This window comes from Schistocerca americana, chromosome 8 (assembly GCF_021461395.2).
Source record: "Schistocerca americana isolate TAMUIC-IGC-003095 chromosome 8, iqSchAmer2.1, whole genome shotgun sequence".
NCBI lineage: Eukaryota > Metazoa > Arthropoda > Insecta > Orthoptera > Acrididae > Schistocerca > Schistocerca americana.
Genome location: NC_060126.1, coordinates 171,490,594 through 171,562,682, shown reverse-complemented (window position 1 = coordinate 171,562,682; position 72,089 = coordinate 171,490,594). Strand labels below are relative to the sequence as shown.

The following is a 72,089-nucleotide window of genomic DNA, read 5'->3' as shown; positions in this document are numbered from 1 at the left end:
CTCTGCCACTGGAGTAGGCTGAGCATCTCCATGTGCTTTCGCGCTTACCTTTAACGAAACGCGCTGCTCTTCTTCGGGTCTTCTCTCGTATCTGGTAAGGATACCACAGCGATGAGGAATATTCAATTACTAGTCGCACAAGAGGTTTGTAAGCTGCCCCTTTCTCTGTGGACTAAATTTCCCATGGATTCTTCCAATGGGTCTCAGTCTGCCAGCTGTCTTCACTGAGATTAGACTCATGTGACCGCTCCACTTTAAATACTCCTGTTCGCACCAGCGTCTTCGGAATGACTCGCCAAGCGCAGCAAGTGTAAACCTTTTAACACGAAAAGTACACTGAAGCACCAAAGAAACTGGTATACGTATGCGTACTGAAATACAGAGGTATGTAAACAGGAAGAATACGCCGCTGTGGTCGGCAACGCCTATACTTATAAGACAACAACTGTCTGGCGCAGTTGTTAGGTCGGTTACAGCTGCTACAATGGCAGGTTAACAAGATTTAAGTGAGTCTGAACGTGGTGTTATAGTCGACCAACGAGAGATGGGACTCGGCATCTCCGAGGTAGCGATGAAATGAGGATTTTCAAGTAACGACCATTTCACGACTGTGCCGTGAATAACAGGAATCCGGTAAAATACCCAATCTCCGACATCACTCCGGCCGGAAAAACATCATAGAAGAACGGGACCATCTGCGACCGAAGAGAATCGTTCAGCGTGACAGAAGTGCAGCCCTTCCACAAATTACTGCCGATTTCAATGCTGGGCCATCAACAAGTGTCAGCGTGTGAACCATTCAACTAAACATCAACGATACGGGCTTCCGGAGCCGAAGACCTACTCGTGTACCCTTGATGAGTGCACGACACAAAGCTTTTCGCATCGCCGGAGGCGATGACTGGAAACATGTTGCTGGTTGGATGAGTCTCGTTTCAAATTGTATTGAACGGATAGACGTATACAGGTTTGGGAGACAACCTCATGAATCCATGGAACCTGCATGTCATCAGGGGACTGTTGAAACAGGTGGAGGCTCTGTAATGGTGTGGGGATTGTGCAGTTGGACTGATATGGGGCCCTGATACGTCTAGATGCGACTCTGACAGGTGACACGTATGTAAGCATCCTGTCTGATCCTCTGCGTCCATTGATGTCCATTGCATTCCGACGGACTTGGGCAATTCCAGCTGGACAATGCGACACCCCACATGGTCAGAAATGGTACAGAGGTGGTTCCAGGAACACTCTTCTGAGTTCAGACACTTCCACTGGCCACCAAACTCCCCAGACATGAACATTATTCAGCATATATGGGATGCCTTGGAACGAGCTCTTCGGAAGTGATCTCCACCCCCTTCTACTCTCACGGATCTATGGATAGCCGTGCAGGATTCAGTGTGTCAGTTCCCTCCAGCACTAATTTAGACATTAGTCGATTTCATGCCACGTTGTGCTGGGGCACTTCTGCTTGCTCGCAAGGGCCTTACACGATATTAGGCAGGTGTATCAGTTTCTTTGGCTCTTCAGTTTATATGGTTTTGCCAACATACGAACAAGAGATAAACGCGTCTGTTTAATACACACTATTGTCACGACTAAATGACGTGCGTTTGCTTCTCTCTTCCCTGTGCTGCCACGGATGGCACGTAGCTGTATTCATTTGTGCTGGAATTAGCAAGGCGTGCCTGGCTGTGCTGGTTCTACCTTGCTCTGTCAAAGCAAAACAGAGATTCTGGAAATGCCTAACAACATGGCGTTTTCAAATTATCTTCTCGTTCTTGCACAGAGGTAGTTCGTGAATCGTGATTCTGCTGTTCTCAGTGTGAAACTGTAGTGGAACTACTAACAAACCGGCTAAGACACACTGTTGCTGAAATGATAAGCTCTTAAATCAGTGAGGATCCGATCTGCTTTTTACTATGCACGTTGCACCAGATACAACAGAAGACAGATCACTTAAATTTCTTGGTAAAAGATCTGTGGGTATAAGAGTCACATGGTAACTATTCACACGGTAATTATTCACAAATATTAATTCTTGTACACTATTAAACATGATAGAAAATATGGTAATTGTCTCACAAAACAAATTACGCTACCTATGCTCAACTATACTTTACACTGCATGTAGAGTTGCGTTTCTGGATGTGCACTGAAATCCATGGAACCTCCATTTTCGGCTCCGCTACTAAAGACTGCACTGCGTAGTGCGTAATTTGTAAATGCAGCGGCTGGCACAAACTAATGCTTCGCTGACTGGTCATTCGGTGTGAAGCCGATGACACGCGAAGTGATTCAGATCTTCCTCGTAATTCAAATGTTCCCCAAAAATTTTTGGTTTTATGATCATAGCACAACATTAAAAGGTCCTCCCCTATTATTGTAAACAAAACCTGAATAATACTTCAACAATAATTAATGTATGCAAGTATGAGTTTCGTCGTGCTAACCCAAAGGTTATTCCTCCATCTACGGTTACACTAGCCGGTCAAATTACAAGATTATTTAGTTGGTACGATTTCTCACGATTTGTAGAACAAGCTCACTCTGCTGTATAATGTCACGTGTAACGTATTGCATCTTCTCTCAACTAAGGTGTGAAGTGCAAGAATAAAGCTCACGGCTCCAATAGCCTGCGGCCGGAAAAAGATCCTGCAAGAACGGGACCTAGACAACTGACACGCTATGCTTAGTGCATTTTAAATAAAATGAAAAAAACAGAGCCCTTTCAATAACAATGCTATCATACTATCATAATGAACTTATATCTCTCACTAATTTCCAGAATTAATTTGTAAAAGCACCGAATTCAATGAGCAAAAGAGAAGAAGATCACCTTCAAATTGTAACACAGCTTATCTCTATTCATGAAAGAAGCAGAAACTGCTAACGGTTAATTAAGAAATCACAACTTTGTTGTTACTGGTGCGAAACTTTTAACGTTGATCGCCTCTTCAGTCGTCAGTACTTGAAATTCTACCTTACTTAAACATACTTTTGACGTATAATGTCAAACATATATTAGTGAATTATTATTTCTGGCATACAACATACTAAGGTAAGAAATAAGTGTCACTTACAAAACTCGAATCACTCATGAGGTACTCCGAAATTACTTAAGCATAATCGTAATACTTGACGATTATTTGGAAATACTATCAAGGCTGGAATAACACTTAGTTTCCTATTTACACTAGAAATCTTGAAAGTTAAAACACTTTGTCATAACGTAACCTCTTCTGGGATTTTACATGACTCAGGCCTTTTAATTACATTGGGAAAATTTAGAACTAACACTAGTATTTTGTTATTACATAACCTATTTCCGTCGGTAAAATGTCCTCCCATTGCATTCTCATTACTTATTCTAGTCAGATTAATGTTCTTTCACAAAATTAAAAACTAAGCATTGATGATTTTGTTATACATAGAGGCCAACAATTACCTTAACTTATCTGGATGTAGTTCTGTCTTTTGTAGCGTGAGATGTCAAACTTCCCCATATTGCAACTGGAATTGAATTCTTTTTCTCTGCCCTCTCGTCTCCACAGTGAAGATACAGGAGAGAAACATATTCACATGAAACAAGAAACATCAACTAGCAAAACATTACAAGATAAAAATATCTGAAATAAATCGGAAAATCCTTAAACGAAATATTGTCAATTCTCTATCAGTGTGTTATTTTTATAATTGGTCACATTAATTATGACAGTTTATTTCAATCATTTTTTTTATTTTGTTCTATTCACCTGTAGAAGTTCAACCTGAAATCTTAGTGTTTATCTGTGCACTACTCTCCTCCTTTAAGTATATCATTCCGTATTTTTTTCTCTTTTCAGTACAGTCATTTGACTATACAAAATGGTTATTACACGTGATGGCAGTGAAACCACATTTAAATTCATACAACGAAACTTCATATATCAGGAAACACGCTATCAGGAATGAGACACTCTTTAACGCTTATAAACTGAAATGTATCGCAATAAGTGACATTTCAAAAATTTACGTTTCTCATGAATATCTAAAAAATAATCCTTAATCAAAACTAAATCGGCACTCAGCCGAAATCGGAAAGAGATCGCAGGAACTCTATTGCTCGATACTTTTGAGCCACCATATTGGATTACATTTCGGTTGATTTCGTTTAAGGCAAAGTCGAAACGAGGATGTGCCATTCTACATGCAGTTTATTATAATTAAGTGTCAGTTAATGACATATCGTCTTTAAAAAATTCTAAGAAGATTCACAATAAATAGTTTTAAAGCGGTATTTCGCGCGTTTCGCTTAGTCGTGTGTTCAGGGATGTTCTGTTGTGCGGCATCGCTACGTTAGCATGCTTGGCCTGCTGAAAACGCTGAGCTGCCAAGTGGAGTGTAGTATAAGTCATAACAGAAGACCCTTGAAAACGTGGCCGCCTTTATTGGCCAGTAAAAATCTTCCTTCACAAGCGTCTTGTTCAAGGAACAGCACAACATCCTAAACGATTTAGAAATCATCTGGAAATATGCGATGTCTGTGCCTGACAAATAACTGACTGCATGTCTTCTGTAACACTTACAAATGGGCGTAGGGCACAGACAATTACAAACTTGTGACACCTGTCTCCAATCATCATCTAGTATTTAACAAAGCAATGACTTCTGCAAGCCAAGCTGACGGAAAAACTCGCTACACTAAAAATAATTAATGTAGAACAATGAAGTTTAGGGAATAGATTTGTCTAGGTAACATATGTGATCAGCATTATAAGATCACAGGTTAATGTAAGAGCTAATGTGAAATTAATAACCGGTGTAACCACCAGAATGTTGAATGCAAGCAGACAAACGTGCATGCACTGCGGTGTACAGTACCGGACGTCAGTTTGTGAGATGGTGTTCCACGCTGTTACACTTGCTTGGTCAATAGAGCATGGTTAATGCTAGTTGTGGATGACGCTGGAATTGTCCTCTAATGTCCCAAATGTGTTGATTGGAGACAGATCTGGTGATTTAGCAGGTGAGGCAACATGTCGACATTCTGTAGAATAAGTTGTGTTACAATAATGGCATGAAGATGAGCATTATCCTGTTGAAAAACACCTCCAAAAATGCTTTTCACGACTGACAGACATCAGGGCGAATCAACAGATTGACACACAATCACAGGATGCGTGGGATAACCACGAGAGTGGTCAAGCTGTTACATGAAATCGCACCCCAGACCATAACTCCAATTGTAGGTCCATTGCATCTAGCACACAGACAGGTTGGCTGCAGATCCCCAACAGGCCTCCTTCTAACCAACACATGGCTATCACTGGAACAGAGCAAGAACCAGCTTTCATCAGGAAACACTACAGACCTCTAGGGAGCTCTCGCTTGATAACACTGAAGTCGCAAGTATTTGGAGTTTGGGGTCAGTGGAACGCACGCAACAGGGTGTCTGGCTTGGAACTGCCCTTAAAGTAACTGATTTGTAACAGTTCGTTGTGTCGCTGTGGTGCCAACTGCTGCTCAGATTATCGCTTCACATGCAGGAAAATGCGATAGAGCCATACGTTGAACACAATGATCTTCCCTCTCGTTAGCGTCATGTGGCCGTCCAGAAACTGTCTTCTTGCGACCGTACAGTCTCGTGACCACTCCTGCCAGCAATCATGTAAAGTGGCTACATTCCTGTCAGCTTCTCGTATTCCTATTGCACGACCTCATTTCAACTCAGGGAAGTGTTGATAACAGCGCCTTTGTCGCGTTAAAGGCATTCTTGACTGACATCAACTCAGCACATCCAATGTCTAAGATAACGAACGCTCACGACCGTTACAGAGTGTATTTAAAGCAAACTTGATTTGGAATCTCACAGTGGAGCTACTAGCGCCACTCTTATGCAGCAAGCGCGAAATTGAATAGACATCATCTTTAGGATGTAAATACATGCCTACCAACTTTCATTTATGTCTCACAATACCTTCTTGGTGTTGTGATTTTTTTTCCGTCCGTGTATAAGTAGTGACCTTAGAAATGCGACTCTGTAAATTGCGATTGCTTTAGGTTGAATCAAATAGGTACAAAATACTCTCTGCTATTGAATTCGCAAATCGAGCGATGGACAATCGTGTACTTCCGTACAAATCCCGATTTCTCCTGTCATTACGTGATATTACGTTCATTTCAGTAAGTCTGCGGTCAGACGCAAATATCAGTTTTCTAAACATACACCTTTAAGAGTCCTCTGCTGCCTCCATTTAAAAATCCTGTCGAGACGTATGACGTCCTGAGTGCAATGTTGAGCCAACGGCCTTGCAGCACTGGTAACGCCGGTTCACGTCAGATCACCGAAGTTAAGTGCTGTTAGGCCGGGCTAGCACCTGGATGGATGACCATCAGATCTGCCGAGCGTTTTTGGCCAGCGGGGTTCACTCAGTCCTTGTGAAGCAAACTGAGGAGCTACTTGATTGAGAAGCAGCGGCTCCGGTCTCGTAAACTGACATACGGAGAAGGGCGTGCTGACTACATGCCGCCCTTAGGAGTGGTTTCTATACTTAGCACAAGTGAGCATCTTGGATTTTTTTTTTAATTTCCTGGCATTTTAAAAGTAGGACAAGTGTTCTATGACATCAGGAGAAACTCAGCGGCCATCTTGTATCCTAAACTTAACACAAGTGACTGACGGTTCAGTATCCACCAAGCCTGTCATCTTAGATTCTGATATCATAGCTCTGGATGAAAATATGATCACAATGGAGGCTGTGCCAATAGCCTCAGGTCAGACATATTGGATCGCCATCTTCGATTATGACGTCGTAGAGGATGTCCTAGTATGCCCAGGTCACCATCCTGGGTCGTTACCTTGGATCCCAGTTTCATATAGGCTCTCTTGTATATCCAGGTCGGCGTCCTGCATTTGCAGACCTGTACGACACTTTGGACTGTCCTAATGTCAGCGCTCTTTGTACTCAGGATAACTGTGTTAGGTCCGCCATCTTCTATTTTTGAATCTCCTGTCATTTTATACATATGGTCATTTTCTATATGGTACCATAGGAGTGCCCGAGTGGGGAAATTTCGCAATAGTTTACGATGACATCATCGATGATGTCATCAGTCTTTCCGCCATTTTATACTTAGGACAGTAGGTGAACCTTTACAACACTTCACACTGTCCCAGTAATGGCACAGCTATTAGCATTACGTTAGCTACATAAAAAGATACGAATGGCTAAGCCGTAACTAAAACATTTCTTCAAGCAAAGAGTACCGCGTGAACACAAATTACATATTTGGAATTTAGTGCCACTAAAAGCTGTTGTGCACTGCGAATAGCTTCCCAGAAGTGTGGCCATTGCCGCTGACATTTATTGGCAGCATATGAGACAGCTTTAGGTAAGAAATCAACAAAGTACCAAACGCAGCACTCCTGACATGACAAAAACAGATCAGAAGCTTGGCTATGTCACCATTTACCGCATTTGTTATCTTGATTTTGTGCCTTAAAAAATTACTTTCTTCACACCTAAGACAATCATCAAGAAAATTTCTCTGTGGACGGAAATCTACTTCAGATTCGATTCCCGATATGGTTAGTTCCAAATCTAGTATTCGAACGTATGCTGTACGTGATAACGAGCATCATTCGAAGGGGATGTCGGATGTTTCTCTAATGTATTTTCATTCTTGCTTTTAGACAAATCACTTCACAAAAACGTATATTTTTTCAAATTGTTTTCATTTTCTTCATAAAGTGTTATCTTTTGGACATCTCACTTTCTCACTAGCTTTCCTAGTATCTTTTGCTTGCGAAATGTCCTGAATTTAGCACTCGATTTGAAGCAAGCCACACTGACAGATAAATATCACACCAGTGCAACTTATTATGGGAATGATAACTAGGCTTTAAAGAGATGAACATTTCGATACTTTGTTTTCATATCTAGCAGCAGTTACTGGTGAAATATTTCAATTTCCTCTTCTATCACTTATTAACTTTTTGTTAACCACAGCATTATTTTCAAGCAATTAAAAGTTTTTTTGCAGTCCTAGACCTCATGCTGTCCATTTTCCACTCTTCGTTTGGCTATGAAAATTCGGACAAAAGCCCACTGCGTAAAATTGATCAAAAATGTATAATTCGAAAGGTGACTTTTTAATGAAAACTTCCAACATAAATCCCTGTGTCATGTCAAAGAATCATTTTTGGCATGCAAATAAACTGTCTAAATCTCATAGTAAGAGGAGACCCAGAAAGAAACACAGTTCACAAATTATTCGAACTTTGTATTCACAAAAACTAAAAATGATGTGGCATAAGCAGAGAAAATTCAAGTTTTAACAAAGATACAACGCTGCAATTCTTAAATTTTCATCTTTACATCTTGGGGGTATTAAATCGAAGTTTTGAGAAGATTTATTGCAAAAGAGAGTTGTGGTTGCTTAGTGTTCACGCGTCAAGCATAGAGTGTAGGAGACTGGTCCAGAGAAATGCCTGGAGGCGTTAGAAACACAGCAGTATCTGTAACATCTTTTATCCGCCAGCGTGTGCCATGAAGAAGCACTGTCGATCTCATCAGCAAGTCGTGATGTTGGAGTCTCAGGTCAGTACGCCGCTTCCAGAGTGGTACCATCCAGGGGCATCTGGAGGTGGACAGCAGGGCAGGCTTTGCCCTCGTCAGACGTTCTTGCGGTATGGAGCGGCCTTACATCCCAGTGCTCTCGTACACAGCTAGTCCTGCGCTTATATGAGAATAGCCTGCTGTGTGGTCAAGGATGTTGGGTTGACCAAGACTGCAGCAGATCCTTTATTGTATGATTATATGATAGCGGAACAAACACTGGTAGCAGTTACTTCTGTAAAATATCTGGGAGTATGCGTAGGGAACGATTTGAAGTGGAATGATCATATAAAACTAATTGTTGGTAAGGCGGGTACCAGGTTGAGATTCATTGGGAGAGTGCTTAGAAAATGTAGTCCATCAACAAAGGAGGTGGCTTACAAAACACTCGTTCGACCTATACTTGAGTATTGCTCATCAGTGTGGGATCCGTACCAGGTCGGGTTGACGGAGGAGATAGAGAAGATCCAAAGAAGAGCGGCGCGTTTCGTCACTGGGTTATTTGGTAACCGTGATAGCGTTACGGAGATGTTTAATAAACTCAAGTGGCAGACTCTTCAAGGGAGGCGCTCTGCATCGCGGTGTAGCTTGCTCGCCAGGTTTCGAGAGGGTGCGTTTCTGGATGAGGTATCGAATATATTGCTTCCCCCTACTTATACTTCCCGAGGAGATCACGAATGTAAAATTAGAGAGATTAGAGCGCGCACGGAGGCTTTCAGACAGTCGTTCTTCCCGCGAACCATACGCGACTGGAACAGGAAAGGGAGGTAATGACAGTGGCACGTACAGTGCCCTCCGCCACACACCGTTGGGTGGCTTGCGGAGTATCAATGTAGATGTAGATGTAGATGTAGATGTTCACATGTTGGTCAGGGGGCTGTGAGAGTGCACCACGTCTGGCCTGTGCGGAGACAACAGCTCGCAGGTCATCCATGACCTTCAGCGGGAGAACGGCTGGCAGTACACCAAACCTCTCTTCGTCTGTAACACCCCGGTAGGCAGCGACGTCAAACTACAGCTGTAAGTTGAATTAGGTTAGCTGCATCTCAGTGTTTATGTCAGCAAGCAGAGAGCAGGCACACCATGAGCAATCACTTTGTCGTGATTTCACAGTAATTCAATTGACTGTCATGCTCCTCGTTTCCAGTTACACAGACAGAATGACATCATGAATGGATGTGTCCTTGAGTTCCAAACGCTCTGTTATTTAAAGTGCCAAACCCACGCCTACGATGGAGTTGTTTTGGGTGCATGAGCGAATTTCTCCTCATTTACTTGTCTCATCGGGGCCCTTTACCTGTGGTCGCTCATTCTGACAATGTCAGGTCCTTCTGCAACGTTTGACTATTGCTGTGGGGCTCTACCACTTGAAGTTATGGAGTGTTACATCATGCTGCCCTGTTATGTTATATTGCGATGTTTGTTCTATTGCTGACCTCGGTTAGAATAAAAAGGATGGAATATTGGGATTTACGTCCCGTCGACAGTGAGGTCACTGTAGACAGAGCACAAGCTCGGATTGAGTCAGGGATGGGGAACGACATCGGCCGTGTCCTCTCAAAGGAACCATCCCGGCATTGGTCTGCAGAGATTTAGGGAAATGGTGCAAAACCTAAATCTGGATGGCCGGACGCGGGATTGAACCGTCGTCCTCCCGAATGCGAGTCCAGTGTGTTCACCACTGCGCCACCTCGCTCAATACCTCGCTTGGAGGTTGTATGGCAATGGACTCCTGGTGCCCTTTTTTCCGCTACAACGGCGGTGCTTCGTGTTGACATTGCGCTTGATGCACCAGCTTTGACCTGGCACCCTCAGTTCTGAGCTTGGCGAGTAAAACTTTAAAAACTGGAACCAGTGCCAAGTCATGTTAAAATTCACAAATCAACCACTTCACCACATTGCCAACGATCTGGTGCTGTTTTCAGTCCACTCTTATTGCCTTTGTGATTAAGAACGCAGAGAATTTGCGATATTAGTAATATATTCCGAGTGGTATAACTTTCCTGTAATTAAACCAAAAATCGATAACCCAATGTTACAAATTAAATCAAAGGAATGACAAGAAAATATCCAGTTAATTTGGCAGGATAACTCTGTGCCATTCCAGGAAGTAAATCACTGATCACATAGTTGACAAACATAGTCTACAACGTTGCCTAGTCTACATTAGAGAAGCAGCAAGAAGAGTAAATTTCGACTCTCAATGTGTTTCTTGAGCTGGTTCCCAGTTGGGAAGCTCGTGCGTCCGGCAGTGCTTTCGGGTGCCACTGTCTTTACTGGGCACCGAAATACCTAAACTATAGCCAAATGACTTTTATTCTCATTTCTCTAACCACATTTTTCCCTAAAGTGTAGTTACAGATGTACTGACTGAAACACTAATATCGGAAATAAAAAGATGTGAAGAAGACAAATAAGCATCGAAGTCGACTCAACGGTCAATAGACAATCGATGGAAACTGGCTCCGGCAACGCACCAGCTCAGCTGTGTTGACCAAAACAATATACAGGATGTTTTACTGTTGTAGGTACAAACGAAAGGGCCTAGTAGAGAACACAGAAACAAGCAAATAAACCCAATATACATAGGCCCAGAAACCAATGATTTCCTTGAAACGACGTATTACAAATGTGTTCATGAAAGTATTATAACTGACTGCCTGAGATCCAGAGTGCCGATATGCTCTTGAGGGCAAACACACTATAATAAATGTTCCACATGGCCACTGTTCATGTGAAGGTAGGCTTCAGTATGTCTCTTCATCGGTGGCTGTACATGTTCCAAAATTCCAGGCATGTTCCGAATGCACTGAGTACCATCTATCATGCATTCCCAGAGTAATCTGCACTACCAACAGGGCTAGAATATGCCAAAACTTTTAAATATCCCACATAAAAAAATTCAACGAATTCAAGCTAGGGAACCTGGAGGGTCATAGTTTTGAGACTGAGCTTAGAACACCACTTGTCGACACGTTATTTCCTGTATTTCTGTACCCAACGTATTGATAAACTCAAACGACGGTAGTTTATCACTTTGTACCTTTCGTCTCAGTTGTGATGTTAACACAGCCTTCGATATTAACAGTGTTGAAGCATTGGCTTGACCATACATCTTGATCATCGTATTGTGGAACCCATTGGCCTCCAGATCTATTTTAGTGGGATTATTCGATCATTTCATTGTCCTCTACTTACCTCTATAACACCTGTGTATTGATCAGTGGGACCAAAAATCTATTTGCAACATGATCTCGCCAATCACCCCTTAATTAACAAACTAGACAATTTACTTATCTTTTATAGTCATCTTCTGTAACAACGATTGTTTGACTTTCATTATGATGAACCACGGACCTTGCCGTTGGTGGTGAGGCTTGTATGTCTCAGTGATACAGATAGCCATGCCATAGGTGCAACCACAACAGACGTGTCTGTTGAGAGGGCAGACAAACGTGTGGTTCCTGAAGAGGGGCAGCGGCCTTTTCAGTAGTTGCAGGAGCAACAGTCTGGATGATTGACGGATCTGGCCTTGTAACATCAATCAAAACGGCCATGTTGTGCTGGTACTGCAATTGCTGACAACAAGGGGAAACTGCAGCCGTAATTTTTCCCAAGGGCATTCAGCTTTACTGTATGGTTAAATGATGGTGGCGTCCTCTTGGGTAAAATATTTCGGAGGTAAAATAGTCCCCCATTCAGATCTTTGGGCAACAAAACTTCTGGTCAGGTGAATACAGGTTTATAGATACAAAATCAAATGGGAGTAACGCAGGAGTAGGTTTAACAATGAATAAAAAGTAGGAACACGGATAATCTACTACAAACAGCATAGTGACCACATTGTTGTACCCAAGATAGACAAGAAGCCCACACCTACAACAATAGTATAAGTTTATATGCCTAGTTCTGCAGATAATGAAGAGAGTGAAGAAAGGTATGATGCATTAAAAGAAATTATTCACATAGTTAAGGGAGACGAAAATTCAATAGTCATGGGGGACTGTAATACCATTGTAGGAAAAGGAAGAGAAAGAAAAGTAGTAGGTGAATATGGATTGGGAGTAAGGAACGAAAGAGGAAGCCGGCTGGTAGAATTTTGCACAGAGCATTAGCTAATCACTGCTAACACATTCCGTTAAGAATCATGAAAGGAGATTGTACACGTGGAAGAGACCTGGAGACACCATATGGTTTCATATTGATTATATAAAGATAAGACAGAGATTTGGGAAACAGCTTTTAAATTATAAGACATTTACAGGGGCAGATGTGGACTCTGACCACAATTTATCGGTTATGAACTGTAGAATAAAACTGAAGGAACCGCAAAAAGGTACGAATTTAAGAAGATGGGACCTGGATAAGCTGAAAGAACTAGAGGTTGTGGAGAGTTTCAGAGAGAGCATTAGGAAACGATTGACAAGCACAGGAGAAAGAAATACAATAGAAGAAGAATAGGTAACTTTAGAGATGAAATAGTGAGGGCAAGTAGAAATCATGGGGTAACAGCGATACTGAATTTAACTGATGAAAAGAGAAAATATAAAAATTGAGAAAATGAAGCAGGCGAAAAGGAATACAAACGTTTCAAAAATGAGATCGACAGGAAGTGCAAAATGGCTGAGCAGGAATGGCGAGATGACAAATGTAAGGATATAGAAACATATATCACTAGGGGTAAGATAGGTACTGCCTACAGAAAAACTAAAGAGACCTTTGGAGAAAAGAGAATCACCTGTATGAATATCAAGAACTCAGATGGAAAACCAGTCCTAAGAAAAGAAGGGAAAGCAGGAAGGTGAAAGAAGTATATAGAGGGTCTGTAGACGGGCGATGTACTTAAGGGCAGCATCATGGAAATGGAGGATGACATAGATGAAGATGAAATCTTCATCTACGTTAGAGAGATCTATTTACGAAATTTCAGTCACCAACTTTTTCCGAATACGAAAATATTTTGTTGAGCCCAACCTACATAGGTAGGAATGATCATCAAAATAAAATAAGAGAAATCAGAGCTCGAACAGAAAGGTTTATGTGTTCGTTTTTCCCGCACGCTGTTCGGGAGTGGAATGGTAGAAAGATAGTATGATTGTGGTTCGATGAACCCTCTGCCAAGCACTTAAATGTGGATTGCAGAGTATTCATGTAGATGTAGATGTAGGTGTAGATATGATACTGCGGGCAGAATTTGGCAGAGCACTGAAAGGCCTCAGTCGAAAGAAGGCCCTGGGACTAGACAACATTCCGTTAGAACTACTGATAGTCTTGGGTGAACCAGCCATTACAAAACACCTCCATTTTGTGAGAAAAATGTAAGACTGGCGAAATACAGTCAAAGTTAAGGAAGAATATAGTAATTCCAATCCAAAGACAGCAGGTGTTTACAGGTCTGAACATTATCAAACTATCAGTTTATTAAATCACGGTTGCAAAATACTAACACGAATTCTTTGCAGACGAATTGAAAATCTGATAGAAGCCGATCTCGCGGAAGATCAATTTAGATTCCACAGAAAAGTTGGAACATGCGAGGCAGTACTGACCCTGCGAATTACCTTAGAAGATACGTTAAGGAAAAAAAAAGCTATGTTTCTAGCATCTGTAGACCTAGAGAAAGCTTTTGACAATGTTGACTGGAATACTCTCTTTCAAATTATGAAGCTGGCCGGGGTAAAATACACGGAGCATTGGCTATATACAGCACAGAAAACAAATGACAGTTATAAGAGTCGAGGGGCACGAAAGGGAAGCAGCAGTTGAGATAGGAATGAGACAAGGCTGTAGCCTATCCCCTTTGTTATTCAATCTGTCTATTGAGCAAGCAGGAAACAAAAGAAAAATTTGGAGTAAGAATTAAAACGCAGGGAGAAGAAATAAAATCTTTGAGCTTTACCGATGACTTTGTAATTCTGTCAGAGACAGCAAAGGACTTGGAAGAGCAGCTGAACGGAATGAACAGTGTCTTGAAAGGAGGATATAAGATGAACATCAACAAAATCAAAACGAGGATAGTGGAATGTAATCAAATTAAATCAGGTGAAGGTGAGGGAATTAGATTAGGCTATGAGACACGTAAAGTAGTAGATAAGTTTTGCTATTTGAGGAGCAAAATAACTGATGATAATCGAAGTAGAGAGGATATAAAATGTAGGCTGGCGATGACAAGGAACGCGTTTCTGAAGAAGAGAAATTTGTTAATATCGAGTACAGATTTGAGTGTCAGGAAGTCTTTTCTGAAAGTAATTGTATGGAGAGTAGCCATGTGTGGAAGTGAAACATGGACGATAAATACTTTAGACAAGAAAATAATAGAGCTTTCGAAACGTGGTGTTACAGAATGATGCTGAAGATTAGATGGGTAAATATGTAACTAATGAGGTACTGAATATAGTTGGGAACAAGAGGAATTTGTGGCACAACTTGGCTAGAAGAAAGGATCGGTTGGTAGGACATATTCTGAGGCATAAAGGGATCACCAATTTAGCATTGGAGGGCAGCGTGGAGGATAAAAATCGTAGAGGGAGACCAAGAGATGAAAACACTAAGCAGATTCAGAAGGATGTTGCGGGCCGTAGTTACTTGGAGATGAAGAAGCTTGCACAGGATAGAGTAGCATGGAGAGCTTTTCAAATGAGTCTCTGGACTGATTTGGTACGAATTTCATGGTAAACACTTTATAAATTCAGTCATTTGTCAGTGTAATTTCCCTGAGTAGCGTTCTTAAGCACATTTTTCATGAAATACTCATCAGCTTTAAATTTCATCTGTCTTTCATGATCTATCACACACAACTCCCTCTCGCCATGAGTTCCGAAACGTAGATGGCCCGAAAAGAAAGATTACACATCCAGTCAAATGTTTAACAGAAAAATTGGAATACAAAATACATTTTGCACTTTAGCATAGTAATTGTAAACATTCTACTTAAGTATTTCATATTACAAATCGTTTTAGTTCGTTTAATGTATACATAGAGTAAAATCATATAAGAATTATAATTTGAAGTAAAAAATGCCTATGTCATTACAAAACCGACAAGGACTGAATAGAACCACACTCATTTATGAAATATGCAATATTACATCTATAGAAAATGACAAACTGATACCGCAGATCAGATGTTATGTTTACCAAAAATCCAACATCAAGGTAAAGGAAGTGAGAAGATAACAGACTTTGAAGCACTGTTGTTATCGAGGTGATAGCATAGTGAAGACTATTTGTCAAACGATGCAGGACGAAATGTGTCGTGATATTCTTTTCAGAAGCTTAGTAACGTCCATCTGAAGTGATGCAGATGAAAAACCAAAAGAAAGAAAAGCACAGGAAAAGAGTAAGTGAAGTGTTAAAGGAATAAGACTACGACATTTAATGATGTTTTGTATACAGATTAGGAGCAAACCAGTATCATTACCTGCCCCTTTTAATAACACAGTGCTACGTGGTATGAAATTGGGTGCTAACGATTCACACCACCTGCACCCGTAGAAAGATCTGAACCGACAGCGAGTTGTCAAAGCAAACTTAGGTGGAGAACCGTGACAGTGGATACAGTCGCGGCGGAAGCGTGGCACCGGCACAGGCCTGGCGGCACGGAAGGCAGGACAAAAGACTGCCGCTTCCTTCACGCGGGAGACAAAGGACTGTCTGCCTGCGACAGCCATTTCGTGACTGCGTGATCTGTCCTGCTTCCCGTCTCTCTATCCGACAAAGACGCGCTAAGGAAGTACCCAGTGAATGAGCATCTGTTTTCATCCCAAATCTCAATGAACGCAAGGACGTGTATGTTACATTAAGGAAGCTTGTGGCATGACCTCCAACAGTGTACAGAATGTTCTCTGGGGCTACGGTCGCAGGTTCGAATCCTGCCTCGGGCATGGATGTGTGTGATGTCCTTAGGTTGGTTAGGTTTAAGTAGTTCTAAGTTCTAGCGGACTGATGACCACAGATGTTAAGGCCCATAGTGCTCAGAGCCATTTGAACCATTTTTTGTTCTCTGGGTAGGTTGCTTACTGGCTCAGTTGATAATGTCAAAGTTCAGTGGTTGTTCCGTACTAGCTTCTGAAATTTTGTCTTACACATGATGTGACCTCGACTTATGGCAATATTCGTTGTATAATGGCAAAAAAAATTCCAATTTAACGTGAGTAGAATTGCTTTATCACCACCATGACCACTATCACTGCCAACACCAGAACACGTGCCTGTGTGATAACTGCTATTGGTGTGTGGGATAGAAGATGGACAAAGCAGCACGTTAGAAGCAGGCATAGGTGTGACACCCTCAGTAGAAAAAATGGGTAACGCTCCAGCTCCAGTGTCCACGTTTCCAACAGCCGTCACATACAGCAACAAAATAAATGCTCTTATAGCATCCACTGGCCATAAAATACTAATACAGCTTAAATCATCGTGTCCTACAGCCTGGGAAACATCAAAACCTATAAGAAATGGACGACGACGACGAAGAAGAAGAAGAAATTCCGATGGGCGCCTCCACGCCAGATTCTAACGCGTGCCCTCCACTGGAACGGCCGCCGATTTCCTCTTGTCGAACGTGCACCTGCTGACTGCCGACCAACGCAACGAACGACACCCTGAGTCAGGTGAAGTGTCCCAGCAACCATCACGTCCCTTTGGGGAGGACTCTGAAGACCCTACCACTCACCCGATTTAATGAGCGCATGATACTGTCGCCGAATGTTAGGCCGAGAATACACAGGCGACTGACTGAGCGGCGACACATTAAGGTTATAACGTGTTGTGCGGTGATGCGGCGGCTCATCGTAGTTGATATGCCACTGTGATTACACCTTCTCGCCTTGTTGTTATGAACGTCCCACTGCCTGAAGACCATGTACAAGCTTATAAGATAGCCTCCATCGATCTCAGCATGGTCGGCACACGTATCAAACTTCAACTGCTGCGCGATATGCTGAAGGCGGTGAACGTCGATATTGCTCTGTTGCAAAACTGGAGACATTCAGAGACTTCTACGGGTTTACTGCTTACGCCACTCCTGCTGCTATGGGAGACAGTGGAGCGACTGTCCTCGTGCGAGAAGGAATATAGGTGACCAATGTGATATATTTGCCATCGGCAAGGGGACTGGCGTCCGATAAGCAGGAGATACGTGTTGTTAGATTAGATTAAATTAGATTTACTTTCATTCCAATTGATCCGTATTGAGGAGGTCCTCCAGGATGTAGAACATGTCAGAGAAACAATAATACATGACAAATATTTACCACTGAAACAAATAAGCTAATGTACCTTCCACAGGTCCCAAGTGAAATGATCGTCATTTTTTTAATGAACACTGTATGAAATGATCATTTTACCAACACTAAGGCAATGAATTTATAATAAAAAAGTTTTATTTATTTATGTAATAGAACTACTATAATATTTACAATGAACACATTACTGCGCCGGCCGGAGTGGCCGTGTGGTTCTAGGCGCTGCAGTCTGGAGCCGAGCGACCGCTACGGTCGCAGGTTCGAATCCTGCCTCGGGCATGGATGCGTGTGATGTCCTTAGGTTAGTTATGTTTAATTAGTTCTAAGTTCTAGGCGACTGATGACCTCAGAAGTTAAGTCGCATAGTGCTCAGAGTCATTTTGAACATTACTGCACTGAAATGGTGCAGAAGTTTATATATCAGTTGGTTCTACTGAGAAATTCATCAATGGAGTAGAAGGAGTTGGCCACCAATAAATCGATTAGGCTTCTCTTAAACTAAATTTCATTGGTTGTTAGGGTTTTTATGGCTGCTGGAAAGTTAATGAAAATGTGTGTTCCTAAATAATCCACACCTTTTTGTACAAGAGTAAGTGACTTTAAAGCCTTGTGAAGATTATTCTTATTTCTAGTATTGATTCCATGAAATGAGCTGTTGGTTTGAAAAAGTGATATTTTTTAATGATAAATTTCATTAAGGAATAAATATATTGGGAAACAGTAGTTAGTATCCCTAGTTCCATAAACAGGCTTCTGCAGCATGTTCTTTAGTTCACACCACATATAACTCTTACTGCACGTTTTTGTGCCCGGAAAACTTTAGCTTGGCTTGTTGAATTACTCCAAAAAATAGTCCCATATGACGTTATGGAATGAAAGTAACCATAGTATGCCAGCTTTTTCATTTTTATAGCCCTATGTCTGACTCAATTCGCATTGCAAACAGAGACTTGTTAAGACGCTTCAGCAGTTTTCTGTGGTGTGGTATTCCCAGGTGAAGTGTCTACTCCCCTTCTGGGACAGATAAAAGCCGAGTCCGGTCACGGTTTTACACCGAAGAACTTAGCCTCTCTTCATGAGCGGCTATAACCACATCATTATCGGCAGTGTGCTCTCTGAGAAAGACCAACAACCAAACTACACTCCATGCACTGAACTGTTTCTCCTGGTACAGCACATGCGTCTTGCTGATACTTGGGTGCTATTACATGGTGATCGCCCTGGCTTTACTTATGTGACAAGTCACTCAGCCAGCAGATTCGATCACACTCTCCGTCTCCTCTGGCCCGTTCGATGAAGGTTTTAGCAGGAGAACACTGGGCTCACAACTTTATCAGACCACAGTGCGTACATTTGCATGGTCAGCCTCCGGCGGCAGTTCTTCGGTATCGGGAAGGTAGGCAACCCATAGCGAATACGTGGGGCTCACGTGAACGTCGATTATTGCTGTATCCATCACGGCTTCAAGGGGGCTAGAATGTGTGAAACCAAATCTACGAATCGCACTGGTTAGTTACATTAGAGAGAGATCGCTCAGGCAGCAACAAATGATGGCCTTCTGTTATGCGCTTTTTCGAGAACTTGCTGCGGTGCCCAGCATTTCCCGACCGCCAAACGGAGATCCATCACGGCAAAGCGAAGATTCTCACCCTTACCTACCGTAGGCTTGAAGGTGGTGTGGTGAGAACGAAATGTCAGGACAGAATCGGCTACGAACCTCCATCGATGCACCACATTATCTCCAAACGACGACAAAGACGTCAAAAATTGGTACACAATCTCTCGGATGGTAGCAAAGTGACGACGCAGCGTACAACGCCCATGAATTTGTCGACCACTATTGCAGATTTTATCAGGAGGTACAACATAGCACTGTAGCTTCGGCAGCAGATCCCAGAGATATATTTTTAATGATAAATTTCATTGAGGAATAAATATATTGGGAAACAGTAGTTAGTATCCCTAGTTCCCTAGTTCGCTCTAAGCTTGTTGACACCAGTGCCTACCAATTTAAATTGTATATTACAGCACTGAGGATGGTCACTAAGTGACCGAAAATCGATTTTGCGGTTAATAAAACAAACAAAAAAATACGACCAATGCTGTCTCTCCTTCCAAGATCCCAGACCGTCACTGGCACACTTGAAGATACAGAATCGGCATCCCATTCGGAGGTAATCATGAGTGATGATGTTGCAGTTGGCCATGCCAAGGGCGCAGTTAATAAATCACAAGGAAAAGACGGCTTTCCATTGGAATTCTACAGGACCATTAAGTATCTGGAGGTCCCACAGTGGAAGGAGATGTAGCAGGAATTTCTGTCATTAGCAGTTCCCATTCCGCCGGCTTTCGTGGAAGGTCTCGTTATACCGGTGCCCAAATCAGCTGCAGGCACACGGATTGAACACTACGCCCAATCACCCTCCTCAACTGCGATTTCGAGACCTTCACCAAAATTTTGGCGATGTGTCTTAAGCTAGTATTGCACCAGGTTAGCTCATATGAACATATTTGGGGGAGAACATCAAATCCACAGAAACCTCAGCGACTGTCGAGATGTGATTGCCCTTGCGTCGGCCAGTAAGTTGCATGGTGCTCCAGTCTGCGTGGATTCTGGTCACGCATTTGATAAAGTGAGCCATTCTTTCCTGGCTGTCGTAATGGATCGGACGGCCTTCACAGCTGCCTTTACCCATGAGATCATCGGCATTCTCCATTGTGCCTTGTCGATGGTGATGATTAATGGCAGGGTGGAAGGACACGTCCCCATTTTATGTTCGCTCCAACAGGGCTGTCCTCTGTCAGCGATGCCATAGCGACAGAGCTGCTTCTATGTGGGCTGAAACAACATATTTCGGAGATCACGCTGAGAGGACACAAATTCCAGTGTCGCACTTATGCTGATGATCTAAGACTTTTTCACTCGTTCTGAGTAAGAAATCCGACTGCCGAGAGGATGGAGCGAGCGATATGGGGATGCGGGAGGCAGCAGCGTGAACATGGTCAAGTCTTCTGGCATGGAAATCGGCAGACGGCTCCGAGATAGTAGTGTGACCGCACTGCGGACGATGGACATAAATTCGGTGTTTGGGCATCGCATTTACGAAAGATGTCTGCCATACGACGGCGCCGAACTATCAACACTTTGAATCTCCTGGACAGTTTATTAAGAGCGTATTCCGAGAAGATATACCCAAGACCCCACTGTGGAGAGCTGAGACCAGACAGCGTTAATCTACTGATGTTTTCGAGTGGTCGTCGTTCTTACATCGCACTGCTGTCTCACACACACACACACACACACACACACACACACACACAAATGCAACAGCTCGTGATAAGCAGGAAATCTCTGAGTTCGAGTCCCGGTCCGGTATAAATTTTCACTGTAGTCTTTCCGTTATAGATCTGATGATTATACATGTTTGCAACTGCGAATACATTTCTTGTATATCATCAGAAGCTACTTCACTAGCGCAAAAGTGTAGGGAATTGCTCCGGGGCCGCCGATTGAAACAGTTCCTACAGCGATGCAGCTACGAATATTTATCGGCACTGTGTGCCTCACAAAGGCCTGCTCGTGGAACGTGCAACGGTTGTGCCTCGGTGTCATCGCTTTGTTAAAAATTAGAGAAGGACTGACAGAAAGAAATTCAATGAAAAAGAAAACTGATGTAGATGGAAGTATCAAGCAATGATTGATTTACGAATATTTATTGACAAGTAAATATTTTCAGGAGGTGGCGCCCCACAGCTCCTATATAATTGAAAAAGTCATATAATCGTCTTCAGCTGCCGGTAAAATACTTTATTTATACAACCGGTTTCAGTCGGCTGACCATCATCAGGTTCATAAAAGCATTCACAGCACCATGTAAGGCGGAATATAAAATCGCCTGTGTGTGATACGAGTGTTCTCAGTGTTAACATGATTGAGTACACTTCCTATCACAGTTTTTATAGACTGACTACGTAATTTATATTGTGATATGATATCTGTGCATTATTTACGTTTTTATCGCCGGACGATAACGATTTTATATTTCGCATAATAGGACGCTGTGAATACTTTTATGAAACTGATGATGGTAAGATGAGGGAAACTGATTGTATAAATAGAGTATTTTACCAGCACCTCAAGGTGGTAATGGACATATTTCAAGTATCAATAGAGCTAACGTAGCAACAACCAGAGAACAAACTTGGTCGTGCCTTCCATATTCTAGCCATTCTCATAGAGCTCCACGGACGATAGTCACGTCAGCTAACGTAAGCGTTATGATTCGTTTTCGTTATGTATTTTGTTTATTTCTGCTGACTTTTTTTGTAATACACAAAGAACTCAGCAGCGCAAGTTAAAGGAAATGGGACGAAAGAATGCAGCAATAAACTGCACAGCTGTTGTTACCGCGGCCACCCTTGGCGTCCGGCCGACGCCGAACCACCAACGTAGCCTCTTTCCGTATCTGTCAGTGACTTTGTTATTCTGATCCAGGTACAAAATCTGTTTCCTTTACATGTTTTGATGTTGTAAAAGAAGCTGTGCTACAACTCAAGTAATAGGCCTACTGGAGAAATTATGACTGAGAAATTAATTTGTTCATAAAAAATTTCTCAGTAGTAAATTTTATGGTTGGTATTTTGCACGCATACCTTACTGGAGATCAGAAGGCGGAGCGCGGAACATGTCAAGACTTGGAAATAGTTCATGAGAGCAGAAGAAACACGAGAAAACTGTGGTGTGGGACGCAAGGCGAGAACTGAGAAGGGTATCGCTGGAAAACTCTTAAGACAAGTACTGGAATGTTAATGAAGAAATGATTGAAATCAATATATAAAGTAAAGTACATGAAATAAAATTGCTAATCGTCTATTTGGTATGCAGATCAAATTGCTGAGGTTTTACGCAGTTTTCAACTTCTTTTATTGCAGATAACATAAGATGACATTGCATATTAATTGAACAAGTAAATGTTTATAATTCTTTTAATGTAACAGCTATTAGTACATGTGCATATTTACATAAAGTACAGTTTTACAGCAACAGGAAATTAAAATAATTTACAGTTTATATGTACATGAGAAAATATGAAACAGCTGTATCCACCTTCTTGTCATTTGAGATACCTGGTCTGACAATAGTTTGTACTGCAAAAATCACCTTTTTATAAAATTTAAATCTTTCCCACTTTGAACTCCTTCCATTCATACGTTTTCGAGAGAAAATCTACCAAGATGATTTTCTTCAAGAGTATCAGTAACCTGCTAGCTAGCCTTCCTCGTCTGCACATTTCTGTAATGATGGCAAGAATTCTATGACCTGGTAAACAGTAAATAATCTTTGTATACGCTGTTGTTACGCATTCCTAACTGCTTTTGGATTTTAACGTTCAATACTTTTTTCCTACGAAAGAGAGAACCACAGGACGGAAGGACAGAAACAACAGTTCTCATAAATGACATACGTGAAAGAGAGAGAGAGAGAGAGAGAGAGAGAGAATTACATGTGTTTTAATGCATATCATTTGGTAAAACATGTCAACATGACAAAAAAAGAGTGTGAAAACAGATGAGAAAGTTTTTATAGAATCTATGTGAACGTATTTCGAAGGACAGGAAATTGACAACAGTAAGTTCAGTGAGTGGATATGAAGAATGATTTTTTGTGGGAAACAGGAAAAAACTGCAGTACAATAGTTATGAAGCGTAAGGCTAGTATGAATACTACCACGCTTTACTGATGTGTCACTACTAGGTATAGTGTGTGATTTTGTCTTCTTTCTGATTTATTCACAGTTATTAGAGTGCAGCATACGTTTTGAAGTAGAGTCCTAAAAACCGTGTAACTTCACATTTTTCCATAAACAAAGCGTTTTTAAAGGTAGAATCCAGCTTACAAGGCAGAGAGAAATACTACCAACGAACAGGAACTTTCATGAAGTCAGTCTCTCACATATATGCAGAGCCACAACATCAAACACTAAAACTGTATCAATAGAAAAAGTAAATCGCTTAGTAAGACACAGTCTAAATAAAACCCGAGTGAGAAAATTGTGTACATCGAGAACATAAGTGCAATATTCGAGTATCACAATGTCATACTATCACCGAATGTACTGTTATTGGCCAGTTGTTAAGAAATAGACTGTTAAAAAAATTATAGTAACATTTATATGAGCAATGTAGATAGTTACTTCTTTAACAATGTTGGAATTACTGGAGCCGATTCACGATTCACTGTGGGACTGATTGAATGTATTTTCCAGCTGTTTTTGGTTATTGTGATAACAAAGGAAGTTCGAGATAGGGAAACAGCTTTTGCGGAAATCTTGTGACAAGCTGAATACAGTGCTACCGTTGTTGATTTCCTTAGCAACATTCGGAGACATACTAGGGAAACGTTCATTGTAGATTACAATGCGATTTGGTGATAAATCTGGATGTGTAGAAGGGAGATGCCAAACTAGAATGTTAATCAAGTGTAAATCACACTTACAAAGAGCCCTTCTGAAAGATTCTTCAGTATTGCTACTGGGTACGATATTCTCAGGAGGCTGAATGAAAGCAAGAAAAAAAGTTTCAGGAAGGATCTGTACAGTTTATCACAGATTTGCTCAAATAGACCGAGTGTGTGTCTGAGATGATCAACAACGAATGGAAGGAGACACTACAGGAAAGAACTGCACGAGTACCAGTTTAACTTTAAATTCTCGAGAGCATTTCTCCAAGAAGAGTCAAACTACACATCTTCCTCCTCCTATGCATGCTGACCATGACAGCATGGCTGAAGACTTGAGTGTAAATACAATTCTTGTATCGCGCTGATCTCTTGGAAATGTACTGATGACTGCAACCTGCAAACATGTAAAGGCGAGCACGTAACATATTTTTTAATATTTGCCGTGTCAGCTGTATGTTTGCATTGTTGACTCCATATGTCGTTCCCACAACTGTTTGCCAGCTCCTGACTTGCTAGTTTTATTCATGGATGAATAAAGTATGATCAAGAGTTAGACACTCCTACCCTCAACACTAATTTTTCCTAAACAAGCACTGATAAATCGTAAATTCTTTCCCATCTCTGATATTATCTTTCATTTTTTTCCGAGCGAGCCAGTATGGTACAATTATCAGTAGATTCTAAACCAAGACCGGTTTGGAGTGCAAAACTGGAAAATTAGGACCAAGACACAACCATATGTTCTGAGTTAGCTCCAGTCACAAAGACGTTGCCTACAAAATCTGCAAGTTCGGTATTCGAGTCCTTGGTGGAAACATACCATTCGCTAGTAAATTTCATGGCACTGTACAAAAGCTGCGAGAACCAGCTACTGTGTGTATAAATCTATATTCACCACATTATGTACCACATACTGCTAACATGCATATCTCATACTCAGTCCACTTATCTAATACTGACACTACCACAGTTCTTTCTTTTTTTAAAAAAAAAAAAAAGCATGTGACAATTTACTTTTCATTTTGAAACTAGTCTGTTTCTCCACCCTTTTCAGTCTGTAAAATCATAGTTTGGCAGTGGAAATCGAATGGCGTTCACATTTCAACGATAGTAACGATTGGGATGTCCCACTGTACACAATGTCCACATTTCTACAGATAAGTGTCACATGCTGTTGTTTCTCCTTCTCAATAAACTGATTGCATTGGTCCCATAAAGCTGCACACTGAAACAAACAACTGTCAAGCGTTTTCACATACCTGGTCTTTGAGACACATTATCGGTTAGCTATGGTAATAGTTTTGAGTTATCTCATGACTGCTGCTAAAACAATTCCAGGTTCAATCTTTAGAATTATTTTCATGCCCATGCGACCTATTCAACACTGCACATGTAACTATGCTAAGCAGTTCACTCAAATGCAACACTGCAGACGTATACCGCTATTTCAGAGCTAAAGGTCTTCAGCACATTTTGTTACGACTGCCACCGGTATATAAAATGTGTAAGTATCAGATTCCGGCTTCAGTGGTGTAGCATCAGCTTCAAGGCAGAGCCTGTTTGTAAATCTCTGGCCGGGAATGCACTGGATGACACTGAGGACAGTTCTCTGGCAGCTGGCTGAACGGGAACTTTTCTATGTTCTCCACGCCGTCGACGTCTGCTCTGAACTAGTCTACAGAGCTGTTGTCTTCTGTGGCAGCTGATCTAGTTGTCTTCTCTGTGAACACCGACATGTACATCACAGTAGCCAGGACGGAGCCTCCTAAAGGACCAGCCCAGTACACCTGCAACAACACAAACATGCCGTATAGAGGCTACTGAAATGACCTCCTTGTTTACATGTTATCATACTAATGGTTCACCTCTGCAGTAACACAAACACACAATGTCCATAACCTGCTAAACACTTCACATAGCAAACGTCCAACAACTCAAACATGTGCTGTGGAGTTTGCTAAAGAGCCCACCGAGTAGTTGCACATCACTACCAACAAACGGAGTAGCGCTGGCTAAAGCTATTCCTTTAAATGGATACTCACAATCTAGTACACTTGGAACAACACAAACACACGGAATAGTAACTGCTGAAGAGTCTACATTCCACACTTGCAACCAAAACACGTGGTGCAGACTTAGCCAGAACGCATACTCAGTACACATTTAACAACATATACTTGTGGTTTAGACATTATTAAAGCAGTGCTTCCCAGCCTGCGGGGGTTATTACCCATCGCGGTTAGTGTAAAATTTTCTGAGAGGGATATGAGTGCATTATGACACCAAAATATTACAAAATCATTCTTTTTTTTTATTTCGCTGGAACATTTATTAGACTTTCATCATTAGCCAGTTTCCATAAACTCTATGCCCTAACATATCCGGCTAAAAGGGGTTGGATAAAAATGTGGAATCACCAAAAAGACAACATATTATCAAGCCTGATGTGGTGTAGGAAAACCCTTAGCATTTGAAACAGCTCCAGTCGTCTCACAATGGATAAATACAGACCATGCGTGGTCTTCAAGGGATTCTTATACCATTCTCCGTGCATGCTCAATAATACTCTAATCTTCTTTTTCGTATCAGGTGCCACAGTAATCAATTTATTAAAGGAAGATGTCATTTGCCACTTTTGCTGTTTTTAATTTTATTTGACGCCAACTAGTTTTCAGCTTGCAGGCCATTTGCAAGTGTTTTTATGGTTCTGCAATTTGTGCCTTGGGTGCCTGTTCTGCGTTTTCTATTAGTGGAACATAAACGCTGTCTTGCTGGTTTGACAGCTTGGATATGACCTGGTCTGTAGAAACTAGATGTGAGAAAATAAAATTAATACGCAAAAGTGGAAAATGTCGTCACCTTTTAATACCGGGATCTGGTGACTGTAATGGCATAGCTAGATGAGACAGTTCATCCTTTTGTTAAAAAAACACCGGTCCTGAACGATACGATCTGTGTGGACTGGGAGCACAGCATCATCATTGGAGAACATTGTGCCATGGGATCGACCTGATCAGCCAAACTGCTAACATTATCATTGGCAGTAGCACAACCTTGCAGAGGAACTATGGGTACCATGCAGCACCACGAAACAAGTTTCTCTCTTTTGACATAAACTCAGAGAAGCTGGAGACAGTCTGAAACAAGGCTCATTCGACTAAATGATTTTTTTTTCTCACTGCTCCATAGTCCAAGTCTTATAACTTCAGCACCAAGTTTTCCGGTAACTAGCTTGTTTTGCCATCCCAGATCGCCGTGAAATTCTCTGGTTGGGAAACTCCCTTCATACTGTTTTGGTGCTGGTGGGACTCGCAAATGTGACATTCAGCTCTACATCTACTTTTGCAGCCGTCTTCCCCTTACCATGGTCACGATCCTCTTCAATGAACATCTATTTCGGTCACTCAGTACACACTTTTGTCCATGTTGTGTTTCGGCAGACGATTTTCTGCTTTCTTGTATGCGGTATAAGGATTATATCATCTGAGGTCATCAGTCCCCTAGAACTTAGAACTACTTAAACCTAACTAACCTAAGGACATCACACTCATCAATGCCCGAGGCAGGATTCGAACCTGCGACAGTAGCAGTCGCGCAGTTCCGGACTGAAGCGCCTAAAACCGCTCGGCCACCACCGCCGGCTAGCTACGAAAGCACTCACGATACGAACACCAGTTGTTTGCTCATGATCGAATTGACGTAGCTCCGAAATAATGCACTCTCAAGTACACAGAACATCGTTCCGACCACGAGTGACACATGCAATGTATTGCAACCATTGCAGAGGCGGTGTTCGTGTCCAAATGCAATAGCGCAACCTCCAGGATCGCCTACTATCTGCATTCGTATCAAAGCATGCATTTCTAGCGGTATTTCCACATACTTGTCCAACCTCTGTATGTAGCCTCCTAATTCTGCACGTTTTCTTAATTTGCTCCACCAGTCTTCCATTGGGACACCTTATCTCTTGAAATTCTGCAGACAACTACGTCCACCTACCATCTACCACCCGCTCTCCTTACAACATTTAATTTTTATCACGTACATGTGTAACTGTATCTTCCACTCCTACTTGTTCCCTAATCCATCTGCTTATTTACCTGTCTCTCTCGGTAATTCCCAATATACATTGACCCATCAGCAAAAATATCTGAGCGTAGCATTCCTGAGGGGCATGAATCAGTACTAGCATGTAAGGTAGGTTGTGGTAAGTTCGACTTTAGTTTATTGGGAGAAGTCTGAGAAATTGTAGCTCATGTATAATGGCTTACGTGTACAAAACACTTGTCAGACCCTTTCTTGAGTACTGTTCGAATGGATGGGATCCGCTCAAGTCCGATCGTATGAAAACAACGAAGCAATTCAACTCCTAGATTTGTAACAATACCCGAGTATTACGGAAATACTCTGAAATCAAATGAAAATCCTTGGAGAAAAGTAGACTCTCTTCTCTCGACAGGCTGCCGAGAAAGTTTACAGAACATACGCACTACAGAATGATCCTACAGCCACCAATGTACACTATTGGATGAAAAGCATCTGGTCAACTCTATGTAGTGCGTAATTGGCCACCAGATGTCACGAGAGACTGACCCGCCAGTATAAATTGCCTCGAGCACCTCCTCATTACCCATAAATTTCCGTAGTCAGTGGTAAGCTGCGCTTGAGGTGGTGTAAAGAGCGACAGTGTTGGACAGTGACGAATGATTTAACGAATCACAGTATACCCTGTGGCAATCCGTTGCAAGGGATTGGGTTCAAATACCAAATTTCTTCAATAGAATTTTACTCGCAACACGAGAAAGCTGACTTGTATGTCACTCATGCAATACTTCAGACCATTCGTAAGTTATAACTGGACCACTACCGCTGCGGCAGAAGTCTGTTTCGTATTACATCATCACATACCTTAAGAATATTCTTTCTACCATAGATTTTCATTAGAGGCCACATTGCTTGGACAGCGTCGAGAAAGGGAAAAAATTTATTTGATTTGCAATGTCAATACCCTTCAAAGTACCACCTGTGGTAATATTATTTGGCAAGAAATGTCAATCAGAAACTTGCATTATATAAATTCCAAAGTTCTCATAAATTTACACTGCAAATACACCAAGTCTGTACATAAGGCTTGTTCAAAAAGTAAGGGATTTTGTAATTTCGCACGTTTTATTAGTCCGGAGCGCGTGATTTTTTTCGTTTTTGTTTACCAAAAATGTCTGCAAAGTATCTGTACAGTGTCAGCCATATTTAGTCTGTTGTCAGCTGTGAAAATGTTACATTTTCACTTTCTTCATTTGGTATCAAAATGGATCAGAAAATTGTGTCAAATATTTCATTAAGTACGGAATAAAATGCAGCGAAGTCTTATAAACATTATTTTCTGTCGATCTTATACGACTGAAAGGTGGGTTTACAAGTGGCATATGCGTTCCTAAGAAGGCCATGCGGATGATGATGATGACCAGCATCTTGTACGCCCTAGAAAATCATGGAAACAGTGGAAGAAATGATTATGAACCAATGCCGAGTAATTATCACAGCCCCCGATAAGGACACATTGATTTGAGTCATTTCATGGAATATTTTCGGATGTTTTTTGAATTTTTGAATTTTGAACAAAAACAGTGGCGAACGCAAGTTGCTAAGAAGTTACTAGATGAAGTCAAAAACAATACAGAACTTCGTAACAGATGATAAAACACGATTTTGCGGATGTGGCATCGAAACTAGTGCTCAATCGTTCCAGTCGTCCTACATCGCCATGACAATGGAAAGCTCGACAAGTGCGGTGCTACGTGAAGGCTATTCTCACTGTGTTCTTCAATTCTAATGGTGTAGAGCAACATGAGTTCTTCCCAAAAGGTCGATCGTGCAGTAAAGATTACATATTACGTACAAGTTCACTGTTTGCGTGGAGCAATATGCATAAAACTGTTTTCTTGCGTTTTTCACTACGTTAATCTACCTATTCAACCTTCGTAGATTGGACGTGAGTTTTTAATGACGCTCCAGCCTCCATATTCGCCATACGTGGCCCCATGTAACTTTTCTCTGTTCCCAAAAATAAAGAAATCCTTAAAGCACACTCGTTTTAGAATTATAGATTAAGAACACATCAGAGCGCTAAAAGCTAACCTGAAGACCGTGTTAGAGAAGTATGTCCTTGCTTAGAAAACATCCTGTCAAAAATGTCTAATATCGAATTGGGATTTTTTTAAGGAGATGGTAATAGAGACTAATAAGTAACATTCTTTTCCGAAAATGAACAAACTTCATCTGAGCCCACATTTTAACACAAAACAACAATTACATAAAATCTATAAATGCATTTCTGGCTGAGTATTTTAAGAATATCTGTCGATTATGAGTATATTCATACATAGGCTAAAGCATCGCAGTAAGGTAAAAACTGAATACATGCAGCACAGTCGCAACGAAATAATTTTCCTAACATTAGTACATAAAAACTCATGGTGCCTGAATTAACACATTCATGGAAACAGAGGTTAAGCAAAGTCACCGCACTGCGAATGATTTCACTCATTGCAAAATCGTCCTTCACACTGCGCAACAAATCCCTTTTACTGCATGTGACAAAAATTTCCTGGCAACCTTCATACAACATATACAGATGTCAGTTTCACTGTTACATGATTGCATAAAATTCTCAGGAGACGTACCCAGTGGCATTCCCAAACACCCTTCCAGAGCGCTGGGGCAAGCGTCCTGGCGGGGTTCATGCTGGCTCCAGTCAAAGGACCCTGCGACGACAGTAAGAAGCGTGAGGAGTACAACATCACCAAGATGTGACAAAGCATACTAGCCAAACTACTATGAAGATGCTGTGACAGTCACTGTAAATCTAATTATTATTCGCCAAAAATTTTTTACAATAATAATAATAATAATAATAATAATAATAATAATTTCTAATAGCTACTATGGTCAAGAATTCTTAACTTAGTCTGAAACATCTGCAAAAGGTATAGGCTTTATTCTGGCATTTTTACAAATTAAGAGATTTGGTTTAGATATTACTGATTTTTAAATGGATATCACAGTAATTAATTTAACTGAACAACAGTAACACCAACAGCATTGATCGCATACTGTCTGCAGGATAACCGTGTCACTGTACCAGTGACCTTTGCTGCAGGATCATTTCACTCAGAAGATGGAAGGAAGAGCGTTAGTCATATTATTAATACACATTTGGAGGATGATCGTCAGTGTCAGTACAGTTACCATTATGAACAACATTGCAGATGAGGAAAGAACCACTTGTGACATTGTTGGCAGTACCATCTCAGTATTCTCATGAAATAATTTAGAGAAATCAAGAAATTTTTAAATAATAACTGTCAAAGAAGGCACTTAACCAGATGTATCTTATCAGTGCATCAAACAGAGTTCGGTTTGCATTTAGTACACTTCTGTCTCAAAATTTAGTGTTTTCAAAGGCAACGAAAGAACATGAGACACGGCCATTACGTGACCAAACATACTTTGAAAATAACGATCCATAGTAACCTGGCTTCCAGATGCACTGTGTGGTGTCACCGCCAGACACCACACTTGCTAGGTGGTAGCCTTTAAATCGGCCGCGGTCCGCTAGTATACGTCGGACCCGCGTGTCGCCACTGTCAGTAATTGCAGACCGAGCGCCGCCACACGGCAGGTCTAGAGAGACTTACTAGCACTCGCCCCAGTTGTACAGCCGACGTTGCTAGCCATGGTTCATTGAGAATTACGCTCTCAATTGCCGAGACGATAGTTAGCATAGCCTTCAGCTACGTCAATTGCTACGACCTAGCAAGGCGCCAATTATCCTTTGCTATGTATCTAATGACGCATATACTGTATCAACAAGACCAATGTTCACCAACTGTGGATTAAAGTTAAGTATTCCAGCAGCTACATACTTTTCTTTATAGCATTCATTACGTATCCTGTTTCAGACCTCACGCCAGCCTGCGTGAGTTTAAGCGCGTGCCTTTCGGTTACCCGTCACTGTGGACTGGCTGTCTTGTCAGTCCACAACACACTGGACAGACAACTATTTGCCGTGGGTGGCAGTTATGGCATCTAGACGCCATAGTGGGGAGCAGTGCCTTGAAACAGCAACAGGGAATTAACCATGGATCATGCCACCCACCATACCATCGTCAGTAACCGTTGCAGTCCTTCATGTAATGCCTCTCCTGTACATTTAGTTGGACGTAAGGCCAGTGTGAAAACTGATCACATTAGACATTATGCCCAAACATGGCAGGGACATTGTGTAACAAATTATTGTATTTCAACGATATTAGAGATAAGATTACCCTGAGGTGACAAAAGTAATAGAATACGTCCTAATATCGTTTCGTACCTCCATTTGCATCAACAGCTGGAAGTGGCATGGACTCAAAAAGTAGTTTTTTTTTTTGGTAGGGTTTAAGGGCGCTCAACTGCTGAGGTCATTAGCGCCCAGTCACTGGTGTTAGAGCACATGGAATCTGCTAAAACTCAAGGGGATGGGGGGACACCAGAAGGATCTGACAAAGATCCAGATTAAATAAGTAAAAAGGTTAAATGTCTTTGGTCAAGCCAGTTAAAGTTATAAAACGCAGAATACGAGCAGCTGCTCGAGCGTCATCAGCTAAAACATCCGGTAAAGTAGATGACAGGGACAGGACAACACGAAATTGACTAAAACGAGGACACGACAGTAAAACATGGCGCACCGTTAATGCCTGACCACAAGGGCACTGCGGGGCTGGGTCACCGGAGAGCAGGTAGCGGTGGCTAAACCGGCAATGCCCAATCTGCAATCTGGTCAGAAGGACCTCCTCGCGCCGAGATGGTCGGGAGGAAGTTGTCCAAGCAGTTGGGAGCGGTTGAACTGCCCGGAGCTTGTTTCCTTGGAGGGATGACCAAGCATCCCACCACAACGACACAAGCCTCTTACATACATCCCCACGATCGTCAGATGACGGGACACAATGGGAGGCTGGCCGAGGCAGGAGGACTGCAGCCTTGGCTGCAGCATCCGCAGCCTCATTCCCAGGCACTCCTACATGTCCGGGAACCCACAGAAAGCTGACAGAACCGCCATTATCAGCGAAAGAATGGAGGGACTGCTGTATCCGTTGAATCAAGGGATGGACCGGATAGGGAGCCCCAAGGCTCTGAAGAGCACTGAGTGAGTCAGTGCAGAGTACATACGAGGAATGGCGGTGGCGGCGGGCATACTGAACGGCCTGATGGAGAGCAAAAAGCTCGGCCGTAAAGCTGGAACATTGGTCAAGGAGCCGGTATTTAAAGGTGGCGGCCCCGACGACAAAGGCACAGCCGACACCATCGTCACTTTTGGAGCCATCGGTGTAAATAAAGGTGTGACCGGCAAGTCGAGCACGAAGTTCGACAAACCGTGAGCAATACACTGCAGCCGGAGTACCCTCCTTCGGGAGTGAGCTGAGGTCGAGATAAATACGAACCGGAGCCTGGAGCCAAGGTGGTGTCGGGCTCTCACCCTCTCTGAAGGTGGTAGGGAGGGTAAACTCCAATTGTCGAAGCAGGCGACGGAAGCGGACTCCGGGGGGCAGCAGGGCAGACACATACAACCCGTACTGACGGTCGAGAGAATCGGCGAAGAAGGACTTGTAAGAGGGGTGGTCGGGCATAGACAACAGTCGGCAGGCATACCGACACAGCAGTACGTCGCGCCGGTAGGTCAATGGTAACTCGGCAGCTTCAGCATAAAGACTCTCGACAGGACTAGTGTAGAAGGCTCCGGTCGCAAGACGTATCCCCCGATGGTGGATGGAGTTTAGCCGGCGTAAGAGGGATGGCCGAGCGGACGAGTAGACGAAGCTCCCATAATCCAGCTTCGATCGGACTATGGACCGATACAAACGAAGCAGGACAGTGCGATCCGCTCCCCAAGATGAACCGCTAAGAACTCTGAGGACATTAAGGGAACGTGTACAACGGGCCGCCAAATAAGAGACATGTGGAGACCAACACAGTTTCCTGTCCAACGTGAGCCCTAGAAACTTAGTGGTGTCCACGAATGGGAGAACAACGGGACCGAGATGTAAGGATGGCGGAAGGAACGCTTTATATCGCCAAAAGTTGATACAAACCGTCTTCTCTTCAGAGAACCGGAAGCCATTTGTCACGCTCCATGAGTAGAGGCTGTCTAGACAACGCTGAAGGCAGCGCTCCAGGAGGCATGTTCTCTGGGCACTGCAGTAGATCGCGAAGTCATCGACAAAGAGAGAGCCTGAGACATTAGGTGGAATGCAATCCATAATTGGATTGATCGCGATGGCAAAAAGGGCTACGCTCAAGACGGAGCCCTGAGGCACTCCGTTCTCCTGGAGGAAGACGTCGGACAATACGGAACCCACACGTACCCTAAACTTTCGATCCGTTAAAAAGGAATCAATAAAAAGGGGCAGACGACTGCGTAGGCCCCACCTGTGCATAGTGCGGAGGATACCTCCTCTCCAACAGGTATCATAAGCCTTCTCCAAGTCGAAGAACACGGCTACCGTTTGGCGCCTTCGCAAAAAGTTGTTCATGATGAATGTCGACAAGGTCACAAGGTGGTCAACAGCGGAGCGGCGGCGACGAAAGCCGCATTGGACATTAGTAAGTAGTCGTCGAGATTCAAGAATCCAAACTAACCGAGCATTAACCATGCGCTCCATCACCTTACAGACACAGCTTGTAAGAGAAATGGGGCGGTAACTAGAAGGAAGGTGTCTATCCTTCCCGGGTTTTGGTATAGGAACAACAACGGCGTCACGCCAACGCATGGGGACTTGACCTTCGGTCCAGACGCGATTGTAGGTACGAAGAAGGAAGCTTTTACCCGCCGGAGAAAGGTGTGCCAGCATCTGAACGTGAATGGCATCTGGCCCCGGAGCAGAGGACCGGGACAGTGCAAGCGCGCGTTCGAGTTCCCGCATGGTAAAGGGGGCATTATAAGTTTCCAGATTCAGCGAGTGGAAGGAAGGTCGCCGAGCCTCGTCTGCTTCTTTCCTGGGAAGGAAGGCAGGATGGTAATGGACGGAGCTTGAAACCTCCGCGAAAAAGCGGCCAAAGGCGTTGGAGACAGCCACAGGATCAACAAGGACCTCATTACCTGAGGTCAGGCGAGGTACCGAGGAGTGGGCTTTAATGCCCGACAGCCGGCGCAGGCTACCCCAAACGACGGAAGAGGGAGTAAAACTGGTAAAGGAGCTCGTGAAAGAGGCCCAACAAGCTTTTTTGCTATCTTTGATGACTCTACGGCATTGCGCTCGGAGTCGTTTGTATTCAATACAATTCGCCAACGTAGGATGGCGGCGAAAGGTGCGTAAAGCACGTCGTCGAGCACGGATAGCGTCCCTACAAGCCTCGTTCCACCAGGGGACGGAAACGCGACGTGAAGAAGAAGTAGTACGAGGAATGGAACGTTCGGCAGCATTGATAATAACAGCCGTGAGGTATTCGACCTGACTGTCACAACTGGGAAAATCGTGGTCCGGAAAGGTCGCAAGGGAGGAGTAAAGTCCCCAGTCAGCTTTCAGTATGTTCCAGCTCGAAGGACGTGGGGATGGGGTGTGGTGCAGGAGACGAACGACACAGGGGAAGTGGCCGCTCGAATAGGTGTCAGAAAGGACATACCACTCGAACCGACGGGCAAGAGTGGTAGAACAGATCGAGAGGTCCAAGTGGGAGTAGGTATGAGTAGAGTCCGAGAGGAAAGTCGGGGCGCCGGTATTGAGGCAGACAAGATTGAGATGGTTGAAGACATCCGCCAAGAGTGAGCCTCTTTGACAGGATGCAGGAGAGCCCCAAAGGGGATGATGGGCATTGAAGTCGCCAAACAATAAGAACGGCGGGGGAAGCTGAACGATCAGGTGCATCATGTCAGCCCGACTAACAGCAGATGACGGTGGAGTGTAGATGGTACAAACTGAAAAAGTAAAAGCAGAAAGAGTAATGTGGATAGCTATTGCTTGGAGTGGGGTGGTCAATGGGATGGGATGGTAATAGACATCGCCCCGAACGAGCAACATGACCCCACCATGAGCTGGGATACCGTCCACAGGGGTGAGGTCATACCGCTCCGAGGTATAGTGGGTAAAGGCAATACGGTCAGTCGGGCGCAACTTGGTTTCCTGGAGACCAAGGACGAGCGGACAGTGCAGGCGGAGGAGCAGTTGTAATTCCTCCCGATTAGATCGAATACCTCTTATGTTCCAATGAAACAACGCCATTGCTAGTCAAAAAGGTGGGGGAACGAGACGGGGGAAGAGCTGGTCACCTCGATGGCCACGGAGGGCCAGGTTGCGAGGGAACAACGCTACAACCGACGGGAGGCGGACCCGGTTCCATCGACTCGTCGCCAGCTGCGGCCGCTGTCCACGATTGTGTAGGAGGGGCCGCATCATTTGCTGACGAAAGGCCGGCGGAGCGCCTGGCAGCAGAGCGTCCCAGCGAAACTGAGGACGGCCGGGAGCAGCGACTCACAGATGAAGCGTCAGACGAAACGCGCCGGAGGTGGAGAGGGGGATAGAGACTTCTTCTTGGAGGCCTTCTTGGAAGGCCGAGGAGGCACAGAGATGGTGGGCTGGACCCAAAGAAGGTCCTCACGCGCGGGGTCCGTTTTGGAACGCCGGACCGCGGAAGCTGGGGTCCGGAGCGTTTCCCCGATGGACGCCTGAGAAGAGGATCGCTTCTCAGGTGGCGTGGGGGGAGGAGGAGGAGGAAGGGTGGCCCCTGGGGCAGAGGGGGTGGGGGCCATGGGGGAGGAGGATTTGGAAGGGAGGGATTTGGGAGGCGGAGGCAGAGCCCCCTGATGGACGGAGGAGGCGGAGGGGGGACAGGATAGGGGTGAGGATACCGCGGATGGAGTGGACACAACTGAGGCAAACGAAGTGGTCAGTGACACGGGATGAAGGCGGTCATACTTCTTCCTGGCCTCAGAATAAGAGAGCCGATCCAAAGTTTTGATTTCTTGTACCTTCTTCTCCTTCTGATAGGCGGGGCAGTCTGAGGATCTAGGCGAGTGGACGCCAGGACAATTAATGCACCGAGGTGGTGGGGTGCATGTATGTTCCTCACGAAGAGGACGTCCACAATCGCCACAAAGGGGCTCAGCCTCACACCGGGACGACATGTGCCCAAAGCGCAAACACCTAAAACAGCGCATAGGAGGCGGGACGTAAGGTCGCACGTCGCACCGGTAGCACATCACCTTTACCTTCTCCGGGAGAACGTCCCCCTCGAAGGCGAGGATAAAGGCCCTGGTGTCGATGCGACGGTCTTTGGGGCCGCGCTGGACTCGCCGGACGAAATGCACGCCGCGGCGCTCCAGGTTGGCCCTGAGCTCCTCATCAGATTGTAGCAGGAGGTCACGATGAAAAATAACCCCCTGCGTCCTATTTAGTGCCAGATGTGGGACAATGGATACTGGGATGTCCCCTAGGCGGTCGCACGCCTGGAGTGCCGCCGACTGTGTGGCAGAGGTGGTCTTGATAAGAATGGACCCTGATCGCATCTTGCTGAGAGCCTCGATTTCCCCGAAGACGTTCTCAATGTGCTGAACAAAGAACATGGGCTTGGAGGTGGCGAACGTCCCCCCATCGGTTCGAGAACAGACCAAATAGCGGGGGAAGTACTTCGCCCCAAGCCGGCGGGCCTGTCCCTCCTCCCATGGAGTGGCCAAGGGGGAAAGGGCAGGAGAACCAGAACTAGAAACGGTACCTTTTCTTTTGAAAGACTCGGCCGCAGAGCGACTCAAAAAGTAGTTGGAAGCCTCCTGCAGAAATATTGAGCCATTCTGCCTCTACAGACATCCATAATAGCGAAATTGTTGCGTTGCAAGATTTGTACACAATCTGACATCTCGATTATGTTCCAAAAATTTTCGGTGGGTGACAAATCATTCGCTCCAGTCGTCCAGAATGTTCTTTAAACCAATCGCGAACAATTGCGGCTTGCTTACGTGATGCATTGTGTGAGGTAACGGACGAGTTGCGGCGCCCTGGAAATATTATAAGTTCAGAGTTGGCGGCCACCGCTCGGGCAGCTGGGCAAGCCGCGGCTCGTTAGCAACCACGTGATGCCGCACAGCGGCCGGACCACGTGGTCCATCGGCCGCGTGGCTGGGAATTCCATAGTGACATGTGACGATGAAGGGGACACGCCAGGAGTGCCAAAGATGGCGGGCTTTGGGAAACCATCATGGCAGACATTTCACAGTTCGTATAGAAATTAGTAGTAGCCAGATGAATCATGGTACCTCAAAAAGAAACATGTACATTACTGTTATTTGCACGACGATTCTGACGGTGTAACCAGATTTTCAACATCTTTATTAGTTTAAAGGTTAGTATCTGATAGTAAATTATACGAGTAACACCCAGCAACGAATTTCCAAAATATAAACGCTTCATCCGAGTTTGTCGATCGCCGTGTATTTAGAAAGCTATTAGTTTAAACCTACAGGGTGTTTCAAAAATGACCGGTATATTTGAAACGGCAATAAAAACTAAACGAGCAGCGATAGAAATACACCATTTGTTGCAATATGCTTGGGACCACAGTACATTTTCAGGCGGACAAACTTTCGAAATTACAGTAGTTACAATTTTCAACAACAGATGGCGCTGCATGTGATGTGAAAGATATAGAAGACAACACAGTCTGTGGGTGCGCCATTCTGTACGTCGTCTTTCTGCTGTAAGCGTGTGCTGTTCACAACGTGCAAGTGTGCTGTAGACAACATGGTTTATTCCTTAGAACAGAGGATTTTTCTGGTGTTGGAATTCCACCACCTAGAACACAGTGTTGTTGCAACAAGACGAAGTTTTCAACGGAGGTTTTATGTAACCAAAGGACCGAAAAGCGATACAATAAAGGATCTGTTTGAAAAATTTCAACGGACTGGGAACGTGACGGATGAACGTGCTGGGAAGGTAGGGCGACCGCATATGGCAACCACAGAGGGCAACGCGCAGCTAGTGCAGCAGGTGATCCAACAGCGGCCTCGGGTTTCCGTTCGCCGTGTTGCAGCTGCGGTCCAAATGACGCCAACGTCCACGTATCGTCTCATGCGCCAGAGTTTACACCTCTATCCACACAAAATTCAAACGCGGCAACCCCTCAGCGCCGCTACCATTGCTGCACGAGAGACATTCGCTAACGATATAGTGCACAGGATTGATGACGGCGATATGCATGTGGGCAGCATTTGGTTTACTGACGAAGCTTATTTTTACCTGGACGGCTTCGTCAATAAACAGAACTGGCGCATATGGAGAACCGAAAAGCCCCATGTTGCAGTCCCATCGTCCCTGCATCCTCAAAAAGTACTGGTCTGGGCCGCCATTTCTTCCAAAGGAATCATTGGCCCATTTTTCAGATCCGAAACGATTACTGCATCACGCTATCTGGACATTCTTCGTGAATTTGTGGTGGTACAAACTGCCTTAGACGACACTGCGAACACCTCGTGGTTTATGCAAGATGGTGCCCGGCCACATCGCACGGCCGACGTCTTTAATTTCCTGAATGAATATTTCGATGATCGTGTGATTGCTTTGGGCTATCCGAAACATACAGGAGGCGGCGTGGATTGGCCTCCCTATTCGCCAGACATGAACCCCTGTGACTTCTTTCTGTGGGGACACTTGAAAGATCAGGTGTACCGCCAGATTCCAGAAACAATTGAACAGCTGAAGCAGTACATCTCATCTGCATGTGAAGCCATTCCGCCAGACACGTTGTCAAAGCTTTCGGGTAATTTCATTCAGAGACTACGCCATATTATTGCTACGCATGGTGGATATGTGGAAAATATCGTACTATAGAGTTTCCCAGACTGCAGCGCCATCTGTTGTTGAAAATTGTAACTACTGTAATTTCGAAAGTTTGTCCGCCTGACAATGTACTGTTGTCTCAAGCATATTGCAACAAACGGTGTATTTCTATCGCTGCTCGTTTAGTTTTTATTGGCGTTTCAAATATACCGGTCATTTTTGAAACACCCTGAAAAATGGTATGAATTACAGGCATGTAACTTAAATAGTACATGAGTTATTGGAGGTGAAAGTAGCTGATTACTATCGATCGCGTCGGCCATAGGTACTACACAGTTACAGGAAAAAACGGTAGCAGCACGCTTATAAATATATTTATTCATCTATGTCTTTTTTATATCCGATATATATTATTCATGAAGAAATTGGTTAAATATTTCCTGTGTTTTAGAAAGCACAGAGACATTAGGCTGCTGGCCTACATTTTGTTGCTATTCCTTTGATATACGTTTATTTAATTTGTTTATGTATTTAATAATTGTGTTAGAGCGTGTTTATGGTCCAGCCGTAGGAATATTTATTTAATTTCAAGTTATTTAAATGTAACTCCAGTATTTGGTATGTGTTTCAATATGTTTGTGAGTGCACGTTGGCCTGGAGACATGGAGGGAGCGCTGTAGCCAATCACAGCGCTCGTGACTAAGAGAGACGGATGGAGGTTGGGGAGGAGCATCGCTTCCGGGCAGGACACGCGGTAGTTCTGGCAGAGGGAGAGTTCTGGCAGTTCGGAACAGTACGGCACAGGACACGGGAAGCACTTGAACAGTGGAGCAGTTTGCGCGTGGCCGCGGCAGATAGAAACACTTTGGAGTGCCGACTTGTGCACTTGTGAGATTTCCGTAGCTTCTACAGTGAAGACATAGTGTGCGTTTAGAGATGTCTTGTTGTTGTTCACAACTAATTACGTGCTGTAGGTGCAAGCTGTTCGAGATTCTGAAAAAAGTAGGGGTAAGCTATAGGGAGAGACGGGTCATATACAATATGTACAACAACCAAGAGGGAATAATAAGAGTGGACGATCAAGAACGAAGTGCTCGTATTAAGAAGGGTGTAAGACAAGGCTGTACCCTTTCGCCCCTACTCTTCAATCTGTACATCGAGGAAGCAATGATGGAAATAAAAGAAAGGTTCAGGAGTGGAATTAAAATACAAGGTGAAAGGATATCAATGATACGATTCGCTGATGACATTGCTATCCTGAGTGAAAGTGAAGAAGAATTAAATGATCTGCTGAACGGAATGAACAGTCTAACGAGTACACAGTATGGTTTGAGAGTAAATCGGAGAAAGACGAAGGTAATGAGAAGTAGTAGAAATGAGAACAGCGAGAAACTTATCAGGATTGATGGTCACGAAGTCAATGAAGTTGAGGAATTCTGCTACCTAGGCAGTAAAATAATCAATGACGGGCGGAGCAAGGAGGACATCAAAAGCAGACTCGCTATGGCAAAAAAGGCATTACTGGCCAAGAGAAGTCTACTACCGGCCTTAATTTGAGGGAGAAATGTCTGAGGATGTACGTCTGGAGTACAGCATTGTATGGTAGTGAAACATGGACTGTGGGAAAACCGGAACAGAAGAGAATCGAAGCATTTGAGATGTGGTGCTATAGACGAATGTTGAAAATTAGGTGGACTGATAAGGTAAGGAATGAGGAGGTTCTACGCAGAATCGGAGAGGAAAGCAATATGTGGAAAACACTGATAAGGAGAAGGGACAGGATGATAGGACATCTGCTAAGACATGAGGGAACGACTTCCATGGTACTAGAGGGAGCTGTAGAGGGCAAAAACTGTAGAGGAAGACAGAGATTGGAATACGTCAAGCAAATAATTGAGGGCGTAGGTTGCAAGTGCTACTCTGAGATGAAGAGGTTAGCACAGGAAAGGAATTCGTGGCGGGCCGCTTCAAACCAGTCAGTAGACTGATTTTAAAAAAAAAAAAAGGAATTTATTGTTTCCCTGTTATTCAACTTATATTTTATTTAATTGCTGGACCATCGACACCAATAAGTGTTTTCAGAAATATACTGCATTCTCAAAAGTACTATTGTCGTACTCATCATTCTAAGTCGTTAGTATAGTACCTGCAGATTTTATTTAATTGCAATCTTTCATTTACAAATTTATATGTTACATTCATAATTTCCAATTGTCGAGTGATAGAAACCTTCGACCATTCGATTCATGTATGTATTCTTATCGTATACTGTACTCAGCAGTATTTGGCCCGTAATGCGGCAACTGCGTATCGCAGCCCCTAGACAACGGAACCAGCCAAAACTTTAATGTTTCAACTCTGAGTCAGAGGGTACGTAGTTGAAGGCAACCTTATCTCACATTTTCTGTTTTGAAAGCTCGAAATTGTCATCCCTGACATAGTGCATTGTGATTCTGTTTGGGAAGATGACGTCCCTGAATGGCTGTATATGGTCTCCAGATATCCACACATAATCATTTACAGTCAATAATCGGTTCAAATGGACCAGAGGAGCCAGTCCATTCCAAGTAAACACAGCTCTCACCATTATAGAGTCACCACCACCTTGCACAGTGCCTCGTTGGCAACTTGGGTCCATGGCTTTTTGGGATCTGCGTCACACTCGAACCCTACCATCAGCTCTTACCAAGTGAAATCGGTTCTCACCTGACCAGTCCACGGTTTTCCAGTCCAACCGATGTGGTCACGAACCCAGGACAGGTGTCGTGCTATTAGCTAAGGCATTCGCGTCTATCGTCTGCTGCCATAGCCCATTAATGCCAAATTTCGCCGTACTGTCCTAACGGATACGTTCGTCTTATGCCCGAGATTGATTTCTGCGGGGGAGGGGAGGGGGGGGGTGGACATCTGGTTTGTCTGTTAGCACTGACAACTTTAATAAACGCCGGTGCTCTCGGTCGTTCAGTGAAGGCCTTCAGTCACTACGTTGTCCATGGTGGGAGATAATGCCTAAATTTTGGTATTCTCGGCACACTCTTGACACTGTGGATCTCGGAATACTGAATTATCTAACGATTTTCGAAATGGGAGGTCCCATGCGTCGATCTCGAACTACCACTTTGCGTTCGAAGTCTGTTAATTCCCGGCGTGAGATCCTAATCACATAAGAAACCTTTCCACATAAATCATCAGTGTACAAATGACATCGCCTCCAATGGAATGCCCTTTCATACCTTGTGTAAGCTACACTACCGCCGTCTGTATATGACTGTATCAGTGTCCCATGACTTTTGTCACCTCATTGCATATCTCACAGTGTGAACTTTATTTCAGCATAAACAGCAAGCTAAGCCTGCAGTAGTTTACGGCAACCAGTAAACTCGCAACTGATGCCACAAGAGTGGAAACAGCTGCAGTCTCTGTGCTGGACTCACCGCGGCGATGGAGATGCCGGTGATGTAGGAGCCGAACTTGAGCGGCGTGGAGTCCGAGTTGTGGCAGTTGCGCGCGTCCCACGAGCCGTGGCACAGGAGTATCAGCATCGCCGTAGCCCCCGCCTCCACGAGCAGCGCCTGCGTTGTTGACAGCCCCGCTGCCGGCGTCGTCGTGCAGTCACACACCGCTGAAGATGGCGTCACACTCTGCCGAAACGTCACCCAGCATCAGTATGCACAATGTGTTGCAAAATTACAGGCATTCATTCACTGCTAAACAAGTGGAGAAACTCTCCATTAATATAGTACCTACCCACTAAAAGATACGAATTATTATCTAGTAGCACTCTTGTGTGAAATGGAAATTCATAGAGCGTTTCCATAGAGTCGTTGTAGGCCTCTGAGGCAACAACCAGTAGCTGTACTACACTTTCAGTAACGGATAAAACTGAAACTTCCTGGCAGATTGAAACTGTGTGCCGGACCGAGACTCGAACTCGGGACCTTTGCCTTTCGCGGGCAAGTGCTCTACCAACTGAGTTACCCAAGCACGACTCAATCCCCGTCCTCACAGCCTTAATCCCACCAGTACCTCGTCTCCTACCTTCCAAACTTCGCAGAAGCTCTCCTGTATACCTTTCAGAACTAGCATTCCAGGTATGCAGGAGAGCTTCTGCGAAGTTTGGAAGGTAGGAGACGAGGTACTGGTGGGATGAAGGCTGTGAGGACGTGGCTTGAGTCGTGTTTGGGTAGCTCAGTTGGTAGAGCACTTGCCCGCGAAAGGCGAAGGTCCCGAGTTCGAGTTTCGGTCCGGCACACAGTTTTGGTTGGTTGGTTTGGGGAAGGAGACCAGACAGCGCGGTCATCGGTCTCATCGGATTAGGGAAGGATGGGGAAGGAAGTCGGCCGTGCCCTTTCAGAGGAACCATCCCGGCATTTGCCTGGAGCGATTTAGGGAAATCACGGAAAACCTAAATCAGGATGGCCGGACGCGGGATTGAACCGTCGTCCTCCCGAATGCGAGTCCAGTGTCTAACCACTGTGCCACCTCGCTCGGTGCGCACACAGTTTTAATCTGCCAGGAAGTTTCATATCAGAGCACACTCCGCTGCAGAGTGAAAATTTTATTACGGATAAAGCTGTTTTTCTTTCTACTTTTCCCATTCTTAAAAATACTTACAGAAAGGTAATAGCTACGAAGTCGTGTGTAACGACATTAGTGTTTCGAGAGTTCTGTTGCCATAGAGCATTTCCAGGAAAGTCACTGCAGACCTCCGAGTTTCAGCGACTATTACTTGCGTTGTTCCTCGCTTGCCCGAACATTGTCGTCTATGGTCGAGATAAGTGGTCTTGCTTCCCGATCAGCATCACTCACATCTGTGCAGCGTTGGTCAAGTTGTCGGCGCCATTTCGCTACGACTGGACGCGACATTACATTTGGTCCACATACAGCAAGAATTTCATGAAGAATCTGAATGCATTTCAGACGTTTTACCCACAAGATGCGTACTACCTGCCTACTTCAGCTGTGGAATACGTTTCCACTTGCTGCCCCATTTCACACTCTTAACTGCGATGCACCTGTTATCCTTACCGGAGCAGATCTGTGTCTGCAGGAAACCCAGAACATGTCCTTTCTTCCGACAGTGCGAGACTCTTGGTTTGCTGTGGTCTTAGCGTGAGACGATGACTGTACTGTCCGCGAAAACCATTCCGACACGCTGAGCAGTGGCTCATCGCAGCAAAAGTAAAGGCATCTCTACATATATGTGGCGTCATTTCTTGCGGACATGCGGAAGCTTTAGGTTCCAGTCCCGCTCCCATACAAATTTTCACCTGTTATCATTGATTTAGTTTAAAGTTAGATATTGGGGAAGCTGGACCCGCCAGGGTAGCCGAGTGCGCTAACGCGCTACTTCCTGGACTCGGGTAGGCGCGCCGGCCCCGGATCGAATCCGCCAGGCGAATTAACGACGAGGGCCGGTGTGCCTGCCAGCCTGGATGTGGTTTTTAGGCGGTTTTCCACATCCCGCTAGGTGAATACCGGGCTGATCCCCGCAGACATTTGACACACGTCTGCACTATTTCACGATTTACACTAGACGCAGACAGTTGGGGTACACTGATTCCGTCCTGGGAGGTACGGGGTGGCGGCAGGAAGGGCATCCGGCCATCCCTACAACTAACACTGCCAAATCCGTTGTAACCTCGCCGACCCTGCGATCACTGCGGGACTATGGCGTAAGCGAAAGAAAGAAAGAAATAAAACAATATTGGGGAAGCTGGTGAATATAATTGGCGTGGTGACCGTACTCACGACTCCAGAGAATGCTGCACCACAATCGATAAGGTGCCCTCGAAATACTCGTAACGCAGCAGCTGTATGGATGGGCACAACGAACTGTACGGAGGTCCGCCTGGGGCAGCAACTGCCAACTCATGGGCATCACGTGTACAGATAACGGTTGGCCGATGCCTCGTTAAAGACCGGAGCACTGAGCTACGGTGGACAGATCTCTTTAGTGCACCGAGTCGTGTACAGTTACCGCCTAAACTACAAGCTCCAGTGCTCTTCCGCCGTCTCAGATACTTGGTCTGCGTAATTATCGTAGAGCAGCTCTGGGCTCTACATAGGCATCACTCAGAGGCACACTGACAGGACTCCAATATTTTATGAGACTCGTAGTAATGTCGAACGACTGAAGGTGCTGGACATTTCATAAGAAGAAGCACCATTAAAGTTGAGAATTTTTTCATATTTAGCAAATATTTTATTATTACTAATTGGTGGGAACCTTTCTGACTGAAGATAATATACGCCGTCCTCCTGAATTCCCAGCAACCGGCGTATACGCGCCGGGAGAGGCAAGAAACGCGTGCAATCTACGAACGCATGCAGATGGCGATTAATGAAAGACCGATGGAAAACTTAAATCAGAAAATTTAAATAATTATATGATATTTCAATGTGGGGATAGGTACACCTACCATTAAAGGAGTAGTGAGGCCGCATGGAGAACATATTAAAAGCTATAATGATCAGTTAAGAAATTTTTCTGTCTTCAACTACTTAAGAATAACAAATAGTTTTTTTCCTTTAAGAATAACAAATAGTTTTTTTCCTTTAAGAATAACAAATATTTTTTTCCTTCAAAGTTATTCATACATTCACGTGGAGCTCTAGTAGTTCTATATCACTAACAGAGCCTGTTATTACAAACGAGAAGGCCAACCCATTAATAAACAAAGTCTACAAATCATATGATGTTAGTATTGACCATTTTCTGGTAATATCAAAACAAAGAATCCCACTCTGTAACAATAAGAGCACTATAAATAAAATAAACTTGAGAAGAAGTCTATGGAATACATGCACTACAACATCCGAGCATTAAATAGTTATACAGAAAACGTTTAGATGGAAAACTAAAACATGAGAAAGAAAAACAGAATGCTAATGAAAAGTGGAAAGAAATAGCAAGAATAATAAAAACAGCTTCTGGCGAAGCTTTAGGGAAAAAGATAAAATATAAAAACAAAATGAGCCTTCCAGCTTCGAACCAACAACTAGCAGAAATCATAAAATGTAAGAACGGCCTACCTCAAACAAATACAGTCAAAGAAACAAGAAGACTATTGAGTGGTCAAGCGAGAGACAAGAGAAATAAGACACAAAGCTGGGAACATTTTCTGAGTGAAATGGAGCACGATGTACATGGGAAACAGACTAAAGATTATATGATGCTGAAAGAACTTAATTACGATGAAAGAGAGATAGTCAAATTAACCACATTTCAGAAAATGAGTGGTTGTATTATTTCCGAAATCGATGGAGAGTTGATGAGGAGAATGTGAAAACTGCAGTTGATCTTATATCAACGGAAGAACTAAAGGGTCTGTCAGAAAACAGAAAATCCCCAGGGTGAGACAACCTCAATGTGTAATTATTTAAATATGCTTCGTAATCATTACTCATGAAACTACTACTTGTTGGAAATACAGACACATACCAGAGGACAAGCAAACAGCATCGCATTTTTTTTTAAAAAAAGGTGATCGCAGAAAATGTGACAACTATCGACTTGTCTTCTGACATCTGAATAAAAGATATATGCAAAACTAACAACAAATAGAGTAAAGGTACTTTCGGAAACGTTTCTTACTGAATAACTAAATGGGCTTCGCATGGCAAGATCTTGTTTAAACAGTGTTTTCTCATTCTGCCAGATTATTGAAAAACAGAGAATACAATCGTCCAACATACATCGCCTTTATTGTCTGTGAGAAAGCTTTTGATAAAGGTAACAGAGTAAAATTATGGGAAATTTTGGTAAATAATGGCATGCTCCAGCATCTAATCACTACAATTCTAAATATGTATATACTTAACAAAATAAAAGAACAAAAAGCAACTAAAGCTGTGAGGATGGGGCGTGAGTTGTGCTTGGGTAGCTCAGTTGGTAGAGCACTTGCCCGTGAAAGGCAAAGGTCCCGAGTTCGAGTCTCGGTCCGGTACACAGTTTTAATCTGCCAGGAAGTTTCGCACCAGCGCACACTCCACTGCAGAGTGAAAATGTCATTCTGAAAAAGGAAATCCGTTTGCGAGAAGCATCTGTGAAGGAGTGAGACAAAGAGGTCCTGTATCCCTCACTTTATTTAATATGTACATAGAGGACGTCACAATGACATGACAGAATAAACTAGTGGACGATTATAAGCTTACTAATAAAATTATAAATACACTCCAGTTGCCAGATGATTAAATAATTTTATAGGACTCAGAAGATTAATTTGATTGTTGCACAAGGTGGTAAATGTTTATAATATGACAATATCTAAAACTAACATTTTGGCGTTCCATGGTAAGGAACAATTAAGGGCAAAAATAACAACTGATAATAAGCCACTAGAACAAATAAATAGTTTTAACTACCAGGGACGTGAGGTCTCAGGTATCACACACAATGATCAATACAAACTGCAAAAATTCCAGCCATTTAAAGGCCCTACAAATCGCAATCTCCTCAATAAAGTTAGAAAAGAGAGAATGCTAAAATGTTACAATGTGATGACAGTGCCAGCATTAATGAAGGGGTCAGGACTCTAGCCGCCAAGGAGGATTGAGGCCGCAGATAATGGACTCCCAGGTCCTCTAGCTGGTTATGAGCTCATTACTCGGATAAAATATAGTGAAATAAAGAATGAACTGGGTGTCAAGAGCATACTTCAGAAAATAGATGAGTGCAGAAATAAATGGCATAAACACATTCAAAGAGTGTTTGAAGTACGAATATATGAAATGACATACAAATATACGCTTCAAGGGAAAAGGAATGATGGTCGACAGAAGAAGAGATGGAAAGATGTGTAGCTTTCTACTTGAAAATGGAACAGGCAAGGACGCCTAAATGAAAACTGTAAATGATGATTGTAAGTGTAGCCTTGTACGGAAGTGAAATTTGGCCGATAAACAGTTCAGGGAAGAACAAAACTGAAGGTTTTGAAATGAGGTGCTACAGGAGAATAGTGAAGAGCAGATGAGATTTGATAATTAGTGACTATATACTGAATCGAATTAGTGAGGAAATAAATTTATAGCACAGCTGGAGTAAAACTGAGGTTCTGTTGATAGGACGTATGGAGACACCAAAGTAGTTGTCAATTTTGTAATCAGAGGAAAGTTTAGAGGGGTGGGGGCGGTAAATAATTTTGGAGGAAGACGAAGCATAAGTACAGTGTGGAAACACTCGTGGAACGCACAGGCTGTGAAGGAATGAGGTGGCTCGCAGAGGATAGCCTGCCTTGACGAGCCGCACGAAACCCATCGTCGGACTACTGCTAACGCCAACACATTTGCGAAAGCAGTACTCACCAGCAGCAGGCGGAAGCCGAGCAGGGCGCCGCTGAGCTGAGCGATGACGTAGAGGGCGGCGGCGGGCACGGTGAGGTCACCCCTGAGCACGGCGCACAGCGTCACCGCGGGGTTGAGGTGCGCCACCGAGATGTGGCCCACCATCTGACGTCACACAACACCACCAGGCTACAGCGCTGCCTCTTGTTGCGGGGGAGCATGTCGGACTCACAAACGTACGTGAAAGACATTCACAGCCGGGAACAGCACTACGTAGGTGGGGCAAGCGGTGTCCAATAAATACCGATGTTATTTATTTATGCACTTATTCCGCTTGCCAATTTTATGACCATTAATCTAACGAGTATCATTAATGATTTAACACGAGAACATGCATAATATTACATGAACTGTTCGAAATGGTGACGTATTAGCAGATCAGTTTGATTAAAATTGTGTCTAGTACGCTTCTGACCACTAACACTGCAGCACCAAGAATGATAGAAGTAACGAAATTTTATTATTTGTGTATATTAGGACGAATAAACGATTAAATTCTCTGATGATTTTACAGTATAATAGATGTAAAATATAGTACAAAATCCTGCTGCCTTTGGTAGTGACAGTGTATTGACACTGAGTCGAACTGATCTTGGATGACAAATACAGGTAATCCATTCCATACTGTTTCAACTTAATGCCATAATAGATGGAAAGTGGTGACGTGTAAGCCTCTCGGCAACCCATGACTTGAATTTCTTGGAGACCTGAAGAGTGTGCTGGCCAGGGCAGCAGTCAAACAACCTTTGCATCGTGATTGGCCAGGACAACACGGGCAAGATGCGGTCTTGCGTTATCTTGTTGAAAGACAACAGCATGCAGACCTTAAAGCTAGGGGACAGCCACTGCCCTTAACACGTCACAAATGTAACGTGTGCTGTCGAAGATGATGAGTTGGGATGAGGGGGAGCTCGACATCACGGTCATCAGCGCCCTGACGAAAAGTCAACATGAAATCACATGGGTGGGGACGAAGGCTGTCCCCACATGCAGAGCAGACTATAACGTACTAAAGCCTGTCGCCCTTCCCCACCAGTTTAGGGATGAGGCCTGATAGTTCACAATTTTTCACCACTCTGTTAACACTGGTATCGGTATCTGCGAGGACGGTGGGTATATCTCCAGCGAGACCAAGGGCTGCCCTAATATCTGTATACAGGACACACATAGCCACAATATGCTCAATTGAAAGAGGCACGCCACAAACTTCACAGAAAGGTGGAGCCATTCCCAGGAGGAGGAAGCTACGTGTGAAAGGGCTATGCCCGATGCGCAGTCTGGTAAGCAAGACCCCCTTCGAGCGGCGAGGCTGACAAGAAGTCCAGCAAGCTTTTGTGGTCGGTTTGAGCGATCGCAGTTTGTTGTCCGACACCTGCAACCATTCAGTCTCCCACTGACGCATGATTCAGCTGTCAGAAAATGAGATAATGGCGTGCAAAGAAATGGGACATTGATGGGTGTGCTGTCCTAGTTAAGTGATACAGACTGTGACTGTGTATTACGTTTCAATAACAATTAGGAATGTAATCCACTAATGTTTACTTTGGCGCACAGCACAGTTATCGCAGAAGTGGGACTGGTCTGAAGGGACGGTGTGCCACTATTGTTTCCAGTGTTGTCGGTGGCTAAACCACTACCAGCGCGCCTCTCTCTGCTGCCGTGTCAAGGGAAGCTTTCTACAAACAAGCTCATTTCCTGATTCAAGGTACGATATTGCACAGTTGGGCGAACATTTTTTTAGTCTTATTGACCAGGTTTCAACACTTTTAAGAGTGCCCTCATCCGAATTTAGAGATACAAAGTGGTTTATAACATATGGAAGAAAATTTTTTATATTTTAAAAAAGTGGAAGTACTGACTAACAATACTAGACAGAGATCGTATTCACATGTCAGGTATAACATAAATAACAAGCCAGAAGGGTTTTAGTCACGAAAATTCAAAAACAATGTGGGAAGGCGAGCCTCTAAGCGCTGCTCATACCTGCACAGCCACATGTTGCCATGTTTAAAGCTTTGGTGTTCATAGTCATTTGTTCTTGTCACTAGATACGTAACTCGGTGTTTCCACCAATCAGCAATTCAAATGCCTCTCCTGAATCTGAAACCCGCTGCGTATTCTTTCCTTTTATACGGAATGTAGAGTGCGTCATGGCGTTACTCTTTCCTACGTTGTGCAGTTGCACTGAATTGATAAAATTTGCACCCTCTCCGCCCCCATCCCCTTCCTCGAGGCATGTAGTACACTTGGAGCCAGTTTCTACATCTACATCTACATCCATACTCCGCAAGACACCCGACGGTGAGTGGCGGAGGGTACCTTGAGTACCGCTATCGGTTCTCCCTTCTATTCCAGTCTCGTACTGTTCGTGGAAAGAAAGATTGTCGGTATGTCTCTGTGTGGGCTGTAATCTCTCTGATTTTATCCCCATGGTCTCTTCACGAGATATACGTAGGAGTGACCAATAGCTTTACTCCTCTGTGAAGGTGTTCTCGAAACTTCAACAAAAGTCCGTACCGAGCTACTGAGCGTCTCTCCTGCAGAGTATTCCACTGGAGTTTATCTATCAGCTCCGGAACGCTTTCGCGATTACTAAATGATCCCGAACGAAGCGCGCTGCTCTCAGTTGGATCTTCTCTATCTCTTCTATCTGGCACGGATCCCACACTCAAAAAAATGGTTCAAATGGCTCTGAGCACTGTGGGACTTAACATCTGAGGTCATCAGTCCCCTAGAACTTAGAACTACTTAAACATAACTAACCTAAAGACATCACACGAATGCATGCCCGAGGCAGGATTCGAACCTGCGCCGTAGCGGTCGCGCGGTTCCGGACTGAAGCGTCTAGAACCGCTCGGCCACACCGGCCGGCCGATCCCACACTGCTGAGCAGTATTCAATCAGTGGACGAACAAGTGTACTGTAACCTACTTTCTTTGTTTTCGGATTGCATTTCCTTAGGATTCTGCCAATGAATCTCTGTCTGGCATCTGCTTTACCGACGATCAACTTTATTTGATCATTCCATTTTAAATCACTCCTAATGCCTACTCCCAGATAATTCATGGAATTAACTGCTTCCAGTTGCTGACCTGCTATATTGTAGCTAAATGATAGAGGATCTTTCTTTCTATGTATCCGCAGCACTTTACACTTGTCTACATTGAGATTCAATTGCCATTCACTGAACCATGCGTCAATTCGTTGCAGATCCTCCTGCATTTCAGTACAGTTTGACGCTTATTGTAAGTTGTATCGATGGTATTGCAGTTTATAACGGCCGGCAACATACATGTCGTTCGCGCGAGTGCGACGTGGACGACGCCACCGACCTGTATGACGGAGGCGACGGTCATGCCGAAGACGAGCGGCCCCTGCAGCGGGTGCGGCTGGTGCGTGGGGCCGGCGAGTCCCGCGACGCCGCCCATGCAGCCCATGAACAGGAGCAGGGCCGTGCCCAGCAGCTCGGCGCAGAACACCACCACCATGCGCTGCGGCGACAGCTGCCCGAACGGGTAGCCGGTCCCGGGGTGCCGCCGGAACGCCGTCGTCACACCTGCAGCACACAAAGTTGTTGCAGCGAGTTGTGAACACTGTACTGACACAGGGCTTATATCGTAACACCAAGCATTGGGTGGGTGGGTGGTTTCGGGGTTTGACAGCGGCTGAACATCGGGGTCATCAGTCCCCAGTTCCAAACAGACATACTTGTGAACGGCCTATACAGTAAAAGCGTAACTTCTGCACCCAGAGGGAGGGAACACCAAGGGGCTGGCTCGGAGCACTATGGGACTCAACTGCTAAGGTCATCAGTCCCCTAGAACTTAGAACTATTTAAACCTAACTAACCCAAGGACATCACAAACATCCATGCTCGAGGCAGGATTCGAACCTGAGACCGTAGTGGTCACGCGGATCCAGACTGTAGCGCCTAGAACCACTCGACCACAACGGCCGGCGAACACCAAGGGGTACAGAGCTAAAATGAACATTGCAGTAACACAAAATAGAGGACACCTAAGAGGAGCAGAGCAAATAGTTGACTAGAGTAAAACAGACTACAGTGGTTGATAGATCAGATAAAAGGTCAATCTGTCAACTACAAATGAACAACCTCCAGCTGGAAAGCGTTGATAGAGGTACCAACACAACTTGTTACCATAGAAGACACTATTTTGGTATCCACGTCACAATTAAAAGTCGCTGGAGTGGGTGTACCCTGAGAAATCATGCGAGAGCACCCACACTAGAGCGAGTGATAAAATCCAGCTGCACGGATAAAACGTAAAACTGAGCCAGCTACAGAGGCATCGTCACCTACTACTAAAGGAAGGTAAATTAGAGGACTGCCGCAAGGGGGCTAAAAGGGGGCAGCATCAGAAGATGGACCACTGTCAGCCCTGCATCACAGTGACACTTGGCCGGGTTCTCACGACGAAGGAGATAGATGAGGGTCAACCGTGTATGTCCAATTCGGAGACGGCAGAGAACAACTGAGTCCCTACGCGTGCCCCTCAAGGATGAGTTCCAGACGGCCGTTGACGACTTGACCATGCGTAGCTTATTTGGCGTGTTCAAGACAGACCATTCAGAGCTCCAGACATCGCGGACCTTGCGATGTAGGGCTGACCGAAGGTCTCTTTCCACGAGACCAAGCTCCAGCGGTGGCGGAGTGATGGCCTGCTTGGCCAACCGATCAACACGTTCGTTTCCTGGAATCCACCAAGCATTATCTGCCTTCACAGTACACTATACACTGATAAGGCGAAACATCGTGACCACTACCTTCCGCGATGTTGGATGCCGCCAGGTGGTACTGCGGACACGTGACGCGGTAACAGAAGCATGTAAGCGGAACAGAAACGGATGGGGGATAATTCTAGCGAAGATATGGGCTGCAAATGGGGAACTCATTGATATAAGACACTTTGACAAAGAGCAGACTACTATTACGCAGAACCTGTGGACGAGTATCTCTAAAACGGAGAAGCTGGTCGAATGTTCACGTGCTACTGTCGTGAGCATCTACGGAAAGGGTTAGAAAGACAGAAAAGGCGCTAAATGGCTGGACGTTCACAACTCTTCACAGAACGTGGACTTCGGAGGCTTGTCTGCTTTGTAAAGTAGGATAAATGCTGATCTGTGGCATCTCTACCGAAAGAGCACAGTACTGGTGCACGCATAAGTGTTCAGGAGTGCACACCATTCATCGTACATTGTTGAACATGGAGCTCTGCAGCAGACCACCCCTACGCGTTCACATGTTGACCCAACGACAACGGCAGTTATGACTGCAGGGGCCACGGCACCATCACAATTCGACCCTTGATCGTCTCCACAAACGCCGTCATCGAAGTGAACGGCAGCTCGAAACGTGCAGCACGCCACGGACGCAGGCTGGTGAGAACAATACTATGCTGTGGGTGTTACTGTCCTCCCCTTCCGCGGGTTGAGTACACCATCGCAGGCGCTCCTGTCTGTGACGCAGCGTCAAGGGTAACCTCAGCCATGGTCTCCGAGCTGATAGTCCATGCTGCTGCAAACGTCGTCGAACTGTCCGTGCAGATGGTGGTTGTCTCGCAAATGTCCCCATCTGTTGACTCCAGGATCGAGACGTGGCTGCACGATCCGTTACAGCCATGCGGTTAAGATGCCTGTCATCTCAACTGCTAGTGATACGAGACCGTTGGGATCCAGCACGGCGTTCCGTATTACCCTCCCGAACCCACCGATTCCATATTCTGCTAACAGTCATTGGATTTCGACCAACGAGAGCAGCAATGTCGCGATACGATAAACCGCAATCGCGATAGGCTACACTCCGACATTTAAAAAAGTCGGAAAGGTGATGGTACGCATTTCTCCTCCTTACAAGAGGCATCACAACAACGTTTCACCAGGTAACGCCGGTCAACTGCTGTTTGTGTATGAGAAATCGGTTGGAAACTTTCCTCATGTCAGCACGTTGTAGGTGTCGCCACCGGCGCCAACCTTGTGTGAATGCTCTGAAAAGCTAATCATTTGCTTATCACAGCATCTTGTACCTGTCGGTTAAATTTCGCGTCTGTAGCACGTAATCTTCGTGGTGTAGCAATTTTAATGTCCAGTAGTGTACATGACTTGAGCGTAGACATCTAATGTCACACACCTCCAGAAACCTATCGACAAACTGTCGGATTCCTGATACACAGAATCAGTTATGTATTTCGTTGCAAAGACAGACAAAAAAGCTATTAAGCAGGTGGTGATAATGTTTTGGCTCATCAGTTTATACAGTACTTGTTAAGAAAATGAAGCATCCATACGACATGGTCGGATATTAATATAACTACGTACACACAATCGGCGAGTACGCAAATGATAACAGTTGTAATTCTCAGTGACAAGTAGAACGGCAACCTGGGTGCATTAGTAATGTTCGTGTTTAATATTGTTACCAGGGCTGGTAGGATATACAACAGCGTGAGCACCAAGGGCACAGAAATGCCGCGTACTTGTTTGAGGCAGCGTTATCAACACGTAACAGAGTCTGAAAGCAGCCTGACTGTGGAACTTCATTTGGCTAGCTAGTCGGATCGTGCAATATCCCCATTCCTAGGACATTGAAATGAGACAGTCACCCCATGTCGGACTGCATGGGAACGTGAAGGCTGGTACATTCGTCGTCAACATAACGGTAGACTACGTCTGACCACCGCAAGGAGGACCACCGTATTGTGCAGCAAACAAGTCGTAGCCCCTTCACATCTACACACGGTATCCGACAAGTAAAGGACTGACTCTAGCATCACACACCAGTGGTCAAAGAATAGCAACAGGTGGACTAGTGAATTACGTTCTATGCGTAAGCTGCCGCTAGCAAAATAACAAAAACAGCTGCGTTCGATGCTGTGCCGCCCGTATTTCGTGGTCGTGCGGTAGCGTTCTCGCTTCCCACGCCCGGGTTCCCGGGTTCGATTCCCGGCGGGGTCAGGGATTTTCTCTGCCTCGTGATGGCTGGGTGTTGTGTGCTGTCCTTAGGTTAGTTAGGTTTAAGAAGTTCTAAGTTCTAGGGGACTGATGACCATAGATGTTAAGTCCCATAGTGCTCAGAGCCATTTGAACCATTTTTGATGCTGTGCCGTGGCCGGGAAGCATCAACTGCTGGTGAGTGGCCTCGCATTCTGTGCTACATAGAATAACCATTGCCTGCAAGTATAACGGCGAGGTCCCACTCTCCCAATGCTTTGGAGAGGCACGTCTTGTACAGAGCCATTGAGTATTAATTGATGTCACGTCGGTAATTATGGAGTGTACTCTCATGGCAAAACGGATATCCTGCGTCCTCATGTGTTTACCCTCATGCGACAGATGACAGATACCACTTTTTAACAAGGCAATGCTCGTCCACACGTGGACCGTGTCTCTATGAACTGTCGGCGTGGTGGTGAGTTACCTCTGGGTCGCCAAGATCCCAAGGAAAATGTATCGGACCTTCTCGGATTCCAACTACTCCTCACAGCGAGCATCCAGGATATCAACGAACAGTTACAACAGGAGCCAGTTTGTCTCACGAGAGAAGATAGAATGGCTGTATGACACCTTTCCCAGTCTAATCACTACATGCATCCAGGCCACGGGGGATCCAAGGTGAAACTGGTAATTGGGCTCATACTGCCAATTTCTATGAAAATTTGACTTGAAATCTAAGTAACTGAAATGAACTAACATATGTTCTCACAATCCGCGAAGTTTCATTTCTTTTTCCCCTCCCTTCCTGAGTGTATTACTTTTTTCAGGCACTGTATTTGGTTTACATTTGTAATAATGTTATTTGTTTAATATGTAATACAAAGTGTTTGTGTCACTTGTTGCACGTACGCTTGCGAAGATCTGAGAAGACCAGACAACTAAATTTCACGCGACTTGAGCATTATACGTCACCGGATGCAAATCATAGCTCTTCGGCAGAAGCTGAAGCCACACAAATCCTGCTGCGAGCATTGAGATGTGAAAATATGAAAACTGAACAGATACTGAAAATAACGTATGATTGTAAAATTGTATTCAGTCTAGATTTGAGTCTTGCATTGTACAGCCATTTATTTTGTGAAGTCTGTCTTGGCTATTAAATAGTTCACAGTTAACAACTTCTCAGCATGATGCAACATGCACCTACAAAGTGCCGTGAATAAACAGTGCTCACGTGTTTTACTGAAAATTGATGAACTAATTTGTGTGTACCATTTCATTACTATGTATAAAAAACGTAAGTTATATTCGTTTTAATTACGCTGACACTCACACACACACTCTCTCTCTCTCTCTCTCTCTCTCTCTCTCTCTCTCTCTCTGGTCAGACCGGACTCAAGAGTCCATTACCGCAGCAATGTATTTTCGCCATCTGTCCCTGTCTTGGGCTATTCCCTTCTATTCACCTTCAATACCTAGGCTCCTCAAATCAGCCTTCACATTGTCCTCCCATCTACGCCTCGGTCTTCCCACAGGACGTTTTCCCTCTAAGTGCCCTACCAGTACTCTGCGCGCTGCCCTGCCCTCATCCATTTGAGCTACGTGACCCACCCATCGCAGCCTACGTGATTTAATAATACTGATTATGTCAGGGTTTGAATAGAGTTCGTGAACCTCTTCGTTATGCAGTTTTCGCCACTCTCCGCTAATGTCATCCCTTTTTGCTCCGAAAATTTTCCTCAAAATTTTGTTTTCAACTACTATAAACGGCTTTTCATTTTGCACAGTGAGAGACCAAGTCTCACACCCATACAGCATAACTGGTAGAATAATAGTTCTGTATATTCTAATCTTTAAATTCCTAGACAATATCCGTGATGAGAGTAATCTATTCAGTGAGAAGTAGCACGCATTTCCCGCCCGTAATCTCTTCTTCATTTTAATTAAAGGAAGAATAATATTTGGCTAATTATTCCGGCCGAAAGTAATATTAAGACGATTAGTTACAAATAAGCTGGACTATACCGACAGATTCAGTATAGAAAGGGAGATTAGCGATCATGATATTATAGCAACTACGATTACGAAAGTTAATAAATCAGTCAAAAAGGCTAGGAGAGTGTTTTTGCTAGATAGAGCAGATAAACAGTTATTAACATCTCACTTAGAGAGTGAACTGTCACTTAGTTCCAGTAAGATGAATGTAGAGGAATTATGGGCAAAGTTCAGATTGTAAATCGTAGTAATGTGCCTAGTAAGAGGATAAAGAATGGAAAAGACCCTCTATGATTCAATGAAGAAATTCGGAGGATGCTGAGGAAGCAAAGGAGTGCCAGCACATTAGGATTAGAAAGAAGAGGGACACAGTAGGTTTGTTGCAGTTGAGTCTGCAGATGGTGTACTTTACTCATGTGTGTTCAGTGCGAGTGAGGAGAGGTGGCAATTTGAGGAGTTAATAGAGGATCCTTGTGGTGGAAGGGAACAGCATGCAGGAAGTGAGGCGGAGTACATTGCATTCCAGGATCTGGAGGAACTTACGGAACTCGGGTGGGGCAGACGTCCATGCAACATCTGCATAGCAAACGACGGGCTAGGTCCAGAGTTTGTATGAATGAAGGACAGTGAAGGAGTGTAGTCCCTATGTTCGGCCAATTAGTCGTTTTAGTAGTTTTAGTGTATGTGGACACTGAACTGGCTTTGCTCAGGTCTCAGGTTAGGGATGGTGTGAAGCATCAGATAGTTGGGGATGGGATGGGTGTCAGTAAGTTGGAGGAACCTTGGGGCATTCCTGCAGTAGCATAGAAAGTATGGGAGTTGGAGGTGTTAACAAAGACATAGGATGGACGGTTGAGTAGGAAGGATTTTATAAGCTGGATATTGTTGACTGGAAGCGCATAAGTCTGGAGTTTGAAAAGAAGACTGGAGACTGGAATGCCATATGTAGTTTTATGCTTTCTCTAGATCAAGGGAGACAAGTATGGCGCATTAACAGCCGTTGAGCTGTTAGGATAGGAGATGGGCGAGGTTCAGAATTTGATCATCAGCCCACCAGCCGAGAAGGAGGGACAGAAGCCACATCAGGTAGCAGGAAGCAGATGGTGTTGGTGCATATGTCAGTGGATGCTTCAGGAGAGGGTGGATTAAAAGACATCACTAAACACTGAGGCAGATTGGAGGGACAAGTTTATCTAAGGAAAAGTATGATTTGGGAGGTTTTCTACAGGCCGAGATAGTAGCCTGTGGAGAGGGTAGTGATATACGGTATTGCAAGGTTGATGAGACAGGAGACAGGGCATTCTTTGAGGTGTCGATAGTTAATAAGCTATGGAACAGGGTATGTGTTGTGTTTTCTGTGAAATTCTTGTTTCGTGCCCTGTGCTGTGATTGGCTATTTAATTCTGTTTCTGGTGTTTTGTTCAAGTACCCAAGCTGGGAGCCAGGGGTAGGACTGTGGTTTGTTTTGTTTTGTTTTATGGCGCATAGGACTGTGGTAACTGCGCCTTTGTAGACAGCAGGGAATTGGGGGTAGTCAAAGTATCATCAAGGATTGAGAGGACGTTGGAGAGATAGGATGCAAAGTGATTGGCTTTGCTCCAGTGGGCAGGTAAGGGGCCTGTGTTGTGAAGGATTGGGTAGTGGGGAATTAGATGGGTGCTAGTAAGTCAGTGGACTGCTTTCCAGTACTTGAAGGATTGAGCTGGGAGTGTAGTGATGAGTCTGAAGCATGTCTTGCGCCAGTCCCAGTGTTTTCTGGCATTGGGTGAATTTATAATGTCTCACTGTATTTGCTGGTGGCATGTGTGTGCATCCTGGTCATGAGTGCATGCGAAGGAGCGATATAAGTGACTGGATTCACAGCGAAGGAGTGCAGGTTGTGGTGAGAGTGTGGGGTGATGAAGATGCATGGCTTTAGTAGGGATATAGGCAGGGATAGCATCTTACAATGTGTGCTGCAGGAAGGCTGTGGCATGGAGAATATCATTGGAATAGGCTTCCTATCTGGGTATCTATGGATTCTCAGTAGGCATAGGAGTAGTTGTGGACAGCTTTTAGATGAAGATTGGGATGGGGATAGGGCAGTGTGTATGATATGGTGAGGACAGGTAGGCATTCACTTCCAAGTCGAATGAGGTTTTCTGCAGTGAGGCGTCCAAGGAGTTTGGGAGATACTAGGTGACATCTGGGATGATGCTGCTTTCAGAACATGTGTGCTGTAGTACAGGGACAATGTCACCTTGGAGGGAATCTGTAAACTGAGGCCACCACTGGAGTTCTGCACAGGATCTGTTATGAATATTGAGATCAGCAGTAATAATATAGGACAGCCGATGTGGGTGGGAAAATCATGGAGGATGGGATTGTCAGCTCAGATGTAGATAGTAGCGCAGGTAACAGTTAGGGCTTTGAAGAAGAGGCCAAGAATAAGGTGCTCAAAGGGATTGTTGAGCAACTATTTTGTCCGAACAGAGATGATCCTACGATGGCCAATTGCTACTTGACCTATGGCCAGAGGAGAGCGTTATAAGAGCAGTGGAGGGCACAGGAAGGAGTATGGATGGTGTAGTGTTGTTGGAGAAACGACCAATAAAAATTTGACACCTGTTATATGAATGTTTTACTTGAATTAATCTGTACCACCACCTCCTAAAATCTTTGTACTAAAATTTTTACGGACACGTACCATGAACGATGATCTCGCAGCAAGGATCCACCGGTATATCGTCATCACTCCGTGGCGTCTTCTGGCCATCGGAGAGAGTTGGCGGACAATGCACACTGATGACCTCTGGCGGGGGCTTTGCGTACTCCAGGCCGGCCGTGGCAGCGGAGCACTGGTGCTGCCCCTGGCGGTCTGCCAGGGCACTAGCGGTCACGCACGTGTCGCGCTGTGGTCCATGTTTTGAGTACAATCCGCCCATTTTCCTGAACAGCTATGGAAACAATCTGTGGCAACCTGAAATCTGGTAGCGGTTCCAAACGTTCAGTTCCTTTCTACAGTTTCTTCACACTATTCTTTACTTCTTTTTTCTGTAATTTTCTTCTGAGTGCAGGGCTGGTTCGCACAATCTGGGTAATTCTCCCTACGATGTTTTTCGTGACGATGGTTTCAACTTTATTTCACTGATCCTCTGTTTATACCTCAGGATGTATTATCAAACTGAAAATATAAAATTCACTCGGTTCCTGTCAGTATCTTAAACTATGAATACTGCAATACCAGGAACTTTACGCAAGAGACGTGTGTTGATCTGTTTCGTTACAGAGTCTCCTTGACATATATTTGCTTATTTTATTTCTTTTTCTAAGAAATTTTTCCTGCTCCCTAAGTAGCTAGAAATTTTAGATTTTCGCCTCTCTAATGACACTCAAATTTTTAAGGATAAAAGGCCATTTTGAAGAAACAGAAAATTATCATAAAGGAAATTTATGAAACACTGTGAAACCTCTTGATACTAGAATTCTTTTCTGACGAATAATTCTACCAAGGTATCTGATATAAAACATAAAAGTCAAAGTGATCAAATACTTCAATAAGTCTGTGAAAAGTAAAGCAAGCTTCAGTTACGCAAGTGTACTGTGTTCTAATTGACACTTCTGTAATTTTCTCAGTCTGTCTACCGAACTTTTTTGTTTGGCTGACGAAGATACTTCCTACAATAGTTGCCGCCTTGAATGAAATCCAGCGACGTGTCTTCTGTGATTGTCACCTGCCACTTCCTGGTTTCTCACGACGTTACTTGGAACAAAAACCTTCTCAGATGCTACCGTGAATCGGTTTCTGAAACAGACAAAAATACAAAGCGTTTAGATTGTAGTTCAGTAATTACAAACAGTAACTAATAGGCAAACGTCTAGAAAACGAATCTATTTTGTAGTAAATAGGAAGATTGTTGAATTTACTTGCGTTTCGTAATTCTCGAACAACAGAGATTGAAGATAGATTTGATAACTAATCGAAAAGATATTTGGGGTAGTAAAATGGTTGCCATTTGTAGCCTAAGTAGTATGCACAAAAGACAGTTCAATGTTCTAACTGCAGGGTGTTCCAAAATCATTCCTCTGATTTCTCAAGACTCTGTCTTCTACATGAATGAAGATAGAAATGAAATCCATGGGCACATAACAATATATGCCTGTATGTTCCGCATCAATTCCTACACCAGTGGACTGGTTTTAACCAAATTTGGTACACGTATCACTTACTGTCTGGAAAGAAATGCTGTGGTGGTGAGAAACACCTACCCATCAACGGTGTGGGGGGTGGGGTGGGGTGGGGTGGGGGGGCGGGGGGGGGGGGGGCGTGAGAAGAAGTGTAACTCACCACAAGCGCATACCTAGAATTTATTCCTGGAGTATTTGAAAATGAGAGAATTTAGTGACTTGCAGCGAACTTTATACGTAATTTAGTTTCTTTACTAATTTTTTCTCCGCTAGCAGCCTCCACAAAATGATGGAAGGATGAAAGTCTGTCGCTTACTATACTTTCCTTGTTCGTGCAGAAAAGTGTCACATCATGTACCACGTTTAAATTTATTCCTTCTTTGCTACCTTCTCTATTCGCCACACATTTCGCATGCAGTATCCGCATATGCTGCTGAACATACAAAATTTATATCACTATACGACACATAGTTCAAGAGATTTGACGGCATAAACACTGAGGTGCATGTAAACGAAACTTCTGGGCGAAATTCGCTGGAGATGCAGATGAAACATTTGTACAAATATGTGTGAATCATATTTGATATTTGTGAAATATACAGCGTGTGTCACTAACTATTGCCACCTAGATTCACTCCGAAAGTATGATAGTAGCTGAAAAGTCTGTGGGGCAAATGTTGTATGGGACAACGAGGGCCATAATATGACTGTGTTTTGTTGCCAGAATTAACTGGTACTGATTATATGCGTCATATTGAATTCTGCCGATGGGCTCAACTTCAGATTCAGAGCGATGACGCAGTTATTATTTATTAACTTGAATTTATTTACTCATGAGGCTACGTTCACGAACCATGGAAATGTTAATTTGTATAAGATGCATTATTGGGCAACTGAAAATCCATGTTGGCTGCGAAAACCGCGGTCGGTGAATGTATGGCGTAGGATTCTGGGGAACAGAATTGACGGCCCGAAGGAAATCTTAATGGTAGGAAGTACACCACATTCCTGCAAGAAACATTATGTCTGTTATTGGAAGAAATACCTTTAGGAACAAGGAACAGAATGTGGTATCAACACGATGGGTGTCCGTCACATTTTTCGCTGATGGCTAGAAATGACAACTTCCAAATCGTTGGATTGGACGCGGAGGAGATGTATCGTGACCGGCTCGTTCGCCAGACTTGACGCCTCTGGATTTTTTTTTTTTTCTTGTGGGCATTCGTAAAAGACATTATTTATAAAGATGTTCCAACTACACCTGAAGATATGCGAGAGAGAATTGTCAGAGCATGTGCTTCGATATGTGCTGATGTGATAAGGAATGCCACTCATTCCATGATAAGAAGATTGCAGCACTGCATTGATACCGACGGTCATCACTTCGAACACCTTCTGCAAATGGACTTTCATGCACCTTTGTGACTTTCTTTGAACTTCAAAGATCTTACTGTTACACATCATTGGATTCGTCTCGATAGCCGCTATCAGAAAATAAGTACCGAACTACAGCATCCCATTTTAAAAAATAAAGTTGACTTTCTCTGAAGCGACCACACCTAGCAACAAAAAAAAAACCGTCATATTATGGCCCCCATTGTCCCATGCAACTTTTGTCCCACAAACTTTTCAGCTCCTATCATACTTTCGGAGTTATTCTTGGTGACAATAGTTAGCGACGTACCCTGTATATGAGATGTGCGCGTGTGGGCAAAACCCCAGGTAAAAACTCCTCCTAAGCCCCTGGATCGATTTCAACCAAACATGATGCACGTATTATGTACTGTCTGGAAAGAAATACTGTGGCGGCAAGAACCAGCAACTGTGGGGGTGATAAAGTAAAGAGAAGGTGGAGGATAATACGGGTAGTCAAGAGGGGGAAGATAGTCATGGATACAGATATGGGGGGGGGGTGGGAGGAGGAGGAGGAGGAGGAGGAGGAGGAGGAGGACAGAGAGGGGGGGGCAGAAAAAGATGGACAGAGAATGGGACAACAGGAGATGTGCAGAGGGAGGGGGTAGGAGGAGGTGGATAGAGTGGCGGAGAGGAACAGATTGACAGGGTAATGGTAGATGGACGAAGAGCTGGGCAGAAAGAGACAGAGTTAGGGGGGAGAAGTTGGACAATAGAAAGCAAATAAATATGTATCCGGGAAATTCCAGATACGTCTGAAATAGAAGTTTACTTTGGTGCCAGCTATAAGTTCCAGTTCATGCGGTTGCTGGTTATGGTCTTTCTATTGTTGTTATCCTCCTTGCTCGTTGTTTCATTGCGGGTTTTTCCGTAATTGCGAGAACATGTCGAAAATTTCAGTTTCCAAGAGACGGACGAACCACCACACTGGCACTTGTGCGTAAGAGCATTTCTTAACGATAACCTGCCTGAACCATGGATCAGCCACAAAGGGCGTACGGATCTCTCATTGCTCCACTGACCTCCTAGGTCGCCAGATCTCATCCTTTTTTCTGTAGGTCTTTATGAAACACTGTGTCTACGTGCTTCCCCTTTCAATGACACCTGGTGTATTACTATGCCTTATAGCATAAATAGTAAGTACAGACAAGCTGGTGAAAATGTATGTTTGGCGTGTTTGTGGATATTTGTCGCGCATCCTGTGTAGGACCACATTGAGCGTTTGTGAAAACTACTATGCTAAACGTAGTTGTAAAAATATCCCAAAACTATATGTGCCAGCACATAAAATATATACAGTTACGAAACTGGGTCATTCTCTCGGAAATAACTTTGTAGATCTATGCACAACTTAAAATGTATCTTATCCTACGCTTATATCTCCATGCAAGTAGAAGCTGTAGTTTTGTAAATAGCAGGTCGTTTTTAAATTCCCGTTACAACATGGTATTTACTATCTGAAAAGAGATACTGTGGGAAACTGAAACAGTAGAGGGGAGTGAGTACATAATATTTTGTATAGGAACCCGTATCCAGAAAGTACCACTTCTGTGTTACAGCCGTTTGAAAATATGTTTGCTAGGGAGGTTTTGCAGCAGTGTAGTCATGGTGAGCAGTGGTTACGTCGGATCGGCTGATGTCATTTGACGTCTGTCCTACCTCTCTGACCTGGGTCGAGTTTCATTCCCGCGTCTGTGAGTGTTAGTGGAACATGGTTGAGTATATCTTTGCAAAATACACCGACACGATCCTTTTGATTTGCTAAGCTCGCCTTTATTAAGATCGTTCTCCACAACGTGCCACTCCACCGCATACCGTTTTCGTCACAATTTCGCAACGGCTTCAAGAAGGGGTACCTTCACCGTCAACAGGCTTGACTGTGGTCCTCCAAGGAGGCGCCGCACACCCAACTGGAAGAGGCCGTACTGCAGCACATTGAAGAGATAGTACTCGAGTAATTTCTTTGCCCATTAATGAGTGGAACTGTGGAACAACTGATGTGCTGCATCACACCTAATCAATTACCTGTAAAAGTGGTCGCGTTACCAACATGTTTTAAAGCGCTGTTGCATGGAAACGATACATTTCCGGACATGGGTTCCAGTTCGGAAATTATCTACTCACTCCAATCCACAAGTCATAGAAGTTTGTAACGGGAATTTCCGAACACCCTGTACATTTTGTAAGGAAACTGCAGCAAACGTCTAACAGCAAAAGTTGACAGCCCTAGTTGACAGCCGTCGCCTACAAGCTGAGATACCTCAGGGCAGAGCGTATTTGCGGGTTGCAGCCGTGCGTGGCTTTAGGCGCTCCAATGTAGTTCTTTATAGTGTTCTCTAATATGCGGTGTTCTACGAAGATTCTGTGTGTGGGTTCGGAAGTCACATGTACCGTTCCGAAACAAATAGCTCTTCCTATATTCAATTATCGACGTTTTAATCAGCTTAGAGCATACAATTACGTTTATGTCTGGCCTAGATAACATCTATAGAAATATTCCGGTTTAGTCAAATTCCACGGGACGAGCTTGATAAAAGTAAACTAGATTTCGTAGAGATATCTAATAAAAAATGTTTCAAAAACGTTTACAAAACTTTCCTACAGAACAGACACTTTTTTTGCTTGTGGCCCAGCAGTCATTACGGGACTCGGTGAAATGCCGCGAGTAATGAGGATGATGGGGCACTACGTTTGTGGTGTGTGGATAAGTTGAGAATTTGGGTCTGAGTGGAGGCGTGGTAGGGCAGTCTATACAGCTGCAATGACCACTGTGTCCGGATGCCTGTGGTCACAGTATCTGCCTATTACGCGGGAGACCTGGGGTCGAATCCCAGTAAGGACAAATTTTCGTCATACCCCATTGATTTCAATGGATGCCTAGTCGCAGCCAAGGTCTGTAATTCTTTTGAGAATTATTCTGTTTTCTTTATGATTACTAATGCCACAATTTTCTTGATATTATTCACAGAACAAATAATGAAGAGCTTCCAAAGAAATTTATTAAAACGACAGTAACAAACAAACTATATACAGTCTTCTCGAAAACCGGTATACGTGATTTAGCAGCGCATTCCTCTACAGCACGTAGAGCATATAGAAGCAGTAAAATAAAAGTTTCAGCAAAGGAACTGAAACAGTTACAAAAAAAAGAGAGCCAGTGTTTGTTTAATATGATGTACGCGATGATTTTTTTTTTTTTTTTTTTTTTTAGAAAGGGGGAAAAATAGACTCGAAGTTCACAAGAGAGAATGATTTAATGAAGCCAATTATGGATACAGCGAAACGGAATAACTCTGGAAAAAGATACCATAGGAAAATCGAGACCATGCGAAAGTGGAAGAAAAGTAACATCAACGTGACGAAACAGACAAGATAACGAAGACTTGGTAATAGTGGGACTGAGTGGTGATAGTACACAGAGCACTCCACTACACACACTTCGTAGCTGTGCGCAGTGTGAATGTAAGTTAGTAGTTGTACGTGTGTCGCACGTGTGTATAGCAAGTTCTGTATAATGATGTAAAGGCGACACTGACAGCATATTCACTGCAGACTATGAGCTGAGAAAATGTTACCAAATAAACTAGGCTGCATACAAAACTCTTGTGCTGCCCATTTTTAAGAGTGTGGGAGCCCGAAATGGTCGTATTAAACAAAGACATCTAATCAATTCATAATTGTAATGCTACTGTTGTTAACGCCGCTTTGTTTTGCTCGAACGTTGGTCCGCGAGCTTAGTTGGGTATCCTCGAAGGAAAGAAAATCTTTTTATGAAACGAAGTTGAGGAAGTTTAGAGATTCAGTAGCGGCAACAGATTGCAAACGTTTCCACTGCCTCCCATGTTAAAGTAGCGTATAAACCATAAAAGTAGAATGGTGGAGGGGAGGTCTCATTCAGAGCAATCTTGTTCCCTTTGTTCCATTTTCGAGAGGAAATGGAAATACGTAATCCTACCTTGCAATTACTCGCATCTTCTCAGAAGATCACTCTAATAGTGTCTAAAACCACCTTTGGCGTTGATAATGGTTTCCGTTCAGCGAAGAAGAGGGCCCACAAGTTTATTCGGGTACGTCCAGTGCAAGACTCCTCAACTCCGACTATCTACAATTCACATGAAACTGGTTAATCATCCCTTGGTCTCCGTCTACAACTTTTGCCATGCACATTTCCTTCCGTTATCAAACCGACGAATCCTTCATGCCTCAAACATTGCCCTATCACGTGATCCCTTCTCTTAGTCGAGTTGTGTCACAAATTTCTTTTCCAGCAATTCGTCTTTCTCTAACCTCTTCATTATTTACTCGATCTACACATCTAATCTTCAGCACTTTACTGAAGCACCGTTTTTCAAAAGCTTCTATTTTCATCCTATCTGAACTGTTGTCTCGTTCACGTTTCATTTCCCCACAAGAGTACACTCCAGACGAACACATGATCCGGACTCATTAATGTGACCACTGCCTACATTCGACGTCCACGTGCAGTGACCAGTCACAGATGGCATGTGGCAGCAGTGGAGGGTGTGTAAATCGTGCAGTCGTTGTCGTAATATGGAAACGGACGTCCAAAAGAGGATGATCATTGGTTTTCGGACCAAGGATGGAAGCATTCCGAAATAGCTAACTTTGTGAAGTATTCGCGTGACACAGCATCGGGGTTGTACCGTGAATGACAGAATGGCGTCCGTCCCCCGTAGCTGAGTGGTCAGAGCGACAGAATGTCAATTCTAAGGGCCCTGGTTCGATTCCCGGCTAAATCTGAGACTGGGTGTTGTCCTAATCATCATCATTTCATCCCCATCGACGCACAAGTCACCGAAGTGGCGTCACGTCGAAAGACTTGCACCCGGCGAACGGTCTACCCGACTAGAGGCCCTAGTCATACGACATTTATTTACAGAATGGCGCTATCCCGAACTGCGCCATCTTTGGTTTTCCACGGGTCGTAAATAACAGGGGTGAACATCGGTGGTGGAGATGTGTACAGTGGGAGAGACGTGCAACTGCTGAGCAGCTGAACCGCCCAGGCGGACCAAAGGGCTACCAACAAAGTCTCCTCAACGACCGTTCAGCGAACGTTGCCGCGTATGGGCCGGCGCTTGGTTCATGCATCAATGCCGACTGCTATCCATCGGCGATGAAGGCTGGCATTTGCAGCCTAGTACCACAAATGGACGTCCACAGGTGGCTTTTACACGTGAGTCACATTTTATGCTCTATAGGACAGTTGACTTCGGCGTGTGCCGCCCTGCAACAATCGTCGGTAGGACGGAGGAGGGAGCGTTATGGTCTGTGTAATGTTTTCGTAGCATTCCCTACGCGATCTCGTCATTCTGGATGGCGTAATATATCTATTCGAGTCTGCATCTGTCCATGGGGACCGTGTCCACCCCTAAGTGCAGTTTGTTTATCCTCTGCACGACGGCATCTATCAGTAGGACAATGTCCCGTGTCACAGCTCGCGGTGTATGTACGTGGTTCGAACAGCAGGATGGTGAGCGTACCGTATTCTCCTGGCCAAAAAACTTCCCGGATTTAAAGCCAGTCGAGAACTGGTGGGACCACCTCGATGGGCTGTTCACGCCATGGATCCTCAAACGAGAAACCTAGCGCAGCTGAACGCGGCAGTGGAGTCGGCATGATTCCACAGCCCAGTCGGTAGCTTCCAGCACCTCACTAACACTCTTCCTGCACGTTTCGCAGCAGTCCGCGCTGCAAAAAAATAACGTGACTGGACAGTGTATCTTCAGAAGAGACTTCCATAAGCCTGTACTACACGCTGACAAATTCCTCTTTTTCAGCAATGTTTATCGTGCTATAGCCACTCTGATTTTTTATCCTCTCTGCTTCGGCCATAGTCAGTCATTTTGCCAACAAAATAGCAAAAATCATATCATTTTTAGATCCAATAGATCTTACGAATCGTGGGAATGTAAATTGCAGCGTTTTACCAATGTTGTAATCTCAGAGATTTTCTATCGGGTTAAGGTCGTGCGATGTAGCGGGCCAGTAGAGGTGCAATTGGGTGCCAGAGAGTTCGTCGGATCAGAAATGTATGAGGGCAACCCTGTGAACCCATCAATTGTCATCTTGGAACAAGGGAGTGTCAATAGCATTTTCACTACGAAGCTGCAGAAGAAGGACTCACCTGTTCACCTATAATGTTGAAATAGACCTGCTAGTATCTGTTCACTGTAACCTAAATTAGTTGGCCCGAGTCAAGGGACGAACAACACCCACAAGATGTCAGATGACCACCTCCGTTCTTAAACACACCCTCCAGACAGACTGCCGGTTATATGCTTCAATGAGCTGTCGGTGCACTCTGCATCTTGTATCATTCGGAAGTAGACAATGTAGTGACGCATCAGACTATACTCCACACCTCCAGACATACGCTGCTCGGGTTCTGTGTTGTCTAGCCAACTGAATATTGCAAATTAATATACTACTGTGACCCAAGACCTATCTTCCTTCAAATCTTCATTTCCTGGTTCTGACTTTGCAGTGTTCACTCGGAAACTGACTGTGATTGAAGTACAGTCCCTGAGACCAGCAAGTCCTACCTGGTTTCAAACCTATTCTCACGGACATGTCAGTTTACTCTACTTCAGTCCATAGCAGTTAGTATCATTTTACGATCACTGCTCTTATGCTTGTTACTTGGCTGTGAGTCATCGTACATTATTCCTTGTTGCAAACCAACAAACCGGGCTAACTTCATTCGCAGTTTGGTCGTGGTCATTCTGCCATTCCGAAATGTTTGCACCCCGACCTATCACCCTGCTGTGATTTATACATCCGACTGGTACATACGCTCCACTTCAGTACCATGACACGTTGGCGGTGGAGGATCACATGACAGACTGATACCAGTTCTGCACCATCTACAGCGCTCTATACTGACTAGTGTGCTTTCGTATGGAGTTGACTAACACGGGGACCTTTTTCTTCTCGACCAATTTCGCCTGGAAAAAAAAACGTAAAATTTGTTGTGACGCGGAATATTCCCGCTTCAACCCCTACAGATTCAAGGAGTTACAATGAGTGGTGGCGCTGTACGTAGCCTTCAAAACTACGTCCGTAAAGGCGGTGCGTCCCTGGTAGAGAACACCAAGGCATCCCACATATTCAAAGGCACTTGTAGAGTGTCTACGGAGACATGGTAGTGAACAAAAGCACGGTGAGCCGTTGGCCGTGGCGTCTGTCATCGTCGCAATAAGGTCGCGCTAACCTGGGTTCCGGCCGATCGCGCGCAGCTGTGGTTCTTGCAACGTTGAGACGTGCGGACACTCTCATTCGAAGTGATCAACGGATCACAATGAAATATCTCACTGCTCTATTGGTAGTGCTCACTCACTCGTCCACTATTTCGGGTACTAAAAGGTGCGAGCTCACTGGGTACCTCGGCACCTGACAAAGGATCACAGAGAGCAACGAAGGACCACTGTGCCAAGTTGTCTGTGCGTTACGAGACTGACCGTGACAATTTTTTGTCTAACATCTTCACAGGCGATGAAACATGAACTCATAACTTCGAATGGAAACAAAACGGCGAACAGTGTAGTGATACCATATCACCTCTCCTCAGAGGAAAATTTTCAAAGCTGCACCCTCAGCCGCCAACGTCATGGCGACGATCATCAGGGACTCTGTATGGGTTGTTCTGTTTGGCGTCTTCTCTCATGGTGCAACGATCAACTCTGAAGTGTATTGTACTACCATCAAGACATTAAAGAAACGACTTCCGCCTGTTCGTCGCCACAAAAATGCAGACGAATTTCTTCTCCATGACAGTGCAAAGCCTACATAAGTCTGTACACCCGAGAGCAGCTCACGAAACTTCATTGGATTGTTCTTCCTCACCCACGCTACAGATTGAATCTCTCTCTTTTCCACTTCTATCTATTTGGCACAATGAAGGGTGCACTCCTCGGGAAGCAGTAAGTGGATGATGGGGAAGTTATTGCTGCATCACGACGCTGGTTCCGAAGTCGACCAGTAGAGTAGCACTACACAGGTATACAGTCCCTCCCAGTAAGGTGGCGAGAGGGCGTTGCATTGAACGTAGATTGTGTTGAAAAATAGGATTTTGTGGCCAAAAGAGTGG

At 44.2% G+C, this 72,089-nt stretch overlaps 1 protein-coding gene across 1 annotated transcript; it reads right to left on the bottom strand.

Annotated features, from left to right (window-relative positions):
- Positions 1–22,862: 22,862 nt before the first annotated feature.
- Positions 22,863–45,927, bottom strand: LOC124545204 (probable aquaporin TIP4-2). Its single transcript, XM_047124071.1, has 4 exons — positions 45,860–45,927; positions 43,543–43,749; positions 30,989–31,069; positions 22,863–26,092 (listed from the first exon to the last, which is right to left on the bottom strand). The coding sequence occupies exons 2-4, from the start codon at positions 43,648–43,650 to the stop codon at positions 25,976–25,978; spliced, it is 306 nt and encodes a 101-aa protein (XP_046980027.1). The 5' UTR covers positions 43,651–43,749; positions 45,860–45,927; the 3' UTR covers positions 22,863–25,975.
- Positions 45,928–72,089: the final 26,162 nt, after the last annotated feature.

Coding starts and splice junctions, on each gene's coding strand:
- LOC124545204 (XM_047124071.1), bottom strand. CDS start 43,650: ATGCTGATACTCCTGTGCCACGGCTCGTGGGACGCGCGCAACTGCCAC. Junction 31,070..43,542: donor CCGGCATCTCCATCGCCGCG/GTGAGTCCAGCA, acceptor CTGTCGTCGCAG/GGTCCTTTGACTGGAGCCAG. Junction 26,093..30,988: donor GTGTTTGGGAATGCCACTGG/GTACGTCTCCTG, acceptor GTGTTGTTGCAG/GTGTACTGGGCTGGTCCTTT.